This window comes from Medicago truncatula, chromosome 5 (genome assembly GCF_003473485.1).
Source record: "Medicago truncatula cultivar Jemalong A17 chromosome 5, MtrunA17r5.0-ANR, whole genome shotgun sequence".
Lineage (NCBI taxonomy): Eukaryota > Viridiplantae > Streptophyta > Magnoliopsida > Fabales > Fabaceae > Medicago > Medicago truncatula.
Genome location: NC_053046.1, coordinates 41,286,745 through 41,337,251, shown reverse-complemented (window position 1 = coordinate 41,337,251; position 50,507 = coordinate 41,286,745). Strand labels below are relative to the sequence as shown.

The 50,507-nt window shown below is 32.5% G+C and overlaps 9 protein-coding genes across 12 annotated transcripts in view; 6 read left to right on the top strand and 3 right to left on the bottom strand.

The window, feature by feature from the left end:
• Window positions 1–5,448: 5,448 nt before the first annotated feature.
• LOC11437066 (uncharacterized) lies at window positions 5,449–8,433 on the top strand. Its single transcript, XM_003617424.4, has 6 exons — window positions 5,449–5,617; window positions 6,377–6,490; window positions 6,783–7,038; window positions 7,151–7,265; window positions 7,530–7,694; window positions 8,196–8,433. Exons 1-6 carry the CDS (start codon window positions 5,525–5,527, stop codon window positions 8,230–8,232), a joined length of 780 nt encoding a protein of 259 aa, XP_003617472.1. The 5' UTR covers window positions 5,449–5,524; the 3' UTR covers window positions 8,233–8,433.
• Window positions 8,434–16,304: 7,871 nt separating this feature from the next.
• Window positions 16,305–23,625, top strand: LOC11436624 (probable LRR receptor-like serine/threonine-protein kinase At1g07650). Of its 2 annotated transcripts, XM_003617423.4 has the most exons (24): window positions 16,305–16,590; window positions 16,729–16,903; window positions 17,870–17,941; window positions 18,064–18,132; window positions 18,242–18,313; window positions 18,491–18,562; window positions 18,651–18,722; window positions 18,822–18,893; window positions 18,974–19,045; window positions 19,135–19,209; window positions 19,300–19,371; window positions 19,475–19,546; window positions 19,637–19,702; window positions 19,887–19,952; window positions 20,038–20,076; window positions 20,200–20,255; window positions 20,612–20,997; window positions 21,096–21,291; window positions 21,552–21,701; window positions 21,823–21,941; window positions 22,189–22,399; window positions 22,513–22,753; window positions 22,830–22,980; window positions 23,117–23,625. In XM_003617423.4, exons 1-24 carry the CDS (start codon window positions 16,485–16,487, stop codon window positions 23,501–23,503), a joined length of 3,069 nt encoding a protein of 1,022 aa, XP_003617471.2. In that variant the 5' UTR covers window positions 16,305–16,484; the 3' UTR covers window positions 23,504–23,625. The 2 variants fall into 2 exon arrangements, with proteins under 2 accessions (XP_003617471.2, XP_024639729.1); XM_024783961.2 differs by lacking the exons at window positions 16,305–16,590; window positions 16,729–16,903; window positions 17,870–17,941; window positions 18,064–18,132 and having other exon boundaries at window positions 18,244–18,313; window positions 18,517–18,562.
• A 540-nt stretch (window positions 23,626–24,165) lies between these two features.
• Window positions 24,166–24,519, top strand: LOC112422188 (uncharacterized mitochondrial protein AtMg00810-like). Its single transcript, XM_024785033.1, has one exon. It carries the CDS (start codon window positions 24,166–24,168, stop codon window positions 24,517–24,519), a length of 354 nt encoding a protein of 117 aa, XP_024640801.1.
• A 320-nt stretch (window positions 24,520–24,839) lies between these two features.
• Window positions 24,840–29,425, bottom strand: LOC11437065 (citrate synthase, glyoxysomal). Of its 2 annotated transcripts, none has more exons than XM_003617422.4 (14): window positions 29,121–29,425; window positions 28,142–28,322; window positions 27,708–27,793; window positions 27,163–27,267; window positions 26,968–27,030; window positions 26,690–26,799; window positions 26,470–26,589; window positions 26,320–26,395; window positions 26,117–26,190; window positions 25,844–25,964; window positions 25,647–25,744; window positions 25,420–25,543; window positions 25,172–25,326; window positions 24,840–25,078 (listed from the first exon to the last, which is right to left on the bottom strand). In XM_003617422.4, the coding sequence occupies exons 1-13, from the start codon at window positions 29,361–29,363 to the stop codon at window positions 25,195–25,197; spliced, it is 1,533 nt and encodes a 510-aa protein (XP_003617470.1). In that variant the 5' UTR covers window positions 29,364–29,425; the 3' UTR covers window positions 24,840–25,078; window positions 25,172–25,194. The 2 variants fall into 2 exon arrangements, with proteins under 2 accessions (XP_003617470.1, XP_024639730.1); XM_024783962.2 differs by having other exon boundaries at window positions 24,840–25,060.
• A 2,104-nt stretch (window positions 29,426–31,529) lies between these two features.
• Window positions 31,530–32,479, top strand: LOC11436623 (alkylated DNA repair protein alkB homolog 8). Its single transcript, XM_003617421.4, has one exon. The coding sequence runs from the start codon at window positions 31,591–31,593 to the stop codon at window positions 32,278–32,280; it is 690 nt and encodes a 229-aa protein (XP_003617469.1). The 5' UTR covers window positions 31,530–31,590; the 3' UTR covers window positions 32,281–32,479.
• Window positions 32,480–33,112: 633 nt separating this feature from the next.
• LOC11426775 (ubiquinone biosynthesis O-methyltransferase, mitochondrial) lies at window positions 33,113–38,181 on the bottom strand. The gene is made up of 9 exons (XM_003617420.4): window positions 37,662–38,181; window positions 37,090–37,179; window positions 36,270–36,348; window positions 35,846–35,923; window positions 35,437–35,485; window positions 34,557–34,606; window positions 33,990–34,139; window positions 33,673–33,753; window positions 33,113–33,592 (listed from the first exon to the last, which is right to left on the bottom strand). The coding sequence occupies exons 1-9, from the start codon at window positions 37,880–37,882 to the stop codon at window positions 33,479–33,481; spliced, it is 912 nt and encodes a 303-aa protein (XP_003617468.1). The 5' UTR covers window positions 37,883–38,181; the 3' UTR covers window positions 33,113–33,478.
• Window positions 38,182–40,581: 2,400 nt separating this feature from the next.
• On the bottom strand, window positions 40,582–43,550 carry LOC11429971 (uncharacterized). Its single transcript, XM_003617419.4, has 3 exons — window positions 43,173–43,550; window positions 41,712–41,949; window positions 40,582–40,965 (listed from the first exon to the last, which is right to left on the bottom strand). The coding sequence occupies exons 1-3, from the start codon at window positions 43,482–43,484 to the stop codon at window positions 40,817–40,819; spliced, it is 699 nt and encodes a 232-aa protein (XP_003617467.1). The 5' UTR covers window positions 43,485–43,550; the 3' UTR covers window positions 40,582–40,816.
• A 1,555-nt stretch (window positions 43,551–45,105) lies between these two features.
• Window positions 45,106–46,994, top strand: LOC11426774 (60S ribosomal export protein NMD3). The gene has a single exon (XM_039834031.1). The coding sequence runs from the start codon at window positions 45,328–45,330 to the stop codon at window positions 46,756–46,758; it is 1,431 nt and encodes a 476-aa protein (XP_039689965.1). The 5' UTR covers window positions 45,106–45,327; the 3' UTR covers window positions 46,759–46,994.
• Window positions 46,995–50,355: 3,361 nt separating this feature from the next.
• The window catches only part of LOC11429970 (integrin-linked protein kinase 1), a 6,395-nt gene continuing 6,243 nt past the window's right edge, over window positions 50,356–50,507 (top strand). For both annotated transcript variants that reach the window (XM_003617417.4, XM_024783825.2), the window contains exon 1: window positions 50,356–50,507. This exon is cut by the window's right edge and continues 223 nt beyond it. In XM_003617417.4, coding sequence (XP_003617465.2) covers window positions 50,377–50,507 — 131 coding nt within the window. In that variant the 5' untranslated portion in view covers window positions 50,356–50,376.

Here is a 50,507-nt window from a genome sequence, read left to right as displayed (position 1 = left end):
GTTGAACTTATTAATGGATAAACTTCATTTTAATCATATCCATTAGAGTAACTGTTGTCGCAATTTTTGCTAAAACAATTATAGAATCTCTATATAAATAAAGGACTTCACTTAGTTCAAAAAACACACGAAAGAGTTTCATTGAGTTGTCGGGAACTCTCTCTCTTCTCCCTTTCTTGACTTGTGTTGACGAGTCTTTCTTCTCTTCATCTTCTTTTTCTGTCCCTTCGGAATTAAGAGTGTTCTTAAGACCATAGTCCCTTTTCGGTTTAATGTCCCTTCAGAATTAAGAATGGTCTTAAAACATAGTCCCTTCGATAATATATGTCCCTTCAGAATAAAAAGTACTTTTAAGATCATTGTCCCTATTTGGAATAACAATGTCTCGTCGGAATTGAGAATGATGTTAACGGTATATGTAAAAAATATTTCAATATTTTTCTATTTGAGGAGAAATGGTGGTATCACCATATTTGAGTGGTTGTAGTGCCATATTGATGTTTTGGAGAAATTAAAGTTAGAATGGGGGCAACACCATATTTAAGTGGTCTCAACACCATAACAGAGTGGTAACAATACCATATTAAAGTGGTTTCAGTATTAAAGAGTGGTCGTAGTACCATATTTGGAGGTGTAATTCTCGAACGGTTTTCTACAGTGTAGTAGTTAATTGAACAATTGAAGCTGAGCTTATTTTATCCTGGAGGCGGCGTGGTTGATAGTCTGTCTTGCACAATTTTGGGCAGTGCCACGAAACATCTTAAAGAGAGCGACCTGATCATGACTCAACCTAATAACAACTTCGATAGATAATAGAATTTGGAAATCCAAATACAATAGTTTGGAAATTCAAAGAACAACATATCATATAATAATACTTCAATCACATTTTCTACTTACGATACTTAAACACGGGTTGAGTTAAGTAACACCTACATTACCAATTTGTGTGATTACAAGTATATTTACAAATTATATGGTACGTATACTTACTTGGAAACCATATTGATCACATTACCAATCCAAGAGCAGGGAGACATTCTATATTCATGTGAAGCTTTGTAATAGTTGTGTTGTGAATTCGGACTCAAAACTCACACCAATACAAACTATGATGTGTGGAGCAAGTATTAATGGAAACCAACAACCAAGTTAAACCACAAGCAGCAACAACAAGTGCATAACAAAACCACAATTCAACCAAAGGATAAACAAGATAAATAGAGTAAAGAAAAGATAAAAACACAAAAAAATGTTCACCCAGTTCGGTCCAACTTGACCTACTCTGGAGGAGAGATTGATCTCTCCAATCCACTATCAATGAGTTCTTACAAAGAGATACAAATGAGTTACAAGAAATTAGCTTCAACAAGCTCACGAAGAACAACCCTAATTTCTACCCATTTTCCCAATCTCACCAATGAACAAGACACTCATGATTTCCACTCTCCCAAGGTGTTTACAATTGTTTCCCAACTCTAGAATCTAACCCCCAAAAGAGAACCAACCCTTAGCCTTTGATTTCACTAAGGATCTTCTCTTTTGGTTTCACAAGACTCACCCAAGTTGCTCACAAAAGACTCTCCACTCATGTGTTTCCCAACCCCATGAATCTTCCCCAAAAGGCACCAACCATTTTCCCAAGAGCCCCCTCTTTTGGTTCTCCAAGATTCACATCTTGAAGCTTTGAACCTCACCCAAAGACCCTCAACCTTTAGTATCTAAAACCCTAAAAGTTTCATCCTTTGGTTTCCATGAGATTCACCAAGCTTAACCAACAAATGGGTCATGGAGTGCTTACATATAGTGTTCAGATCCAGACAAAATCGTGACACGTTTGGTGAGTACGACCCAAGGTACGACCCAAGGTACGACCAACTTTTTCCTGAAAACGTGACCAACAAGCTGAAAATCGAGTCACATTTTCCCAAAATCGTGTCACGATTGGACACCCTGAAAACCATGTTCACTGCCTAGAAAATCGTGCCACGGTTCATAGATCGTGTCACGATTCTGAACTTTTCCCAAAACCATTTTTGAGTCACATCTCAACAAGTTGTGTGCAAGTTTGTGTCGTATATTGAAGCTGCTACAACAAACAAGGACTAAAATCAATGTTACAAAGAAGGATTTAGTAAAATAACTTTCCCATATAGTAGATTATTCAAATTAATTGAAAAATCAAGTTATTTAAAGATCATTTTGAAAGATGAATTCAGATGTGAAAATAATTTACACAATAGGACGTTTTTAAGCCATAATGAGATGATTGCTGTTCTGGCTGATATAGAAAAGTATTTAATTAAAATTTTAATGTAAAGGTCAACTTCTGAACCTAAAATTTTTATGATTCAATAAGGGGTCTCAATACTTAAGGCACTCTCCAAACCTGAGAGCATAAACAAGGTTAAAAAATGAGGTAAATATATTTAACAGCATAAATTACAAAACCAATCAGAAATTTACGAGTCCCTTGCATCTTTAAATCGGAATAACTTTAATAATATATAGTACGCCTTAATGGAAGATTTTTTTCAGAGTTTGAATGTGAATCTTCTTTGTACATTTATACTCTTAGAAGAATTTTTCAATCATTTGATATGTTCTTCTACCACTTTGTCATTGTGTATAACAATACCTCTTCCTCCTCCTCATCTCCTTCACCCATTTCTCTAACTCTTTCCAAATTTTTGTTTTTAAGTCAAGCTTAAAACATTTGTTAAAAATTTAAAAATAGAAACAATTAATAAATTTTATGTAATAATTTTTTTTAAAACATTTTTCTTTGTTTTATACTCCTACTTCAGGTTTTAGGGTTTCACCCCATTCTCTTTTGTTTTTTCCATTTATTTTTTTTTATTTTTATAGATTAGATTTGGGCTTTTATGTCCATTTGTGCTCTTATTGCTCTTGTTGGGTTATAATTTTTTGTAGTAATGATATTTAGACGTGCTTTATTTTTATACACACATACAATATCTTTTTTTTATCTTTTTTTAAATTATATAACTAATATATCTTATTTATCACGTTATTTTCTCTATTTTTTTTCTCTTTCAAGGCGTCAATTGGGTTTTAGGTGTATATCGAAAGAGTAATGATACATAGACACCCTTTATTCTCATATACCCTTGTACACCTCGTGCATTAGGAAGAGAGAAGAGGAGAGAAAAGAGAAAGTGTGCTTGTGCGGGGTCCACGTGACTACGTGTCAGATTTTTGTGTGGATGTTAAAGGGTGTATTGCCACCTAAGGGTGTCTATGTATCATTACTCATATCGAAATATGTCCCTTTTTTTTAAGGTGTTGACTCTTTCTTCAACAATAGATTTGTGTAATGAGATGATGAGGGATTTGTCCAGCTTATTCAGAGGTCATGAGTTTGAATTCAGCCTTAAAATGTAACAATGTTAAATTCTTTTGCGGAAGAGTTTTATCATCTATTGTAATTTTACTCAACTCGAAGGATTAGTCTATACAGTTATATGTAGATGATATTCAGTTCACAAAAAAAATTGATTTGTGTCGCAAATGAAGCGACAAATACCACTTAAAATTTACACACACAAATGAGAGATATTGTGTTCAAATTTGAAACACCGCGAATTTCCATCCTAACAATTTTCACATTAGTTAGTTTAGCTGGAAATTATGGATTCTTCAAATTTGTTTTTCAGTAAATAAAACAACAATGAAATTTGTTTTTCAAACAGTAAATTAATTAAATGCAACATCTTCTTAATACTTGTATTAGTAAGACACAAGTGTTAATGACTAGGTAGGTATAAAAATCATTTTTTTTCAAATAATTTGGTGGTTAGATTCACACACTTTTAAATATGTCGGAAGTGAAGAATCCAAAGTTTGAACCCCAACTTTTACACATAACATCCCCATTAACTTTCAATTAAATTACACTTACCGGTCATAAAACTCATTCTTATAGTAAGTAAATCAATTGTAAAAAGCATAGTTTTGAAAACCGGGCCGGACCGGTCGGTTGAACCGGTCCGACCGTGAACCGGTTCGAGTTGATAAACGGATCGGTCATGCAATCAAACCAGCTTGAACCAGTGAGACTCGGCCAAAGTCGGGAAAAACTGGTGAACCGGCGGGTTTGACAAACCGGACCGGTTCAATGTGAAGCAGAAATTAAATCATATTAATTTTCCAAAAAATGGCAGGGCAGGGTGTTGAACTCGCGTCTCTTAGATTGCAAAGAGATCCCTTTACGCACTGCGCTGTGTAGATCTTTTATTTCTATCTTGCTTCTTATCAATTATATATAATAACCGAACAATTTTTTTTAAAGGGAACCAAACACTCTTTTTTATTTTAAGGAACCAAGCACACTCTTATCATTTAAACATTATTGTCCGACATCTCAAATATTTTAATAAACATTTTTTTTACAATATTTTTTTTTTTGAAAGAATAGTTTTATTTTACTATATTTATTTGAATATGTATTACTCTCTTCGTCCATATATTTAAACACCCATTTGATTTTATTTTTGTCCTTAAATGTAAACTTTTTTTAAATTACAACACTCATTAATTATTTTAGTTTCTAAAGTGACCGAGTCACCGATTCAATCCGAGTTAATCCGGTTAAATAACTATATAAATTTAATCTAAGGACCGAGTTATCTAACCGAGTCATCCGAGTGGTTCCGATTCAGTCATGCGGTTCGACCAATGACTCAGTGGTTCGACCATTGACCCATTGACTCAGTTTCTCCGCCGAGTCGATGACCGAGCCGAGTTTTAAAACTATGGTAAAAAGTTGCTGTAAAAGAGTTAGTTTTTTTTTTACAAGTTAAAAGAGTTAGTTAAATACACCGTTTTACTAATCCTTTTCTTATTGGGTCACAAGTTGTACAAATTAATAATTCCATTACTTGTTTTCGTAAGGAAATTAATAAAGAGAAAAATATTATAAAATAGTTAATTGTACGTGACATTTTTTTTTTGTTTTTTGTGATATCTTCTTTAAACTTATAAGGCTTATAAAACATAAGGAGAGCCCTACAAATTCTAATTATACCTATCGATAATGAGTCTAATTTTTTATTTTACGAGATATTGAAATTACAAAAGAATAAGAAACTAAAAATATGATAATTCAAATGGACCCTACATTATAGCAAGGTTTAAGGGCTAAAAAGGAATAAGAAAATTGAAGAATATCATTGAAGGTGACTTAGAGCCACGATATGAATTGAAGTGCATTGATAATATAAATGAAAATCATATTCCACCAAAAATAAAAAATAAAAAAAAATGAAGAGTTTAAATTGCCAACGGAAACTGATATGTTTTGTTCCTAGCTAGCACAGTCCTTGTGAAATCTATCTTTGTCTCTTTCCGGACATACTATTTACATCGATTAGGTCCCACTTACGATTTTTTTTTGTCATAAAAATATCTCCTATTCACACAATTCACTTCCCCTCCATATATGTGCCACATTCTGCATTATCCATTTATTATGTGAAGTCTTTGAGAACCACGTTAACTAGAAATGGAGAATGAGTTCGTGAAACGCAGACTTGATACTATTGCTGCCCACTTTGCTTCCAATGAAGATATTTCATCTACCCATCTTCTGCCTATGGTAATCTAATCTATCATATCATGCTCCTCTAATTATTGTTGCATATTTTCATTTATGAAAAGTATCTTGTATTGGTAATAATGTTTATAACTTTGGTATATATAAGTAAGAATAATACTATCTTTATGCGTGTCTCTGAAGTCTTCTTATGCAAGTTACAATTAATTAATGACCCTAAGTTCAAGATTGGGAATTTAATTGTTTCAGTTGAGACCCTAATTCAGAATTTCCATATTCTGTACTTGCTATTATTAGCACATAGAAATTACTACTATTCTCTTATTATACCACTAATTTTCTTTCTTGTTTCATAATAATGTTCAATAAAATAAGGCTTAAACATGTTTTGAGGTCATCAAGCAAGATAAATATCGTTCTTCTGCATGTTTGAAATCACGGTGGATTTGACAAAATCATGGTGACTTGGTTGATGTTTCAAAGTGTCGTTTTTGCAAAATCATGGTTTGCCAAACACTCCATCAATTCAAACATGCACTTTGTATCTCGAAAAAGTTTTGTTGCTTTTTTCAAAATGATCATAATTGGTCCCTCTTAATCAGACAAGAGAGAAATAAAAATTGACTAAACCAGAGATCAAGAGTATGGAGACAAACCAATTTGATCCTTTTCAGAAACCAAGGACCTAAAGCAATAATTATCCTATTAGAAACCAGGGACCAAAACCAATTGTTATCCTATTTTTCATGAATCTGTTTCCAAATTGTTTTGTTCATCAATCAATTTTCCTCCCCCTATCAGAATTGCAGTGGTAGTCTGAACTCTGTGCTTAGGAGATGTGACAATAAGGTATATTTCGCACGCCAATCATCTGCTTCCTTTGGTTATTTTATGAGGCAGACATCAGCTGAAGAGGTACTTCCATTGTTCTTATTGATGAATACTCCCCAATATTGTTCTTGGATTTTTTGAATTGTATGAAGTCATAATCTCGCGCAGTCATGCAGTCAGGATCAAGATCGGATGGTCCAAATTTCAATTTTGGTATTTTTCACTGCTCAATATTGATGTAATGACCACCGATGTTATGACTGCATGAAATCGCATGTTCCAACTACATGAAATCCAAATTCATTGATCTTATGCATTTTATTTCTCTTGTAATTATTTACTTTACATTGGCTTATTTAGTACAACGAATTTTCAGGGTGACTCGACATCTTCTGTTGCTCCTAAAACCAATATGGCTAAATATGAAGGTCCTAATTATGCCAGAGAACCATGTTTTGCAAGACCTGCAAGGAAAGAATCAATCGTTTCAAATTCAGTTGTCCAACCAATGACTAAAATGCAAGGCTATGATTTTGATTCACTTGAGCCACCTTCATTTGCTAGGCCAAGCAAACAGATTAGACAAGGAGAGCAGCTAAATAATGAGAAAAGAATACACCATTCTGAAATTGGTGATTAGCATTTTGCACTTTGAAAATTAATTACTACAAGTTATAATATATAATAACTAGCTAATTATTGTTAGAAATATATTATTTGTGTAACTTTTTTTTTTCTTTACAGGAATCGAGTGGTCACCAAGAATGGATGTTGCAGAATCAGAAAGTAAATATGTTATCATGGTGGAAGTTCCTGGTGTCAGTGTTAATGACATAAGAGTGGAGGTTGATGATCAAAAGTAAGCAGCAGTTTTTTATTTTCACATTGACACTTTTGATGCAAGGCTTGTCTAGTGTCTGACACGTGGGGGTGTCCGACACCAACACATGTGGTTAAATTCAATTAATTCATTTTCTAAAAATGATTTCTCATGTCCATGTTGTGTCCGGAGTTTGTCTATGTGTCAGTGCCTTGCTTCGTCGCTCTTTGCAATTTACGGTACTATTAGATATTAGATCTCGTTTCATTCTAATAAAAGAGTCAATATGTGAATTTTTGACAGATTGTCAATCAAAGGTAGACGCTCTACCGGTTCTTGGAGAGTAGCAGGTTGCCCAAATGCTTCAGTTTCTTCATATCACAAGCGAGAGATACTGTATGGACCATATGAGGTTGTTTGGCCACTTCCTCATGGTGTGAACAAGGACAATGTATCAGCTGAATTTTTGTAAGTTATATTTTAGTCTTACTCACATGGTTCTTGACTATAGTCTCTTTTTTTAATTGGTTTCACTGGCTATAATTTAAAGAAAAACCTCTATTTTAAATTATAGATTGACAATCCTGAAACTAGAAAAGTAATTGAGGCGGTGTTCCTCATGCTTATTAAGAACTTAAGATCACATTTCTGAAACAAATTTAAGAACCTAGCTACTGCACTATTTTAGTGATAAAGAGTTACTGACTTGTCATAAACTTTATTGTTTGTTAAGAATAAGATACATACATGTCCACATTTGAGTTGGATTTAATTCAAGCTCACAAGATTTCTGATTATGAACACTTAATCGAACTATATCACATCCAATGACAAGTCTCTCAACAAACACCTTTGGTCAATTGAGATTACAAGATCAAAGTTTTACCACTGAGCAGACTTCTTGTTGATATACATATACATATACATTGGAAACTGATGATTTGTTTTTGTTTCTTTCTTCATTTTCAGGGATGGATTTCTACAAATTATAATTCCTAAAGTTTGAAGCTCAGTAATATTGATCATAGCAGAGTTGGCAATGTTCTATATATGTGTCCAATCGTGTGTGTATATATATAGTATACAGTAATTTATTGAACAGAAAATGTCTACATGTATCAGGCCGTTCACTTCCTGGACCGTCGTCATGTAGACTATATAATAATACCCGTCACACCATTTAAATAAATTTGCAAACTGTGTACAACAAGTTACCTCATTTAGTCTAACATCCCTTTTCTTGCAACAACGAGAGCTAAAATTATCATAAGCTCAGAGTGAATGAGTTGAACATGTTTAATCTTTCGAGACAATGTTTCGAAATTGCGAATGCCGCATCATATTTTGCGTTTTTTAAACTAACTAGTTTTCGAAAGAAATCATTCATGCGCTCATTTTGAAAAATAGTTTTGGTTGAAAAAAGAAATAACGACTAAAGCACTAAATTGGTCTATAATTATCCTCTCAAACTTTACTTATATTAATCATTGAAAGAACACGTTAAGAACTAATTTGGTAGTAAGTGGGTAAACTTAGAGAGCACATTGATACTATAAGTTGTTAAATTTAGAGACCAGACCACTTGCATAGGCTGCATTAAAAGTCAGGGCATAGTTTTGTATGAATAACATTAATAGTTGTCTCGACCATGGAGATATAAAAAGAGTGGACAATATTGAGAATCGTTATTCGTCGATCGTTTTATATGAAACGTTTAATTCATCAAAATGAAGCTCCAGACCAACAACTATGTGGAAACCATATTCTCTAAATTTGGTCAGTATAGTTTGAAGGGACCGATCGAATTAGATGTTTCTTTAGTGAGATTTTTTCATGAAATTCAGAAAAATTAGATTCGGTCCAATACATACAAAGAAATCAGAGCTTGCATGTATGAACTAGATGAAGTTTGTTTGGTTGATTCATGATTTTGTTTATGTTTAATATTGTTATTGAAAATTATATTGTTGTTGTTGTCGCGGTAGAATGTGATTTAATGGTAGATTTTTTTTATTTTTTTTTTAATGTTTTAAACACTTTCAAATTATATAATACAAACAAGGTGAAATATAAATTTTTGAAGACACCTGAAAGATGTGTAGGATGAAAAAATAATTTCTCTTTTTTTATTTTCATTGTCGTATCCAAGGCTTTGGCAAATGCATTAATTAGTGTTTGAGCCTATAAAAAAAATTGTTATTAACCAGTATCCCAAGAGTATTTGTTAAATTATTCATAAATAGAAGTTTTATCTAGAACACTCGTCAACATTCTACTAAAAAAATCCTTAGTATTAATGATATTTTATTTTATTTTAATTTAAAAAAATACCTTTCGGTATACATTCCTAGTCCTAGATCTCTGTTTTCTTTAGGTCCCGTCCCATTCACTCTTAGACTGATTATCTTACAAAAGTTTGTATTCAGATGGTTCTTTATGTAACCTATTCAAACGATTATAAGCTACAAACGTAGCTTTCTGTGATTCATGCGACAATATGTTTAGGAACTCATAATCAAAACAAATAAAAAAAATGCTTCCTTCGATCATATTTATAAGAGAAAAGTTGAGTCAACAAAAATAAATATATTTGAACTGAATTTTTAATCAAATACATCAACTTTTATTAACCCAATTTTCTTTTATAAATTGAAATAGAGGGAGTAATTTTAGAAAAATGAAGATAAAAGACAAATAGATTCCAAAATCTTTTAAGTTTAATGTTTATACCGATTAGTCATTTTAGTTTCAAACTGATTTTTTTATACAAAGTAAATGCGAACAAGTTAATTCTTTAATTTATTTAATTTTGCAAATTGATCCTTTTTTCATTCAACTTTGTTAAAAAAAGTGTCTAAATGATCATTTAACATTGAGGTGGAAGATTTAAAAATTGTTTATGACACAAAACACGATTACATACATGCGTTTTCTTTTTGATGTTTCTCAATTCAATCTTAATTTCAACAACGTCATAAATCAAATTATCAATCACTTTTTTTTCATACTAAAACCGAATAATAAATCTATATGAACTCTAATTTTCAGAGCATATAGTTTGGAACCATCGACTAAACAATAAACCACATAAACACTTTATAATCGAGTTAGATGAAAGAAAAGTAATGGTGTATATATTTTATGACTTAAAGACAAGATATATTTTAAACGATAGAAACACTAAATTTAAAAGTTGATGATGCATTTGACCTATAAAGAACATTTTGTAGTTTTCACATTGTTTTTATAGGCAAACTTTAATAGAAGAAGAACAAGCTAAGACTTAAACAAGAATACAATTAATATAGGATAAACAATGACCTGCCACAACATTGTAAGATAAGATTTTCTACTTTAAGAAAATTCAGAAACAAAAATGAAGAACCCAAACTAAAGATAGATGCTTCGAAAAGTATAAGGAACTGAATTAATGTATAAAATATATTAGCCCCACACGAAAATTTCGAATAATATATGATATCATCATATGGTCCTTTTCAATTAACGCGTATCCAAACACAATTGACTGAGACAATAAGGTCGAACCCAAAGTAATGATCAAAAGAAGGTAGACTCCAAATTCCATAATGATACGTCGCATTCTTCTAGCTGGCATGGCATAGTATAGTATGTTCATAGTCAACTTTGAATCTATCTATCTATGATCCATAATCTCATATGCTTTTGCAATTATGCATGCATTTACGTGCATATGAATAGACTCTCATATACTATATTTTTATTTTTTTTATTTACCTCTATTTTCATTTTTTTTTTAAATTTTGTTACTTCTATTTTAAAATTCTGCTTTTTGATCCATTTATTTTAATTTTTTCTAACTTTTGATTCACCGCCCCGTTACAAAAAACTTGAATTTTAGTGACAGTAAATTTTCAACGGTAAAAGGATTTTTATTATTAGAAATTTACTATCACTAAAAATCACGTTTTTAGGTTGGGGCTATTCCTACCGTCAAAAGACTTTTACCTACAACAATTTATTGTCATTAAAGCAAAGTTTTTTGTAGTAGAGCTAGGGATCAAAAGTCTTAAAAAATTGAAATAAAGGGATTGAAAAAGCTGAATTTTAAAATAGTATGGTACCAAAACTTTTTTTTTAAAAGAGAACCAGAACTTTTAAAATAAAAATAAAAATAGGGGTGTACCAAAAGTTCATTTAAGCTTTTCTTAATTGAACTTGTGTCCTTCAATTGTAACATTTATTATTATTTTATTATTTTGGTTTCAAACCATATTTTTGGCATAAAATGAAATTTTTGGTGCCAAAAGTGATGATTTATTGTCCCAATTTTAAATCTCAAGAGAAAGTGGTACTTTTGATATCAAAATTCATATTCTTGAATTTCGCCAAAAATCTCTATTCGGCAAATATCCCACTTGAGACCAAAATTACAATAAATATATTAATATGAGTTGAAAATTTGAAATATCAACAACCATCAATGTTGCCTCTTAAAAATTAGAAGTTCACATTCATCCTTATTCGCACGAGTGACACAACAATGTAACTAGTTTGAATTTGATAGAGATAAAGAAAAATAAATGTGGGGCGTTTTTCTCGAACTTGAGCTAATCATCTCACCATCCCATTTGTTAAGACAATGAAGATCATCTCTTTTTTTTCCTGTATTTTTTCGAACTTGTACTAATCAACTCAACATTTTAATGATTTTTAAGTGCCTGTTCAATTAGATGTTGAAATTAAGAGAATAAAAAATTGAAATGAAAAAGAAAAACTACAGTTAAATATATATATTTTAATCTCTAAAAAGTAGTATTTTTTTATTAAAGTTTTATTAACTTTTCTCTCAAAATTATCCTTTGTCGTTTGTTTTTCATTGATTGAATAGATAAAAATCTAGTTCAACACGAGGGCACCGACATCGTGTAAAAAGTTCACATGACACTTAAATTAAATAATTGTACGTTCGTTTGTGTACGATTCTAATTTATTAGAGACAAAACTTGTTTTTTTTGAAGGAAGTGACAAAACTTGTTTAAATCCTTAATTCTGAAGGAAAAAAAAATAGATATACTTCTCTTTAAATAAACATAAAAGAAGGGGAATGAACTATATACTAGCCAATAAATTAAATTGTAGCCATATCTAATGTGCGAATGAACAATTAATATAAATTAGACATTACTTTTCTCATTTTATAAGTTTCACGCGCGCTCTTTTTCATTCTAAAATCCGAGATATTTCAATGTGCTTTGAAGGTTTTTATAGGATATTTATATCTTTTAAATTCTAAAATCTATATTGCATAGGACGTGCAAAAAACTGATAAGATGAAAAAAGGAACGGTCATATAAATTTGTAATTTTGGAGAGTAAGGAAGGGTCCATCTTGCAGTGGTCTATTTTCTGCCCCATACACATACTGCATGCATCTACCACTTTGCATGTCTGGACTTTGTTTAATGTGTCCCCACACGCTAGTCCAACTCCTTTTATTTCTCCACTAAAACTAAATTAACAAGACAGCAACAATGTTAATTTCTAAATTCTATGAAAAAAGGTCGTAATTTCTAAATCTAAATTATTGCTATTTATAAAGTAGCTCTTGAGAGTTATACATGCATGCATATCTTTATCAAGAATTAGCTAGATAATGGGGAAATAAGGAATTGAAAAATAAAGAAATCGAGAATATTCATACCGAACTTTTTTCTTGTAGGATGGCGCGAAGGATAATTGGTCTTGGGATTGAAAACTTGATCAAAAAAGGATAGCGGCGTGTATCGCTTGTTAGTAAAACGGCGCGCGGTATTTATGATAACATTTCTGACCCTAGTTGGAATAAAGCAGGTCTGTTGAAGGTTTATGCGTTTATTTGTCAAATGTTACGCAATCGTCTTTCAATTAAAGATAATTTGATTCGTCTAACGGGCTCTTTCGACTAATTCCAATAAATGCACCTGATGGATGTTGCCTAGAAGAAAATTGGAATCACCTTTTTATGTTTTGTTATAACTACAGGAATATTTGGTTTTAAGTTTTTTTAATGGTTTAGAATCTCTTCGATCTACTTGCCCGAATAATCTTTGTGACCATTTCACTCAAATTGCATGACTAGGAGGTCACTCTAAAAACATTTGGTTTTCTCTTCAACTGATTTGGTTGCTTGTGTATGAGTAATTTGGAAGGAGAGAAATCTTGTATCTTCCAATATAATGATGAAGTAAAGCTTCTTTCCTTTTAGTGTTTGAAAGTAAAAAATTGCACTTTAGCTTTTAGTTTTCATTTTTGGTGGCAAAATTCTCTCCATAGCATGAGTTTTGTTACTTAACTTTCAATTGTTTTCATTCTCGTTGTTGGCTCTTTATTTTTGTACTATCACATGTTAGGCCTTGAATCTATTTGTGCACATCTTGTGCTAAACAAGATTTTTACTGATATTAATATATTTTATTTTAACTTGAAATCATAAAAGTGATCAAGGAGGAACATGAGTACTTTGCGTGTGGGGGGCAAGTGTCCAACTGTATTTTTTTTATTGAGTTATATGATATTATGGTTCATTTGATGACGAGGATAAGAAGATAAGATAAGATAAGTTTATCATATCCTACCTAAATCTTGCATTTGATGCACTAATGAGATAAGAAAATTTGTTTATGATTTTTCCCTTGCCTCTCTTCCATCGCAGCTTTGGTCTCTCTACTTCAATTGCATCACACGACAACCTCGCATCTTCTCTTTGTGACTCTTTCGACCATCTTCTCTCTTCGTTTCATCCATTCTCTCTTTGTTTATCATCGTCTTCAACCCCTCTCTCTACATTCAAACTCACCTCTTCTCTCTGTGCTTCATCCATTGCATTTCTTTACGTTCAACCTCCCCTTGGCGACCTTATCGCGTCTTCATCTACCTTTGTCTTCAATCAAGGTATGTTACTCGCTTTTTTTCCTCCTTTTGTCTTTCCCCATTTCCCTCTTTGGTAATCTTTCACTAAATTGGTGTTTTATTTTTAAAAGAATTTCCCTTCTTTCTTCTATTTGTTATGTTAAATCGTTTTCAATGCTAAATTGACAAGTGCTTATAACAATTGTGAAATGAATTTTTTGACTTTCAATAACTTTAGGCAATTTTAGGCATTTAGTGTGAGAGTTATCGCTTATACCACCATTATCAATGATAATCGCAAAAATTGGATTTTTTTTTTTTTATATGAATTTCATCGAGAATTGGGTGCAAAATTGCTTAGAAGATAAATGGTTGAACAATTATTTATTTATTTCTATTATGTTTGATATCGAAAATAAAAATCATTCAATTTTTTAAGAATATGATGATTCGTAGAATTATGGCATATCTATTCTATAAAAAATGAAATACTATATATATATATATATATATATATATATATATATATATAAGTAATTTTCAGTTCTTGAAAAAAAATGAAAATCCAATTTGGTCTTATGTGAGAATATTATTAAATCGTGAAAAATATTTTAATAAAAATTAGCAAAAAAAATTGAGGGGTAATACTAATTAGTAATATTAAATATAGCAATGTTTGAAAAATAAATTAATATCTAGTAATTTAAAAGAGCATTCTTTTTTTTAAAAAAGAGGTTAAATCCCAAGAAAAGAAGAACTAAGCTATTAATCAAGGGAGCTTCTACGGTGCAGTCAGAAAATTGACTTTTTTGAAAAAGTTAATTTTAATCTTAATGTTTAATTCATTTTTAAATTGTTGATTACTGATTCATGATTAATAGTAATTCATCCAGTAATGCTTGCAACATCTTGGACTTACAAATATTATTTTATCGTTGACATCTTTAACATACAAACATAGTTGATGATATTATGTGATAGTTTTAAGTGTTACACTTTGTGGGGTGTTACACTTAAAACAAGGTAGGATAAAATTAGATTAAATGTATTCTTGTTAGTCTGATGAATTGTTGATATTATGGGGACTGAACTTTTGATGCCATTGTACAAATAGTGGGGTGTTACTCACAACATTTTTGATACTATAATGTTAACTTCACCACAAAAGTCATTTTCGTGACTTCACCATAGAATTTTCCATTAATCAAACATTTGAAGGCATGTAGACGCCATAAATATCATAAAAAATGAGTCTTTGAAGCTCTTTAGAAGGAGTCTCAATAACATATAAATCAAATGAGTTTAAAGATAGATTAAAATTAACTAGTCAATCTATCAATTTATTTCCTTCACATTATATATGGCTGCTCTAAATTTATCAATTCATATTGGTTTAATAGCAATTTTAGCCCCCTAACTTTCCCAAAGTTGCGATTTTGGCCCCTAAGTTTTACATTTGTGACAGTTTTGGCCCCAATGCCAATTTTGACCCGGTCTACCCTGACGTGGCACCTCAGCACCTAAGTGAGGTGCCACGTGTTATTTTTTTACCAAAAATTGGCCTTGGAGACCAAAACCGCCACAATTGCAAAACTTAGGGGCGCGGTTTTTTAGTTTTTTTTTAAGAAGGTCAAAATCGCAACTTTGAAAAAGTTAGAGGACTAAAACTGCTATTAAGCCATTCATATTTTGTAGATCACAAATACATCCAATCAAGATAGAAACATTATCATTGAACATTTTTAATTTTTGTTTCGCTTTGTGTGTGTGTCCAATATTTTTATTTGGATTTGTGTCTAAGTAAGTGTGTTTCTTGAATGATATATTGGAATTAAAAACACGTCATATTGTACACTCATATGAGAGTTAATATTTGTATGCGCGTGAGGCCCATCTCGATTCTTTTATTAACACTCAATTGAGAATTAATTTGTACCACGTTAATAACGCGCTAGCCGCTAAGATTAGAATCACATTAATTTCTAATTGCAACTTGCATGCAAGTGCAACTACCCAATTTTGCAATATATTTTGTTTCTTATTAATGTTAAATATAGGGTTTTTTCTCACTAATACTCTAACGTTATTGGTTAAGAAATCTATTGATAAAAATTTTATTTTGAAAATACAAATTTTTACTTTTACCTTAGTTATAGGTAGACCATTTTTTGATGTAAATTTACATATTTTAATACTTTAATCAATATCATAATTTGTCTTTCATGCTCCCGACCATAACATAGATGCAATACAGTGCTAGATAGAAACATTAATGCTTTTTAGCAATCCACAATCTATCTATATGACATGAAATCTCATAAATATATATAGTCTTTCTCTTTCATTCCTTCTCCATCCATCTATCTAATTCTATAGTGAAAACACTTTCATGGAGTCCAATATACTTTTTTTTGTACTTCTCTTCGGTTTCACTTCATTGATTTTCATCTCACACTTTGCTTCAGCAGCTACACTAAAGCTCAACACTCAAGAGGGTAACTAAAACTTATTCATTTGTTTAAGTTTCGAGTGTTTTTTCTTTTTGGTGTATGGTATATTATTTTTATGCTTGGATCAGATTTATTGTTAGAATTAATAATATCTCACATGGCTCAGATTTGTTCTTATTGCAGTGAAGGCATTGAAGGAGATAGGGAACAAGATTGGGAAGAAAGATTGGGATTTTGGAGTTGACCCCTGCAGTGGAAAAGGAAAATGGAATGTTTCTGATAGTAGAAAAGGCTTTGAGAGTGCTGTGATTTGTAATTGTTCATTCAACCACAATTCTTCTTGCCATGTTGTAAGCATGTACGGACTGCCTTCTCTTCTTTCCTATGAAACACGGACACTCCTTGGAGTAGACGTGTCCCAATGTCAGACACAAGTCGTGTCTGACATCGATACGACACCGATATTTATAATTAAACTGAATTATGTGATTTTTTCAAATTATTAGTTGTATCAGTGTATCAGTGTGCTTCTTTCTCATCTTCTCTCTATTTCATTTTTTGGATTCTTCAAAACAAAAACTTGTAGCAGAAAATCACGTGCAATCATGTGTAGTTGGGAAGATGTTTTTCTACGCAAAGTGTTGATTAAATTATCTGTCTTTTTTTGGTCACACGTATTTTTTACTGTAGAAACTTTGATTTTACCATAAAATCTTCACGTGTAATACATACAATTTCTTTTTTAACATTAACAAAGTGAAGTTTTCATTTTTTTATGAAAGTTTTTGATCGGTTGTAAATTCATGTTTTGTTGTTGGATTCAATGAACATTCAACAAACTAAAGACTTTTGTACTCCATTTTTTGTCTCACCATATTTACAGTGATTTATAATGCATATCCATACACATATGTGGCTTGTCAGGTTGTCACATTGGTCTAAATGTGATTTATCAACAAAAGGAAAAAAAAAAACACATTGTTGGTCTAAATGGGAATGATTATTGAACTCAATTATTAAAAATAAAAATAAGGTTTGGAATTTTGTGTAATTTGGTCAAACATACAATCAGTCCGATCAATAAAGAAATGCAAAACATTGACTTTGAAAAAGATGTGCTGTCTATGTCTTCATTCTTTTAAGGGTAAAATTTAAATTATTAGTATGTTTCTCCTTGTCATGATTTTTCTGTTAAACTTTCATTTTTTTTACTTTAAACTATTTATCTATTTACTTATTTGTTGGATGATTATTTTGCAATAATCATGTCAACCATCATATAAATTCTAATTTTCTGCTTTATTTAATCTCACATGTTCAACAGATTCTTGAAGGCTCAGAATCTGTCTGGCACCCTTTCACCAGAGTTTTCCAAGCTTCCTCATCTCAAAATATTGTAACGTTATTAAACCTTTACCGTTGAAACTATCATTCTCCTCTGCATGATTTTCCATGCAGTTTATAGTTTTTACCACTGAACTGACACTTCACGAACAATATTGTTTTGTATACAATCAGGGACCTTAGTCGTAACATCATCACTGGTTCTATCCCTCAACAATGGGCTAAAATGAACTTGGTTGATTTGTAAGAACTTTCTGCTATGCACATTTTGGTCATTGCCTCTTAAATTTCTTCTTTTTCAAGTAAGCAAATTGAAAGTGACACTAAAGTTTGTTGTGTATTGAATATGCAGATCTTTCATGGGAAACAGATTTTCAGGGCCATTCCCTACAGTTCTCACCAATATTACAACCCTCAAAAACTTGTATGTTATATTATTTCTTTATTTTCAAACATGAGTAAATCCTCACTTTGGTCCTCGAGTTTATAAACGTCGAACATAAAGATAAATCCAATGTTTTTAAAAGAAAATCAGGAAAGAAAAAAGGGATTATCTCAACTGCTTTGTTTAAATAACATAATACTTGTATGAATGTTACAGAAGTATTGAAGGAAATCAATTTTCAGGCTTTATTCCTGAAGACATAGGGAAGCTGATCAACTTAGAAAAACTGTAATTCTTCTGAAACTCCCGTCTTCTTATTGTAATCATAGTCTCTGCTTCTTTCTGTAGTGTTTAATATGCATGCATTTTTGTTTAGCGTTCTGCAATCAAATAGATTCACCGGAGCATTGCCGTCTGCGTTTTCCAAGTTGACCAAGTTGAATGATTTGTAAGTACTATCTTTATTGTCCATTTAATTTGTCTATAATCTTCATTAAATGAATTATTGAATCAATTTACTGACAAATCTTTTGGAAAAATATTTTAGGAGGATAAGTGACAATGACTTCTCTGGGAAGATACCTGATTTCATTAGTAAATGGACATTGATAGAAAAACTGTAAGATTCCTAACTACTTCTTTCTAAATATAGTTGCTTTATATAACGTATATGTCACACATTTCAATTTTGGGTTTCAGGCACATTGAAGGTTGCTCTCTAGAGGGACCTATACCTTCCAGCATATCTGCATTGACAGTATTGAGTGATTTGTATGCTTCTAATACTTCTATATCTATTTAACTTCTTATCATAGGAAATGAATTTTTCAAGTGATTGTTTTGTTTATTTTGATACTTAGGAGGATAACTGACTTGAGAGGCAGTAGAAGTTCTACTTTTCCACCACTAAGTAATATGAAATCCATGAAGACACTGTGAGTTCAATCAATGAGCTAACAATGTTTCTCTTTTTCTTAAGTCTTTTTAAAATGACTTATATTTTTTAATTGAACATCATAATGCAGTGTTCTGAGAAAATGTTTGATTAAAGGAGAGATTCCAGAATATATTGGTGAAATGGCAAAACTGAAAGTCTTGTAAGTGGTTTTAGAAGTGACGTAAAATGCTTTCTCTTTTTATTTTCAAATTAACACGTCACTTATACTAAATATGTTCATTTGTTTATCTTAATTGATGTAGAGATTTGAGTTTCAATAGCTTGAGTGGAAAGATACCTGAATCTTTTCGTGACCTTGACAAAGTGGACTTCATGTAAGTAGACGGATTGAACAAAACATGTTTTTGGAATATCTCTTTTGATCATCTCCTATGATGAAATACATTTTTTGTTAAATAATGCAGGTATCTTACTAGGAACAACTTATCAGGAACTATACCGGATTGGGTCCTTAAAAATAACAAAAATATGTATGTTAAATGCCTATAGTATTCATCTCATAATTTTCAATCTTCCAAGTTTTTTTTATGTTACATATGTTTCAAAGTACAGTGAAATTAAAAAAAAATACGTGCATAAAGTTAATATATGATATAACTGAAATAAAAAAAATGACTATTGCAAACAACATGACATTCATATTTTGGTCCACAGTGATGTATCTTACAATAACTTTGAATGGGAAAGCTCAAGTCCAACTGAATGTCAACGAGGGAGTGTGTAAGTTTCATTCAAGCATTGAGTTCTAGTTATCCTGTATGAATTATTAGTTATCACTGTAACATGTTTTTGTTATTTTTCCCAGAAACCTTGTCGAGAGCTACTCTTTATCTGCGACAAAGAAGTAAGTTGGCGTGCTTTGAACATAATGTATTCCTGCCTTTTTGCTTTTTGAGGAATGTTCTGTAAAATAAGGTCTTGGATTGCAGCATTAGAATCTTACCTTCATCTTCACTCTTTGTTGCAGAAGTAACATTCATTCATGCCTAAAAAGAAACTTCCCATGCACGTCGAAGAATCCACGTAAGCGTGTGACCATACAAATTACAATATATACTTTTATCTGATATGCTTCTTTGAATAGTGATTCAAATTTTCCTACCATAAATTTAATGAAGCGTACATGGATGAGAAATTCTCAAATCAAAGTGATTAAATAACAAAGGAGAGAGTAAAACAAGTTGGCTAATTCTAAGAAACTTATCAGAACCACAGCATGACTTGCATCTTATGGAATAAATTCACGAAAAATGAACTAAAATCCTAAAAATTGAAAAGCAAACTATGGTAGCTACTTTCTGAATTTTACTTTTCCTTGAAAGATTTAGCATCAAGTATTTATTTTTTTTCATTCCTGTTTGCCATTATTTTGTCAACAGGACATTACTCCCTACGCATTAACTGCGGAGGTAATGAAGCAAATGTTAGTGGTAATATTTATACAGCTGACATAGAACGAAAAGGCGCTTCAATGTTATATATTTCTGCTGAGGATTGGGCTCTTAGCAGCACAGGAAGCTTCATGGACAATGATATTGACTCTGATCCCTATATCGTGACCAATACTTCTAGTCTTCAGAATGTTTCTGTGATCAATTCGAAACTGTATACAACAGCTCGCGTTTCGCCCCTTTCCCTCACATACTATGGACTTTGTATGATAAATGGAAATTACACTGTCCAACTTCACTTTGCAGAGATTATTTTCATCAATGATAGGTCATTAAACAGTCTCGGGAGACGGATATTCGATGTCTACATCCAGGTAACAATTCCTTGATATGCTCATGATGAAAAATAATTGATATGTGTTGAACCATTCACTGATTTAGTTCAAATATATTGTTGTGTCCTATGATTAAGGGGAAATTGGTGCTGAGAGACTTTGATATCGAACGAGAAGCTGGTGGTGCTGAAAAGCCAATTGTTAAAAAATTCAATGCTACTGTCACAGAAAATACATTGAAGATTCAATTCTACTGGGCTGGGAAAGGAACCACTGGTATACCAACAAGAGGAGTTTATGGTCCTTTAGTATCTGCTATTTCAGTGGATCCTAGTAAGTCACTTCCTCCATCTATAAATTGATTGAATTCAATATGTTGTTTTGGTATTCTACAGTAATAAATAATTTGAGAGATAAATTTTCTAAATGTGACAATTATAATGAGACGGAGGGAGTAACATGTATTAAAGAAATGAAAATTAGTAGGAAAATAAGAGTGTAATACTATTACCTTTTATGTTTACCTTTATTGTTGTTAGTTTTTTGTCTTAATTTCTACAAAAGTTATAAATAGATACTTTTCCTTTTCACAGATTTTAAACCTCCATCAGAGCATGGAAACAGAACTCGTGTCATACTGCTGGCAGTTGGCATAGTTTGCGGTTTTCTAGCTGTTGTTCTTATTATGGTGGCTGTCATGAGGAGGAAGGGATTGTTAGGGGGCAAGGATCCTGTGTATAAAGGTATGCAATACACCACTAAATTTCTCCACTTATTTTGTTTATAATATAATAATATTGACCGAAATTGTAGGAAAAGTTATCAACTTTGTTATTGAATCCAAATTTCCATTTTTTTTTTCAGAGCTTAGAGGTATAGATTTGCAGACAGGATTGTTCACTTTAAGACAAATAAAAGTAGCCACAAAAAACTTTGATGCAGCAAATAAACTTGGAGAAGGTGGCTTTGGTTCTGTTTACAAGGTATTTTGATACTCCTCAAGTTTATATAAAAATAAGTCCTTGTAAGTAATAGGAATTGATACATTTTAAGGTTTAGTTAAAGCATAATCCTAAATTTGAAGACAATATCAAAGTTAATATCAAAGTTATTAATAAAATGAAAAGGCAAAAAAAAAAAAAAAAACTAACCAAATACATGGTATTCATTAGACCTATCATATGTTATAGTTGTAATGTAAGACAAAAATATACCTTATTCATGTTGTAGGGGCAGCTATCAGACGGTACAGTAATTGCAGTAAAGCAGCTCTCATCAAAATCAAAGCAAGGAAACCGTGAGTTTGTGAATGAGATAGGAATGATATCTGGACTTCAACATCCAAATCTTGTTAAGCTCCATGGATGTTGTGTGGAAGGGAACCAACTAATTCTAATATACGAGTATATGGAAAATAATTGTCTATCTCGCATTCTTTTTGGTAAGCTTAACTTTATGATCATAATCACAAAACAATGAATAAACTTAGCCATACTTAATTATTTATTTGAAATAAACATAATTGATATCCGTCTTCCAATCAAACAACTACAGGGAAAGGATCAGAGAGTAAAAAAAAACTGGATTGGCTTACCAGGAAGAAAATTTGCCTTGGTATAGCTAAAGCTTTGGCTTATCTTCATGAAGAGTCAAGAATTAAAATCATACATAGGGATATAAAGGCAAGTAATGTGTTGCTAGACAAGGACTTTAATGCCAAAGTTTCAGATTTTGGTTTAGCAAAACTTATTGAAGATGACAAAACGCATGTCAGCACTCGGATTGCAGGAACAGTGTAAGTTCTTGGGAGAATTTCTGTTTTATTTCAACAACATTAATTTTCATCTTTATGATTTGTTGTCTTTTTGCAGTGGTTATATGGCTCCTGAGTATGCAATGCGCGGTTACTTAACCGACAAGGCAGATGTTTATAGCTTTGGCGTGGTTGCATTAGAGATTATAAGTGGAAAGAGCAATACAAATTACAGGCCGGACGATGAATTTTTCTACCTTCTTGATTGGGTAATTAGAATTGATTTCAATTTTTTTTCATGTTTCCACTCCACATTTTTGTGCTAGTTTATACTTTAAGTGCATAATAATGCTAGCACCAACTTCTTAGAGAGTAACCTTAGTTTAAAATTTGAATTTCTATCAGGCCTATGTTTTACAAGAGAGAGGAAATCTTCTGGAACTAGTTGATCCAGACATTGGTTCAGAATATTCAACTGAGGAAGCCATTGTGATGCTAAATGTGGCTCTTTTGTGTACTAATGCGTCTCCTACGCTAAGGCCAACAATGTGCCAAGCTGTAAGCATGCTTGAAGGTTGGACCAACATTCAGGATCTCCTTTCGGATCCAGGGTATTCGGCTGCTGGTTCAAGTTCCAAACATAAGAGCATAAGGAGTCACTTCTGGGAGAATCCAAGTAGATCACAAAGCATGTCCATACCTACTGTTTATACTGATTCCTCTTCCTCACATGTTGCAACAGAAGAGAGCAACCATCTTGTAAAAACTAATTCAGTTGGATCAGACAAATAAAGATAGTTTTTTGGTAGTGTAAATAAAGATAGTTTCTTAACATGTATTCATTACAAAAACTTGTGATGAATTGCATACAAAAAAAGAAGAAGAGAGAAGTTAATATAAAGATTTCTATCTCATTCTTGATGGATTCGTTGCACCCTAGCACATATCACATTCACATAGTCATATATTACTAAACCAATCACTTAGTCTTAAAAAAAAAAAACCTAAACCAATCACTTAGAGCTGGAAATAATTTATATCGACATATTATTGTTTTTAATAAAAATATTAAAGATTAAATTATTCTTGTTACGTATTAAACTCATAGCCTAAATGAAATATTAAAAGAAAAGCTGAAAAATGATTGTCACCATATTTTATCTGTCACTCGCAAATGGAGACTCACTCAAATGGATGTTAAAAATGTCTTTCTCAATGGCGAGTTAGAAGAATAGGTTTACATGTGTCCTCCTCTAGGATATACATGTCAGTAAAACAAAGTGTATCGCCTCCGTAAGGCTCTTTATGGTCTCAAACAAGCTCCTAGAGCATGATTTGATAAATTTCACAAGACTATCACTCAGTTGAATTTCCCTTCTTGTGCTCATGACTCTGCTCTTTTTACTCGAAAAACTGAAAATGGTATTGTTGTCTTCCTTCTTTATGTCGATGACATGATTATCAGTGGTGACGACTCCATTGGAATTGAAGAGCTCAAGCAATTCTTATGTCACCATTTTGAGATGAAGGATCTTGAACCATTAAGTTACTTTTTGGGGCTTGAAGCATTATCTTCGAATGATGACTTGTTTCTCTCACAGGCTAAGTATGCTTCTGATCTTGTCTCTCAAGCAGGTCTCACAGATTGTAAAATCGAATACACTCGTCTTGAACCCAACATTCAATTTACTCCTCAAGATGGTACTTTACTCGATGATGCTACTCTTTATTGGCATTTTGTAGGTAGTCTGATATACCTCACCAATACTCGACCGAATATTTCATATTTTGTTCATCTTGTTAGCTAATTCATGGCTTCTCCACGTAGCACACATTATGTTGTTGTCCTTTGGATTATTCGGTATGTCAAGGGCCCTTTATTTTATGATCTTCATTACTCAACTACATCCCCATTAATTCTTAGACCCTACTCTGATGCCAATTGGGCTGGTGATCCTAGTAATTGTCGTTCCACCACTGGTTTTTGTATTTTTCTTGGAAATTCTCTTATATCTTGTTACATATTAAACTCAGTCTAAATGAAGCATTAAAAAAAATGCTGGAAAATAATTTTCACCATATTTTATCTATCTCATGCACCCAACTATGGGGGCAAAAAAGAAAATGCTCACACTGGTAAACTGAATATTATATTTACTGCTTTAACACAACAAATGTAATCAATCATACATATTACTACCCATGAGATATTTAAACTATGTCTATTATTAATTCTTTTCGTAGTTTTAACAAAGGAGACTTCAAAAGTAGAACTATTGATGACAAATCCCACCAGCATCATTCTTCCATTAGGTTATTGAAGGGATTGGAACCGCAATTGCATTGTTTCTGCAGAAACAGGCACCCCTTGCATAGCATAATTAACTTGTGATAAACATAACTTGAGATAAGAAAATATCTTTAAATTTTTTTCTTCTTATACATTCTGAAGAATTATACCTTGTGATCTTAGTCCACATAGGCTACATCCTAGATCCAGCAAGTCTCCGCTTTGAGGCATTTGATATGGTAACTTGACCAAGCTTGTCAGCATCACTTGATTCAGTCCTTTGCTTGATTGGCATATAATTACGTAACCATTCTCCGATATAAACCTAAAACATAATGTACATTCAAATTGACATGATAAATTAGACTATGATTGTGATGTTTTTAACCAGAGAAATAATTTAAAGAAAGGAAATTACCTGTTGAGGTCTCATAATCTTTGTATCAGGATCATCCAACGACTCTCTCCAATGTGACAAGTACCCGGCCATTCGAGGGATAGCAAATAAAACTGTGAAATATTCGGGTGGAAAACCCATGGCCCTGATTGCATAAATTTATTACTTAAAGCATTGTATGATATACTTGGAGAAGCAACATATTCTATCTTTCATAGACACAACAACTAGATGCAATCATAGGTTACCTATAAATTAATCCGGAGTAGAAGTCAACATTTGGATATAGCTTCCTCTTGATGAAATATTCATCAGATAGTGCAACCTTCTCCAAAGCAACTGCAACCTGAATGATCAAAGAATTGCATAGAAAAGTTAGGTCTTCTAAAATTCAAACTAATTATACCAAACCATATTGGCATTAACCTATAAAATGGATAAACACCTCAATAAGAGGATCCCTGCCAACAATGGAAAACACTTCCTCTGTCAATTTTTTTAAGACCTTTGCCCTGGGATCATAGTTTTTGTAAACTCGATGTCCAAAACCAGAGAGCTTTCGTTTCCTGGAGAACAATACAGGACAAGAAAGTCAAATAAAACTATCATTTTTGTGAAGAAACCCCCAAAAGAGGCAACAAGAGCAACGGATGACGCTGTCCATAACAAATCGAGAAAAAGTAGTAGACCCAAATAACAAAGAGAAAGTAACAGCTACCTGGTTTTGACACCTTCAATGAATTCTGGAATGTTCTCAACAGTTCTGATTTCACTTAGCATTTTGAGGACAGCCTACCGAATCAAAGGTCATATTAGCCTGCTAAAATGTTAAATAACACTATTGTATATTGTGCACTCACTACATTAGAACAAGCAATAAATAAAAAGATCATAGCAGATTTATTAGCAACTTATAGTCACCTCATTAGCTCCACCATGAAGAGGTCCATATAGAGCTCCAACAGCCCCGGCAATAGCAGTATATACATCCACACCACTGAAACAAGATAACAGTTAAGCAATACTCAACCGATTACTTTATGTTGAGTTGTATTGTAGTAAAATGAATACCTTGATGCAAGGTGTCGGACAGCAGATGTAGAACAATTCATTTCATGTTCTGCGTGCAGGATGAAGATAATGTCTAGTGCACGAGTTAGCTGAGGATTGGGTTTATATGACCGGTTGCCTCTGAAAGCATGCACAATAGAGATTTTAACATCTAAGATCAAGTTATAGTTCCTTCAGGAAAAAAAACGTTAATCAGACCTAAAAGAACCATAAAACATACAAAGAATCAAGCATGTATAGGAAGTTCTCTGTGTAAGATAGTTGGTTGGATGGAAGCACGGGAGGCCTTCCTGCCATTCTAAGATAAACTGTAGCAGCAATTGTTGTAATCTGCAGTAAAAAATATGATGTCACAGTAAAGCAGTGGAATAAGTGCAAGAAGTGCAAAAAAATCTCAAAAATATACAAGCTGTAAAACAAGTGCAAGAAGCATTCAATATAACTTGTATATAAAAGAGACAGAAGGATGAAAGGATTAAAAGCACTGAATAATCACACCTTTCCAATAATCCGAGCTATTTGTTTGTCTCTCACTTCCTTCGAGTTGTAAATATCAAGACCCTGCAATAAATTATAAGAAAATTTAGATGAATGAAACTCAGCTGAAAATTTAGATGACAGTACCATATAATTGCATGATATGCAGTAACAGTTCAAAGATTAGTAACTTGACGGAAGCTTTTCTTTACTTACTTGGAGAGCAGGATTTGCATCGGGATGAAAGACAGAAAGAGCACTTATGGCATTCACAAGGACACCCATAGGATGTGCATCATGAGGCATTGATTGTATGATATCCTACAAAACAAAATTAAGATGAATACAAAAGAACCCTGTAAATGGTTGCAAAAGAAATTCCTAAGCATATATTTATAAAAATACAAACCAGTTTAGAAAATTAATAAGTGATATTTTAAGAAATGAACTATAGTTCTAAACCTACTTTAATTCAGAAGAAAAAGAGAGAGAAAAAATGTAACTCTGAATAAAGATTGTTCTAGAAAACCCCGTTAGAAGAATTATTACACCTTATAAAAATATTACTATCAAAGATCCACTACATTCCAATGACAGTATGAAATTTCAAGCTATATAGTGATACAATCAGTGGAAGTTGTTTATAAATCTAAAAGCTGTCAATGACTGAAGCAAAAATGCTATGATATGGCAGATAGGATTTTGTGACCACAAAACCGATGTGACTGTAAAGGTTACTAGATATAGCAAAAAAAGCTCACCAAAACTCCTTGTGGAACAGCTGAATGCTGAGATATAGCAAAATTCCATTCAGCTAACTGACTTTCGGTGGGTAAACTTCCATACACTTGGAAAAAAGAGAAAGGTTATGTTAAAGACATTTTAAATAAGCTCCTTGGCAAGCACTTACGAAAAAAGAAATATACTAAAAGAATCTTATAATAACTACTATGACTGAGTTTTTTAAACAACAACTTCTTGTATAAATTGAAATTAGCTTTGTATATCTACATTTTTTAAAAGCTCTCTCGATTAATTTATTCATAAAAATCTATAAGCTTTGTAAGGGCTTTTGAGCAAGTGAATAGCTATAAAATGTCTTATCTGTTTAAGTGAATAATCAGTGTAAATGTCTTGTCTACTCTTCAATAAACAAAATCTTATACACACACTGGCAGTGAAAAACAATACTCACTAATGAGATACGACACTTCCATAAAAGTGCTTTTCTCTGCCAACTCCTCAATTGGGTAGCCTCTATATCTAAGAATCCCCTCATCACCGTCAATATAACTAATTGTTGATCGAACAGGAGCTGTGTTTAAATAGCCAGGATCATATAACTTGAGCCCCTTGTCATTTTTACCAGTTGTTATCTGCAGATAAACTAAAAAAATTAGAGAACACCACACAAGGCCACAAGTACAACACAATTAATTATTAAAAGAAGTAAAATGGGGATGTTTGGATTTGTTTATTTAAACTTATCTACAAGCTTAATCACTTATGACACCACTTGGGAGAGTTTACGAAAACGGCTTATGACATGTCTAAAAATTGTTTTCAACTTATTTCCTTAAGCCTTTCAAAAATTGCTTGTGAAAACAACCTATAGCTTATATGAAAACAATTTGATTTGATTTTATCTTTTGTAATTGAAATAGTCTGTATATAGAGCCTGTTTGGACAAACAACTTATTTGAAACTTATAGCACTAGCATTTATCATAAGTGCTCATGTTTAAGCTATTTCAATACGAAAAGATAAAACAAAGTTGAATTATTTCCGTATAAGCTATAACCTGTTTTCATAAGCGATCTTGGATAACTTGTGAAAATAATCTAAGAACAGCTTGTGAACAATGTCATTAGTTGTTTTCATAAGCTATCCCAAACAGTTTCGCAAAACTTATGTCAATCGACAAGTTCAAATAAGTCAATCTACACAACTAAACAACTACTTATATAATAAGCGCTTAATTCAGTTGTTAATCCAAACAAGGCACTAATCTATAATGAAAAACTACCATAATGCATAAAATGGAGCACATTCAATAATAGAAAACTATAGAATTCCAAACAATTCAACAAAACAAAAAAAAAACAGAGATTCATTCAGTAAATGAAACTTTGATCAATGATCATGATTCATGAAGAAACATAACCAAAACTAACCTTCTTGAGATCAGTGGCTTTGACAGTGGCATCTGGAGAAATTTGAACTTGGTATTTCTTGCCGGTTCTCTCATCAACAATGGTTAAGGTGCCATTGAGGTTGGCCACGGGTGATTGAGCTAAGAGAGGGTGGGGGAGGAGGTGATCAGAGGGTTGTTGGTTGCCGGAGGGGAGGAGGTGAGCTGTGAGGGTGGCTAAACGAGCAAGGGATAGTACCGTGGATGGTTGTGAATCGGTTGACATTTTCTTTTCTTTGTTATGCCGAGGAGATGGAATTGGATGGATTGAGATTGACTAAGAGTTTGAAGAGATAGCGATATATATAGATGGATATTGGCACGCAAAATTATGAAAAGAATAAACTACTACCTCATGGACATGGACATGCATTTCGGTTCACGTAACTTAACTTTCTTAATTCATATGATATTAGTCAGCTAAGAAATACACAAGATCAATAGTTAGTTTTAATATTTCCTTTCTCCGATCTTAAATATAAATAAAAATTTGCTATTTTTTTTTTATGAAATCAATTTATATTACATACTTTTTAGGCATTATATTACGTATCTTTATCATTGATGTCATTCATGAGATCGAATGACCAAAATTAATAAAAGCATCTCCAACGCTTGCATTGAAATTTTGTTCTTGCTTATATTTTTGTGGGTCCAAACGTGACAAGTAGGATTTCCAAAATCAATCCATTTTCTTTCAAAAGGAAAATTTTCATTCATGTTCTTGTTCTATTTAAGTGGACACTATTATTTCACATGTGGTTTCACTTCTTCCCCTACATCTATCTTCTCTTTGCTTTTCTTGACACGTTTTAGTTAGAACGTTGTTCTTGATACGCAGCCGTTCTCCAGGATGGCTGACAGGAAGATCTTCTCCAATGCTAAAGAACTGTTTCGGCGTTCCTGCTTTTGTAGAACAAGGCGCTGGAGATGCATCATATGGTTAGTGTGAAGTGCGTGTGTATTTTATATTTTTCTAAGTATGTTTTTGATGGGAAGAACCCGGACCGAGCCGACCGATCGAACCGGGAACCAGAGGGGTGGACGGGTTGGTCAGCTAATCAGACTGGATATGTAAGCAACCCAGGAAATCCGGCATGACCCGTGCGGGTCGGGTGGGTGAACCAGTGAACCGTTATTACCCACCCGCAAACCGAACCGGATTCTAAATGATTTTATAACAAAAATTCAAATTGGAGTAAGTGGGAGTTGAACCGGGTACATGCAAATATTGTTAAACTTACCGCTTGACTATGTGAACATACTTGTTAAATTTCCATCTGAACTATATGTATTTAATTGAAGCGTTTATTTCTCACAAGTATATATATATATAGACGTTTTTATTAATATATGATATAAATATCTCTCATGTTTGTTAAAAAAAAACTCTCATGTTCCTAAAAAAATAACATCTCACATATTTATTTGATAATTATAAAATATATTTTTCATTTAGTTTTTCTTTTTATTTTGAAGGAAATACCAATATTTAGTTTTTCTTTTTTCCATTTAGTTTTTCTTGTTAATGTGAATATAATTTTGATATACATTCGATAATTATTTAAATGTGTGAATTTTTATTAATTTTTTCATAGAAGAAGTTTTATTAACTTTTATATTATGAAATTTATGTCATAACTTTTTTTATAAAGAATGAATCAATAGTCATGCGGTCCGACCATTGATCCAATGACCAAATACCTTAACCAGATCGATTACCGGTTCGGGTTTTAAATCATTGATTTTTTTATTCATAAGGCTTAAACACACCCGCAACTATTTAGAATTCATTAAGTACTTAAAAGTATATACTTGAGGTAAATGAAAAAATAATCGATGAATTCCTAATAATTCATTGTGAATTTGTGATTGAATATATTTGATAGTTTTCTAGCTTTTCTAATTTTTTATGAGGTAAATGGGAAAAAAAATCAAGTGGTTGAACTTAAATACTTAAGGATAAATAATTTAAGAGAAGTTGACTTCAATTTATGGATTGAACAATTTTTTTTATTGCTTTCGCACCGGTTTTCGATCCACCAAAGGTGAACGATTAATCCGGCTCATGCGTAGAGGCATGCGCACTGGCCAAGCGTTGTTCCCCCTGGAAATCGAATTCGATATTCCCCGAATACGTCTTAGAAGTGGATTGAACAATTTTATTTAAAACTTTTTTTTTTTGGTACAAATTTTTGTTAAAACTTTACTTATATCTCTACCAAATTTTGAATTAATGCATTCCTAAGAATCATCTATTTCAGCCCTCTTAATGAGACCCTTTTTAATTTTTTTTTCATATAAATAAATCCAATTAAATAAAGAGGATTTAAAGAATTTTATTTTAAACAAGAAAGAGGATTTAAAGAATTATTATTATTAGGGTTATCATAAATACTGTAAGAAAAACAGAATGATAACCCTAATAAGAAAAGAAAAAAAAGAAGAAGAAGATGAGCAAAGATGAAGACGACGAGTACGAGCAGCAAGCAATTTTGGAACAAGTCTTCGGCCACTCCTCCTCCTCCGATTCCTCCTTCGATTCAGATTCTGATAATTGCTATTCGAAATGGGAACGCATAGAAAAAGTAAAAGGGTTATGGATAGTAAGAAACTTCCTATCATCCCACAAACAATCCCGCTTACTCTCATCAATCGCTTCTGAAAATTGGTTCACACAACCATCAATCAACCAATCAATGCGATTCGGTTATCAAAACCTTCCTCGTTGGGCAATCAAACTCTCTGATTCAATTTGCCAATCATGTTCTTCTTCGCCTTCCCCTTTTCTGCAAAATCTTTCAATGAGGTATCCGTTTTTCGATCAAATGATAACGAATGTTTATCAACCAGGTGAAGGAATTTGTCCGCATGTTGATTTGTTAAAGTTTGAAGATGGGATTGCGATTGTTTCGTTGGAATCTTCTTGTGTTATGGATTTTACATTGGGTGATGAAACTGTTCCGGTTTTGCTTGAACCGGGTTCATTGGTGATGATGTATGGTGAGGCTAGGTATGTTTGGAAACATGAGATTAATAGGAAAGATGCTGGGTTTCAATCTTGGAAGGGTCAATTGTTGGATCAAACTACAAGGACTTCTATTACTCTCAGGAAACTCTGTTCTTCTCCTCCATCAATCTAAAGATCAACTCTTTTTTTTCTTCTCTTTTCAATTTTAATCAAATCAGTTGAATGTGTAGTTTTAGATGAAGCTGAGTTTTTAAGCCATTAGCATGTATAATTCTTGTGATGATTTTAGAATTGTGGAATGAGTAAAGTTGTTACCTTTGGGATAAACTATTTTGATTAAAAAATAGCTACTCTTCTTTTTCTCATTACAAGTATCTTCTTTGCAATATTTTTCAGTATCAAATTATTTGTCCTTTAAAATTACAATTATTCACTTGTCTTGTGTTTGAGTAGTACATACCTTTTGATTAATGAGTTTGATAGAAATGTGACATTTGAATGAGATAAAATTTGATTGTTAAATTTTTTTTCCACCAATATACATTTATTGATTGCATTTCAAGTGGTATTTAATTAAAGAAAATGCTAACTGGCCAATGGTTAAGAAAACAAATATATTAACTACTATTGATAAGCCTTGACAAAAAAAAAAATACTATTAATAAGAGTCTTGATAAAATTGAAATTGGTTTTATCATTGAAAACAACATTAACTAATTATTTCAAGTGTTCAAAGTTCAAATAAGACCCCTAAAATAAGAAGGGGGTAACTTATATTTCTTTTTTAACCAATATTTTTTTTTGTTAATTCTTTGGTAGAGTTTGGCAGAGAAAGGAAAAAGACAAGAACAGAATATCAGCTTCTCACAAACGAGAAGCAATGAGCAAGAATTAAAATGCTAATAACTTGAGGAGAATTGTCGTCATTGGTAGTACCAAACTTGGTCATGAAATTGGCATAGCAGTTGCCTTCCCTAATTAAGTGTGAATTAGCTAGCAGCATATCCTTCATAACTTGAATAATGGTAGCATACTTGTTAAACTCTGAAGTTGCATTTTTAACAAGATTGACACAAAACAGACAACACAAAATCAGTGTAACACACAACGTGGGTGAACCCTTGCTCCTGGCTAGATAAAGACCTTGCAGAATAGCGGGCAATTCAGCCTTTCACGACATCTGATTTCCCAATGTATCTAGAGAAACTAGCAATCCATGTCCAAGTTCCCTTCAGTATTTTGTTCTGATGTGTTTAGTCTCAATAAACAGTTTCAGTATTTATTCAGCATTCAGGACAAATTTAAAATCATCTTACAAATAAATAAATAAAGTGAAAGTTCTAAGTGTAATTTTTTTTATCTATCCTATTCTATTCAGTGTTGTTTGCTTTAGTGCCCATGGCAATGAAATTGACGCTTATATCGTCTGATAACGACCATCTTCCTGTCACTGGGTTATACGCGAATCCCGCCATCTCCTCCACCTGTGCACCACCAGAAACATGATAAGAGAAAAAATCAAAATGAAAAGGGTCTTATTTATGGATCAATGGGTGTTGCTTACATTGATACCGGCACGTTGCAGGATCAGAACTAGTTCCTCTGGAGTAAGAAATTTGGACCACTCATGAGTGCCAGTTGGAAGCTGCCATGTTTCAAATATAAGTCACATTGATGGCCACTTTCTTTATTCTAATTTGCATCACAAGTCATAACAATTGAAACTGTAATGCTTCCTCATGTACTCTTTCTGTTGATATTTTATTGATGTATAACCTTCTTTGTTATGAACTTATGATGATTAAAACCCCAATGTTTTTTAATATAACGAGGAAATTTTAAGAATAAAACAAAGGAATGAGCGTGAGAAATATAAAATACCCAGCGTAGGATGTATTCTGCAGCAACAATGGCGGTTGCATAGGCTCTCATTGAACGATTAATGGTCGATATGATGGTAGCTCCATCTGGAATCGTTAATGCTGCTAGAGATTTGCAGAACTCTGCAGGTTCTGCAACGTGCTCGATCACCTGGAAAAATTCAAGGCAAACCATGTGGATTGATAACAAAATTCAAAGCATTTTATCTTCCAAAAATGGATAATGATCAATCATTACAATATCTAAACCATATTTAGAACCAGCCTCTATTTGAGTTATTCTATACAAGGAGGTCAACTCAAACATGCAAATCACTGATGTAGCAGTAATTATACACATCTATGAACCTGCAAATTATATATAGGTGCTTGTGTGCATTATATATTTGAGCAGTACCAAAACAGGATACACTTCAAATCCAATGCTTGTTGTGAACTTGGGGATTATTTTGTCGAGTACTGGGTACTACTATCTAAGATTTTACACCATATTATGTGACAAAACCCAGGTTCATTATGTGACCCAATGTGTGAGAACACAACCAGAGGAAATGAGCAGAGAGAGTACCTCCAAGGCCATGACTGCATCAAATTTTCTTCCTTCTTCAACTAGCTTCTCTGATCAGTCATTTTGAAAAACTATTATAAATTGCGAGTAAAAAAATACAATACATAATAACCTAAAACAGAAGGATAACTATAAATATACCAGATGAATGTAATCTACTTCTACAAATGATATCCAACGCAATAGCCAGCATTTAATTTTTACACAAGGCACGAGTGTTTAAATTTCAACAAGCATGCTGCATAATTGCCAAGAACAAAATTGGAAGAATATCACAAGTGAAAAAAAAAAAAAAGTTCCAAGCATAGGAAGGAATGGCTATCTTTTGAATTGGAAATTTATTATCCCATTTGGGCAGCAGTTTCATATGCAGAAGTATCCCCTTGTTAGATGAGAACTGCTGAGGGATAGAGTTATTTCGTCAATTTAAGACCCTACTAGGACAATTAAGATCAAAGTACAAAAAAAGGTTGTCCAAAAAGTTAACATTCGGTTTTTGATTTCTCCACAGCCAAAGATTGATTCTGAGCTAAGATACATAACATAAATTGGCTATTAATTGCAAGTTGTAACAAGAAATAAAGACCCAGAACCGCAAAAGCTAATACCAACTACCGAGTGAAAAATAATTTGCAACAAATATTTTTTTCTGCCAAAGCATCTTAAGTTCAGAACTTTCTCAAACTCTAAACTATCCAGCAAAGAACTGCAACCTGTGGAAAGACTACTTCAAAATTTAGTAGGAAACGTAGGGCATATAATTATAGTCACAAGTGGAATAGATTCCAAATGGAAACAGATTTAAAGCATGCACACTATGGATGGGAAACAAAAGTGTACAAGAATGTTTGTCCCACACAATTGAGATTTGCATACATACCAGCTGTTGTGCAACAAAACTCAATAGTTGAAGTAGTTGGATCCGATTCCTGTGGACAGGCAACAGTAAGTGCTTCAGCTAATATTGAAGATATAATTTACCAAGTTTACCTAATACTAATGGATAGTAATAGTAAAAGGGAAATGTTAACTTGTGCCCTTGGAGCATAAGTTAAGAAGCCACGTGTAGAAGTTTTTTATTGGAAATTGTGCATTTGATGTCTTAAAAGCTTCAAAAGTTATCTTTTCAATATAAAACTTGTTTTTTAAATCTATTTTAAGCTCCGTAATTTTAGCATGACCCACCAATTAACGGCAATCTAATCAATTTGGGAGGACTATTCAGACAATTTTCAAACTAGAAACAACCATTGCAAAAATCAATAGTCAAACTTATGCACTAAGCATACAGCATGAAGTCGGGCAATGTTGATATTCTTTTCCACAGCATCAACACCTGTCACAGTAGCTCCCATCCGAGCTAATGGCTGAACAACAAAAGAGATGTATAAGTAAAAATAACAATACAAAATAGCATTCTTTTGATGTTAAACACACAAAATTTAGCACACTGCAAAAAAGAGACAGGAGAATACATATTGCTTAAAGAATTTAGGTTTCCAGTTGTCTAGCTAACAAACATAGTTGACTCTCAACCCATCATAAAGTTACAGATTTCCATGAGGATAAAAAATAATACAGTCATACAATTTTATATTTTCACATTTCCAGCCAATATAGCCTTTGAACACACCCCTCCCCCAAGTTAATAACAGGCTAGTAAATAAAAAAGAAAATGTCTTTCACAAACAAGGAAAGGGAGAAAATGTATACCTCGGAAAGAATTCCACCTCCACAGCCCACATCAACAATTTTAAGTCCTTCAAGGGGTTTAGCACTGTAAGGGTCCTTCCTGAGACGAGGGACATTTAATTATTGTCCTAATATACCCCAAAGAGACAATACAAATATATAAAAGAACCTATAACATTGTTATCGATTGTGGTTGGTATATCATGGCGGATAGCCAAAAATCCGTTATTTTAAGCCATCATTTCCACCATAAAACGCCATGGAACTGCCATCCTTCACAAGTTGGCCATAGCGGTTAGCAAAAAATCCTCGATGGCCCCTATTTGATAACACCTATTATTATCTATAATAACTTTTTTCCTTTTGTTTTTCTCTCTTGTTTCCTCATTCGGGTTACATCATAAAGAAAAGCTTTTGCTGACAAATGTTTCACAAGAGTCATCTCACATGATTACATTGGATTCTAGAAGTTTACTTATATCACTCACTTTTTGTTGGCACTAAACCAGATTTTTAGCCTTGTATTTGTATTGCAAGTATTGAGTATTGTGGATTCAATAAGGTATAACATCTATTCTACACACATGGCAATACTATCTCAGACAGCATAGCGAGTTTGGTGCTTAAAGGCAACACAATTATCAAAGAGGTTTTGGTATCTAAGTTTCTAACCCAGCACAGCCAGATTATGTCGTATAATTTACTAAATTCCACAAGTAAAACAATGAAATTACACATTCTACCAGATTCAAAATAGAGGTAACAACAACAAGAGATAACCAATAAATTAGAAAAACTAAGAACTATATTAGAAAACAGAAACATAAAAGAGGTTGCTTACTTGAAATGTCTACACAATGCAGACCGAACGAAAGCAAGTCTTGTTGGATTCATCACATGCAATGGTTTAAAAGGGCCTTCAGAATCCCACCTATTATACATACATCAACAAAATAGAAAATATAAAAAATTATCATCCATATTTTCTTACTATAACAACCATCAAATGGTCTGTTTCGATTGACTTATTTGAGTTTATCTACTGACATAGCTATTGTGAGACGGTTTAAGTACTTATGAAATATGTTAATAAGCTATTTTCAACAGCTTATTATCACACGTTCTCTAATATAGATTATTAAAACAGCTTACGCAGAAACAATTTAACTTTATTTTATCTTTTTGTTACAAAAATAGCTTATTCGTGAGCCCTTTTTTATGCTATAAGATGAAAATTAAGGTTTTTATCCAAACAGGGCCTAAATCCATAACCTTTCAATTCTTATGGTTTCTGACTGAGCATTATTAGAAAAGATGGTAAATTTATTAATCTCTCATTGAAAAAATCAAAATTCAAAATACTGCTTTTTTATTGGAATCAGAATGAGAAATAGGTGAATTAAAAGGTGTTACCAGGTTTCAGCAATGGCAGCGAACTTGGCGAGTTCATTGCGGTTCAAGGAAGAAGGAGGCGGAGGTTGTTGAACGTGAGGAGTGGTGGGTTGTTGAGGCAATGAAGAATCGGAGAAGAATTTGGGGTAGTTGAAGAAGAGAGGGTGAAATCGATTACGGAGAATGTGGTGGTGGATTGTGATACCGTTGTTTAGGTTTCGGAGATGATTCATGAGTTTCATGGCTCCGAAGAAAAAATGCACTGCTTCTTCTCTTTCAGTGAGATGTGCGCACAACGACACGAAATGAGATTGAGGTACAGGGTAGGTAAGAAGACGGTTGCGAAACGGCGGTGGCGGCAAAACGGCGGTTAACGGCGCGTGTAGCGGCGAAGTCCCAACGGTGCCAAAGTGTTAATAAATCGTTTCTTAAGGGAGTGTTTGGTTCTGCCGCTGAAAAAATTAAATTGGGGTTGATTAGTGAGCACGTCAGAGTGTTTGGTTTTCCTGAAAAATTAACAGAGAATATGCTTGTCAATGTCCCAAAGCATGGTCAAGCAACTAAAACAAGACAAATTTTATACTAAACCCAAATATTTAAGTGTACCTATGCATCAAATAATTAAATGACAATTAGGATACTCATGGAAGAATGGTAGATAATTTACCCTAACTAATATACATTAACCACATAAGCACATTTTTAAGTGGTATCTATGAACTATCTTGACCCACCAACAAATTGCTCATTTTCATTGGTTGGTGGGTAAATTACCCACCATTCTTCAAATGTAATATAGAAAAAACCTTAAATTAATTGTTTTTTTAAGAATTTTTTTTTTCTTTTTATCATTGACAATTATAAAAATTATATTTAATTTTCAAAAAGCGTCGACAAAATAAAATTTAATTTTTTTGAATTTTTATTATTCATAACGAAGAATATTGAGTATTTTTATGAAAAAATATTAAAAATTTAATATGATTCTTATAAACAATGAAATTATGTTTTTTCTTATTAAATAATGTGTTCTAAAATATAAACTTTGATAAACAACTCTTTACTTCCTAAAATGATCGTTAATTTATCAATTTATTAAGCAAGAGTACCGATACACCCCAATTTATAAGGTGTACCGTAGAAATTCCCCTAAAACAAATGCACCTTTTAGTTATTATTATAAATAAAAATATACATTTTAAATTCATTTGTCGTGTTTGAATGTTTTGAAATTATATAAGCCTACAATGGTCGGTACGATGGCTTGTATTTTGATCTTTCACATTTTGGTATCGGTGGCTATCTTTTGTTTTGCACTTGTGCACCGTCTCATCGCATTTTCATCAATATTCGGGAAGTGTGTGATAAAACATGCGGTTTGATTTGGTTCAGTTATCTTTTAAAATACAATCTACACCAAACCAATGTGGTTTGGGTTGGATAGGTTTGTGCAGTTTTTTGAGACAATCATTTTTTTTGTTTTCAACATTGAAATCAAGTTGAAAAACTTAAACACAACATATTTTCACCAATGATACAATTTCATTATCTTCCAACAATGTTTCCAACTACATAAATCAAATTTAAAATATGAACAAAGGGTAATCATATTTTGTAAGAGATGCAAAAGATTTAAGATTTTATCATTCTATGAAAGTTCAAATAGCACGTAAATACATTTTTGAAATAAAAAGCAAAGAAGAAACTTTTTTGACAAGAAGAAATTTATTGCATTTCATTCATAATAATAGTAAGTGGAATCCTAATATGAATATGGAAACTAACATAATGCTAGGAAATATGTCATTCGATAAAAGTTTTCATTGAATTTTTTAGTATTGGTCTGAGCGACATGTTTAATTAATGTTTTTCTTATGTTGCGGTTTTGTTTGGTTTGACTCGGTTGTTAAAATAAAAATCGCAAACCAAATCAAATCATACGGTTGAGTAAAAATTTGATATGAATACATCCGGACCAAATACAGATTTTTACGGTTTTGATTGGGTTGGTTTGCAGTTTTTATATTGAATTGATTCGGTTTTGAACACCACTGATAGACACCAGTAATATTAGAATCGAAAACTTCTGATCTGTCTCTTTGTTATTAAGGCTTTGTTTGACAAAAATAGGATATAACTAATAAGTTAATTTATATCGGAAGACCGGTCATCAAATAAATTATAAGCTAGTTTATAGTTGATAAAGTAGTGTACTAAACTTTTAATATTTGAAGTTATGAGTTGCACTTGTTTATAAATAAGAAATGACGCAAAAAAAACATATATGTTAAATTAATATTTAATTTTTCAAGTATGATACATAGAGATGATGAAATTGAGAGAAAAATGATAAAGCTTAACTTATAAGATAATTGTGTGTTATTACAAATTCTAGTAACATGGTCCCAACGCATGGGTGCCCTCTTCTCAATCCGTCCTTGCGTAGATTGCTCAGAATGAGAATGTGATCGCTATCTCTCAGTCATTGTGTTTTTATCGTCTTCATATTCATGTTCATCAAGGTACCTTACAAGGTCGGTCTAATCATTGATAGTTGCAGTGCTAGCCAACCTAACTTTCTTTTGGTGAATCAAATCCTTGTTATCTTGCATTACTTGGATTATGTCTCTAACTCACACTTATCGTGAAGTTAACCAAGTGGTGCATGTCTTTGCCGAGTATGGCTTGCAGTTGCAGATGCCTTTTTCAAATTCAAATTTTCATCCATGCCTCATTTGCCTCTGTGACTGATAGGGTTACCTTTTTCAACTGTTTTTAGTTCTTTTTCGTTTTCCCTTTTTGTGGTTTGGGTGGTTAGCTCCTTTTTTGCATAAAAGATAAAAAGGCTTAAACGGACCTAGGAATTATTACTCAGTTTGAGAATTATTAGATCATTTACTCAGGTTAATTTGATACTATGCTACCTGATATGCAACTAGTCTAAAGAAGAAAAGTCGCTTATATTAACATCAAACGTCAAATACAGCACACAATAACCTGAATTATTGATGAAAACATGTGCAAGTGCACAAGTACAAAAAAATACCAAACTGTGAAAGATCTAGATACAATGCATCTTACTAACCAATATAAGCTTATATATATAATTTAAAAAACATGCTAATGTAACTAAATATCTGTACATAAGCTGCTATTTGTGCATAATTGCTTCTCCCCTAATTTGAATCTGTGTGTACTAGGTGACGGGACGCCCGAGAAGTAGAATAAGTTGTGATTGCAGCACCTGTCACGCTCAGTGAGTGTTTAGCAAACCCGAAGCTCTTTCTTGTTATCAGCCACACAGTATAGAAGAATCCAATCCACCCTGGTTCACATTGATTTCCATATTCAAGGAACATTACACAGTGTTATCCCACAGAACAAAAAAGATGACAAAGAGAAAGAGATACATTGCAGAAATTCATCACGGAAATGTCAAGAAAACTTATTTTTAAAATGGAGAGAGACAAAAATAGTGCGGTTAAGTTCTGGATATCACAGTACTTCCCTTGTGGCTGCATTTTCACATAACTAGTCTATGATGGTCTGTTGAAATTTTAAGGAAGGAACCTCATCAGACAATGCTAATCTATGGCAACTGATTTTTGAATGTAAGCATATATCATTTTAGTAGAGGACATATAACATTACAGTGCACATGTTCATCGGGGATTCAGTAGATGGTCTTATTTATGGAAATGTGCCAAAAACCGGTGCAATTAAATGGACAATTGTAAAGATCCATTTCTATTTGACGATGTATATCCAAACAGGAGGACAACAAATTAGCATTATTGTTAGTACAATTTCACAGTAGCAAGTACTCCCCTGGACTAAAAAGGACAACAGACTACTTAAGTCATTATTCCCACATAATGTCCAACTTGTTGCCACAAAAGGATGCAGTTTATATGACTTCAAATCTTATATGTCTATTGTTGTAATTAAACTCTTGATTTCACCAGACTAGCGAAAGTTTTCGAAACCATGTAGCATCAACAGAACATCAAACTTCATACCCAATATCTACGCAATAAAATAGAAAGGGGTGAGGAAGCCAAAAAATATTACCTGAGGTAATCAAAATAGCCACAATTGTCCAAAATGTAGTAACAGAGATCACAAATATGGCTATTGAGAGTGCTCCAATGTATATAGAAGTAGCACAAGCAAAGAAAATAGCCAAGAACCCTCCAGCTGCAGCTAATGATATCAGAAGCGATATAACAATGGCATTTACGGTCGCGGTCAGAAAGAAAAGCATAAATACAAGCAGTCCTGATAGAGACACAAAAGCAACCGTCCCGACCTGCAGCAAAAAGAAAAAACAAATCACAGCTATTCCAAACATAAGATCAATTTTTCATTCGCCTTTTCCTTGATATGTATATCATTCATAGCACATACAAACAAGGGTAAGAGAGTGTTACCTAAAAAATCTATTCAGCATAATATCATATCAGAAGACTTTATTTTGTTATTTTGGAAAACCAAGAAAGCTATAAAATATGAAACATTATAATTAGGATTTAATTCATATACATTGCAAGTGTAATGAGATTTTACACTGACAATCAACTATAACTGTCAGATCATTAGAAATGTTAACTTTTATCATAACACTTCTAAAGTCACATGCACATTTGGTTTATGATTTGGTGACAGTATATGAAAATTAAACTCTTATAATTATTATAGTTCCTATTTCAATTTCAATTTCAATTTTACACAAATGAGACAACAAAAATACACTACTTCTGTTAAATTTAGAGGTTGCAAACAAACATAGTTCAAATAGAGATTAATTTTAGAAAAGAAAAAAAATGCAGGAAAAATTTAAACCAAAGTTATGATCAAAACAAGACTAGAATAAACATCTAAAGTGAATCATGAAAGAATCTTGCATCCTTGGAAATCTAATGATTCTACCCTGCATTTGAACTAATCTATAAAAGTCTTTCACCATTCATGAATGAAATAAAACTTCTTATAAGTACTACTATTTCTTAACTAGTTCCACACATGAACAGATGAACCCAATCCAAGTAAAATGCACCCTTACTTAAACACTCACTCTACTGTTTGATTTGTTTTACAATTTCATCATGGTTGATATATTTTAGTCAATCATATAAATTATGTCTGATTTATAAATAGTTACGATTAAAGTTAAAAAATTTAAAATGATATGACAATTATGATTGATTGAAGGATGTAAAACTAAAAACATCTTTACACTTACTTTTTATATGAAATAAGTCCAAGATATAAAACAGAGCATAATGAAAAACAATGATATATTTATCATTTTTGGTGGAAAAAAATCACATTTAATAAACGAAACAGTGAATCAATCCAAGTTAAAAAAATCAACTAGACACAATTCATGTACAAAATTAGAGATCAGAAAAAACAAAATCAATTCGAAAAAATAGAAATCATATCGCGATCTATAAATGGTTGAAGATTCTTCAAACAGTGAGAAAACTCGATTCAATCAAATCAACAAGACGTAATAGACTTTTTCCTTACAGAGATAACGAGGAGAGCGCGGAGGGGACTTCCACGGCGAGTCCATACGAGAACATCGTTGGCAGAGTTTCTAGAAGCTTCTGGAATGAGAGGAGCGTTATCCGCGACAGAGTTTTTGATCCGGCGAAGTAAGGAAGTTCCGTCGGCCGGGTCCGGGAAAAGGATGGTGGATGCGAGACGGTTGAGGACCTCCGGTAAAGTTTGTTTTACCGGTTTAGTATTTCTGTGCTTCAAGTTGTTTGTTTCTTCTTCTTCTTCTTCCTCGTGTTCCACGTGGACGCTGTTGCCGTTGGAGTTGGAGTTTTCCGCCATTTTCAGTTGGAGTGATGAGTCAGCAAGAGAAATGAAGAAACTGTGTTAAGAAGTGAGATTATCTTGATTTTGATGCTAATTATTACATCAAAGTGGGTCCTGGAATTTGATCTCATTTATTATAATTTATTATTTTATTGGGACAAGTAAGCACGTCGGCAACTCATCTTATGCCTCTACCATTCACGTGGACGCTTGATTAAACAATGTTCACTTATTTTTTATTTATTTTTTCATACTCTTGAGTAAGATATGCTCATTTACTTTTCGTCTTGAAAGTGACATTCATGATTCATGTTAGATGGATTATTGAGAGTTGAAACAAAAATAAACAAACAAAATATATTCATGTTAAATTCATGAACAAATTAAGTAAAATAAATAAATTCAATGACCAGTCATATGTTGTTGAACAGTCTTATATATAAAAATGTGTTAGCCAAGTCAAATTCTAATTCTATAGGTGACATTTCGATCACATTACTAATTTTTTTGAATTATATGGACCGGCTGGATTATGACAATTTAAACGAGGAATGTACTGAAATACTAAGTGATGAAATTTTTATGGTAGTATAGTTTTGATCAAAAAATCAAAAGAAATGTATACTAAAGAGCGTGCGTGGAGAAAACAAGAGTATTTTTAAAGATACCTCCAAGTAGTCTTCTAAAGATGGTTGTGGAGATTGATAGCCGTAAGCAAACAAACACCGTAGAGTTGATAGACTCAACATATATAATGATATTATACATTGATTCAAGGCATCTTTGGAAGCGGCGAATCAAGTTCAATTCTGATGGTGTACATACAAATTTAGTTAAAATTTTCACGTAATGGGAGTCTCCTCCGAAATAATAATGGTACTTGTTTGAGAGATATGCATGAAGGATTGGTTCTTGCGATGTAGTCCATGCTGAGATGTGGTACATGTATATCAAGATTGATATGGATTAGTCGCCTCTAAGTTAACAGTATCTCAAGGTGTTAGTTGACATGGTAAGATAGCACTTTAAAACGAAATATTCCTACTCTGGTTCGTCACATTTGTGACCTTATGAACATGAGTAAACAAGTTTAAAACAACCATACAAATATATCAACCAATTAGTGATTTAATTTTAGTTTTGATTTATACTCTTTTGTTTATGATATATAAGAGATTACTTTTATAAAACCTCATAGTCTCCTTTTTGGGTAATTTGTCATAATTTTGACAGAAAATCTCTGCTTTGACCAAGGTATGGATGTGAGTGTGTGTGAGTTTTACTTGATTATTTAAAGTCGAGGTCGAGTGTTGATATCGTCCCCACCCTACCATGTTAGTATTATATATGTGTTCTTTGTCTTTAATATTCGAGAAAGTAGTTGATAGATACATACCTAAATTAATATTATTTGGACACGTTGACATGAAATCAACAAAATTAGACAACAATAATTCAGTCACACCAACTGATATCATTTAATTTTTCTTCTCTTTTAATTTTTTTTTTAGTTTTGTTTGTATGTCCAAGTATTTTTACTTGGGCAAATCCTCTCGATTTCGAATTATATATTTTAATATAATTTATTTTGCAATTGTTTTTATTTTTTAATATATTATAAAGGAAAAAATATATATAAAATGCACAAAGCCGCATCAGAAACCCTGGAGAGGCCCCCAACAATGGAGTGGCAACACCACCTTACGGCGCCGCAGTAAGCAACTCGCAACGACAACAACCTCCTCCTTCACAGGTTAGGGTTATCAACAATTTTTCTCCTTTTCCGCATATTCATCATTTTTCTCTACACTTTCGATTTAAAACAGGGGAAACACTTATTTTCTTTCGATCACCGAAAATGTCAAGGTGCATACCAATGGATCAACTAAATCTTGCCACATTCCACACCATTCCCTGTTGCCAATGCGCATCTCCACTCGAACTAAACACCGCTAACATGTGTGTCAAATGTTTACGCTCAAAAACCAATATCACAGAAGGTTTACTCAAGAAACTTAGACTAACACATTGCACCGAATGCGAATGCTATTTACAACCCCCCACTTGGATCAAACTAATACCACAATCAAAACAGTTTCTTGCATTTTGTTTGAAGAAACTAGAACAGAATATGAAATTCAAGAGAGTTAGGTTAGTACATGCTGAAACCCTTCCATCTGAACCCGACTCGAAAATTATCAAAATCAAGGTTTTTGTTCAGAAAGAGGTTATAAATGGAACAATATTGGAACAGTCTTATGTTGTTGAGTATGTTCAATATAATCGTATTTGTGAAGATTGTACTCGGGTGAATGCGAACGCTAATCAATGGAGTGCTGTTGTGCAGTTAAGACAACATGTTTCGCATATGCGCAGTATATTTGATTTGGAACAGGCTATTTTGAAACATGGTGTTGGTAGGAATGTTGTGAGAATCAAAAAGATGAAACAAGGTATTGACTTTTTTTTCGATAGAGAAAGTTGTGCTAAGAAGTTTGTTGATTTTGTAAAGGCACAGGTTCCTGTGAAGATTTGTAATGGTAAGGAGCTTGTTTCTCGTGATAAGAAGAGTAATGATTATAATTATAAATACACTTTTTCTGTTGAAATTTGTCCTGTTTGTCGTGAGGATTTGATTTTTCTGCCTCCTAAAGTTGCTTCGAGTTTGGGAAATATCGGTCCTATTGTGGTTTGCACTAGGGTTACCAACACAATTGCTTTGTTTGATCCGATTACCTCGGGACGCTGTTTCTTAGTTGGTGATGTGTATTGGAGGGCACCCTTTAAGTCTTTACTCACTAGCAAAGAGTTAGTGGAATATGTTGTGCTTGATGTCGAGGAGGTTCATTCAGAGGTTACTGTGGATGGCAAAAAGTTCGGTTTGGCTAATGTTGAGGTTGCTCGTGTGAAAGATTTTGGAAAGAATGACACGAGATTTAATATCAAGACTCATCTGGGTTATCTTTTGAAATTTGGTGACCATGCTTTTGGTTATGACTTGTGTGGGGTGAATAGTGGTGATAGTGAGATTGAATTGGCGGAGTACATAGGAGGTGGTGCAATTTTAATAAAGAAGAGGTATGAAGAGAAACGCCATAAGAAACGCGGGAAGCGTCAGTCGTGCTCAAAAGATCTAGAAGGAATCTATGATAAGATGCTCGGCTTATCATTAGGTGGTGAAGAGCTGCCTTATGATCTATTAGAGGAGCAGCTGAGTGGTCTAAGTCTTCATTTGAATGATGAGGAATCTGAGGCGAAGAGTAAGAAGGTGAGGAGGATAACCGATTGAATTAACAAAATTCACTTCTATCCTGACAAGCTGATATAGTAATTTAGGGAATTTTGGCTTTTGTTTATGTCTAGGCTATCGTTTTTCTGTTTAGGTTGTTTTAATTTGCAACATCTCTTGATGCACTTTTTGGATTATGTTATGTTCTGTGGCAAAAACAAGTATAACTGTCAGTAAGAAGTGTTCCATATGATGCAAAATATGTAGGCAGTAAATTGAGCCTTCAATACCATAAAGATTGCCTTGCAGTGTGTCTGATATTATAATTTGTAAGGCACAAGGTGATATTATAATTGCCTAAACCCTTTCCTTTTTGCAAGACTAGTCCATATAAATCGCCTTTCTACCAAGGTTGTAGAAAATTCCCTATCCTAGTCTTAAAATTCCCTATCCTAGTCTTAATTTGGTACTTGAGTTTGTATCCTCAATAGCTAAGCATTAGTGAAATATTTTACACTCTCCTTTGTCTATCCTTTAGTTGTGGTTGAAGGTATTATTAAAATTAGCTGCACCTATTTTTTCAGCTACTATGTTTGAGACATATATGTGCTAGAACAATTATAGTTTGCATAGCCGAGCCTCAACAGTTCCGAATTCTATACATTGTTAGCTACCATTTTCTAATCATATTTGCAGGTAGTTAGTATTGGTCTTAACTCTTAAGGTTGTTGAAAGTTGGAACCTCGATTATGAACAGTCAAAATTAGGTTGAAGGTAAGGTACCAATGTTTCACTGTATGCTTCTCTAAGTAGGTTTAACTAATCAAATTTTCACTGATTCACTTTCCTATTGCCAGAGTTCCTTAATCTCATGTATAAGAATATAATCTTGTCCCAAAACCTCAAGTGTCTGTTTAGATAGAGTAATTTTTACTTGTTCAAAAAAGATAGAGTAATTTTTAGTGAGTGGTGTATTTTTAGGAAGTGCTTGAAACGATTGGGTTAAACTACATTGTTTGGATAAGTAGTCCAAACAGAGAGAATTTGATAAAGACATTGTTTGTTGTTTTATGTTTAATGATTCTTAACTTTCATATATTCTATTGAAACTCTGTTCCGTATTCATTATTGTATTGTATCATGAATTCACATTTTGATCGTTTCCAACTAGTTATCTGCTTGTCTAACCTCTGTTCTATATGAGCCAAGTCAACGTTGTGATTGTTGGATACTGATCTCCTAACAGTCATAGGGGTGAATGATGTTATCAAGTGTTTTATGAGATATTGATTTGATTTACAAACTTCTATATTATGATTTGGTGAATGTCTATTAATATTGTGTCTTCTTTCTTCCTGTCAAAAGATATTTATAGGCCTAAATTTATTTGAATTTGATCGATTGATTTCCAAGCTGCTTGGTGTTCGTGTTATATATGTTAGAACTCTGAAAACAATCTTATCTTATGTTCATCCAAAATTTTATATTCTTAGAGTTTATCGGCTTTTTGCTTGTTGTTGATCATAATTGCAATGAGAGTCACAACGGACTGCTCAATTCTGTTTTGTAGTAATCATTCAAAGGTGAAAATGAAGCCAACAGAGTTGTGTATCTCCAGCGTCTGACTACTACTTCTGAGTTATCCCTCTTCACTCTTTATACCTAATGTTTTTTTGGCATCCGATCAAGTTTTGTTTGTATCTTCAATCTTCAGCATGATATCAAATCAGCTAAATCTTACAAACATATTACTCCCTCCGGTCACTATTATAAGCAAAAATTCATTTTTTTAGATTCATTCAGTAAATGATGTATGTAGTTCATATATAGACCACACACATCATTTATTAAATGAATTTAAAAAGTCAATTTTTGCTTATAATAGTGAACGGAGGGAGTATGTATTTTCCCGTATTTATTGTGATTGCAACACAGACCATCCAATAAAAAATAGAATGTCTCACATTTTAAAACATTTTAGGCAAATATGATTGGTCAAGTCTATGATGTACAAGAAAGACAAGTCTTGCAACGCAAATAAGATTCTTTTCATAATGGGTCGATAAGTCTCACCGTTAAATTAAATATAACGTGATTAGATGAATTAATTAAAAGATAAAAAATAGACTTATGCATGGTGCAAAAATAATTTATTTGTGAATTTTAGAGTAAGTTAATATTATGTGATCTTTTTCTATTAAAAAATATAGAAGGTTACACTATAGACCCCTCAATCCCTGAAAAAGACTGAATGATGATAGTTACAAATACAAAAGAAGGCGATCAGAATGTATTTTTCGATAAATTTGCCACCAAAAATTATGATTTGATAAATTAAGGGTTTTTGAGCAAATTTGTGGAACCTATAAAACAACTTTCATAAACAAAAATCGTTACTTTCAATTTTCATAAGCAAATTTCAGACTTTTTATTTTTGTAAGAGTCTAGTTACGCAATGAACCTAAAAAATTACGTTTTACTAGTAAATGTGACCAAAAAAAGTACATAATTATTTTTAGAAGAATGTTAACCATTGTCCTTGTGGCATTGGATAAGGGGAAAAATAAAAATATAGCATTGAAAAAATGGTGAAAAGTGATAAATTTAACCTTTTAAAAATTGAAATGTTGAAATCAATGCAAATATGCTTCAAAACAATGATTAGCAAGACCTTATTTTTACAACTACCAACTGAGTCAGGTGATTATTAAATAGATTTTGGATTATTCGAATAGATTTGGACTTTGGAGTGTCCAAAAATGGTACTTGTTGACGACAAAGAAGAGTCAGTATAGTAGTATCTAAACAAGAACATTGACCAAGAATCCAATTCCAGCCCACGAAGGGAATCTTTAATAGCCACGCTGCAACCAAAAAGATACTTTAACAGTTACACGTTCTTATTCTTTAATGTGGTCCATAAAAAGAAAAAAAAACCAATTAACATGATGGATTAAAAATATTTTACAAATTATTTATATTATATGTATTTTTTGGTAAGATTTATATTATATGTATACAATTGAAGAAATGATAATCAAATTCTAAGGATAAAGAAAAATCTTAAAATAATCTCATATTTAAAATGCATGTAGAATTTAATGATATAATCTCATGTTTTTAACGTCAAAGTCTTGAATTCAGGAGCACGAGGATGAAGAATGATCATACAACAATCTTGTGGGCTTAGCTCAGTTGTTAGGAATATTGCATATTATATGCAGGGATCGAATTCTGGACACTTCACTTCTTCATAATTTAATTGTATGAGCTCTAGTCACCAGACTACTTGACAAAAAAAAAAATTATCATACAACTAAATGATTTTCCTCGAAACTAACATTTAATGTTATACTCTTTTTTTTTAGCAAAGTTTAATGTTATATTCTACCAAAATGAATTTGTGTTTTTCAATTATAAATTTATTAGGAATATTTTTTATATTAAAAAAAATCATTAATACTGCTAAAGTCAATTTTTTTTTTAGGGAAATACTGCTAAAGTCAATGTAATTAGTCAAAATATTTTTTCATCAATAAACTACTATTATGGAAAGTGAATTTTATAAAAAAAATAAATAAAATTGAAGAAAATGAATTTTATAATTAAGAAGTAATATAGTATTAATAATTAGTATCAGTTACATTCAAAATCCACACAAACAAAAACTGCACTTCAATGGAAACCAAGAAGCTTCACTCTCGTTTCTCACTCGGCAGACAATCTTCCCTCGCACCGGATCACGACGGTTCCGCCACCGTCAACTCACTGGTAACCGACTCCGTAACTGTAACCGACTCCGTAACTGT

Coding starts and splice junctions, on each gene's coding strand:
- LOC11437066 (XM_003617424.4), top strand. CDS start 5,525: ATGGAGAATGAGTTCGTGAAACGCAGACTTGATACTATTGCTGCCCAC. Junction 5,618..6,376: donor CTACCCATCTTCTGCCTATG/GTAATCTAATCT, acceptor TCCCCCTATCAG/AATTGCAGTGGTAGTCTGAA. Junction 7,695..8,195: donor AATGTATCAGCTGAATTTTT/GTAAGTTATATT, acceptor CTTCATTTTCAG/GGATGGATTTCTACAAATTA.
- LOC11436624 (XM_003617423.4), top strand. CDS start 16,485: ATGGAGTCCAATATACTTTTTTTTGTACTTCTCTTCGGTTTCACTTCA. Junction 19,703..19,886: donor CTTAAAAATAACAAAAATAT/GTATGTTAAATG, acceptor TTTGGTCCACAG/TGATGTATCTTACAATAACT. Junction 21,702..21,822: donor CAAGGATCCTGTGTATAAAG/GTATGCAATACA, acceptor TTTTTTTTTCAG/AGCTTAGAGGTATAGATTTG.
- LOC112422188 (XM_024785033.1), top strand. CDS start 24,166: ATGATTATCAGTGGTGACGACTCCATTGGAATTGAAGAGCTCAAGCAA.
- LOC11437065 (XM_003617422.4), bottom strand. CDS start 29,363: ATGTCAACCGATTCACAACCATCCACGGTACTATCCCTTGCTCGTTTA. Junction 27,268..27,707: donor CTGTTCCACAAGGAGTTTTG/GTGAGCTTTTTT, acceptor TTTGTTTTGTAG/GATATCATACAATCAATGCC. Junction 26,800..26,967: donor TAGCTCGGATTATTGGAAAG/GTGTGATTATTC, acceptor TTTTTACTGCAG/ATTACAACAATTGCTGCTAC.
- LOC11436623 (XM_003617421.4), top strand. CDS start 31,591: ATGAGCAAAGATGAAGACGACGAGTACGAGCAGCAAGCAATTTTGGAA.
- LOC11426775 (XM_003617420.4), bottom strand. CDS start 37,882: ATGAAACTCATGAATCATCTCCGAAACCTAAACAACGGTATCACAATC. Junction 37,180..37,661: donor GCTGCCATTGCTGAAACCTG/GTAACACCTTTT, acceptor TATGTATAATAG/GTGGGATTCTGAAGGCCCTT. Junction 33,754..33,989: donor CAGAATACATCCTACGCTGG/GTATTTTATATT, acceptor GAAACATGGCAG/CTTCCAACTGGCACTCATGA.
- LOC11429971 (XM_003617419.4), bottom strand. CDS start 43,484: ATGGCGGAAAACTCCAACTCCAACGGCAACAGCGTCCACGTGGAACAC. Junction 41,950..43,172: donor GCGCTCTCCTCGTTATCTCT/GTAAGGAAAAAG, acceptor TTTTTGCTGCAG/GTCGGGACGGTTGCTTTTGT. Junction 40,966..41,711: donor GGCTATTTTGATTACCTCAG/GTAATATTTTTT, acceptor AATGTGAACCAG/GGTGGATTGGATTCTTCTAT.
- LOC11426774 (XM_039834031.1), top strand. CDS start 45,328: ATGTCAAGGTGCATACCAATGGATCAACTAAATCTTGCCACATTCCAC.